At 34.4% G+C, this 63,632-nt stretch overlaps 6 protein-coding genes and 1 non-coding gene across 9 annotated transcripts; 4 read left to right on the plus strand and 3 right to left on the minus strand.

The window, feature by feature from the left end:
- The first annotated feature begins 2,057 nt into the window (after positions 1 to 2,057).
- LOC116119052 (protein TOC75-3, chloroplastic-like) lies at positions 2,058 to 3,876 on the plus strand. 3 transcript variants are annotated; one of them, XM_031405011.1, is made up of 2 exons: positions 2,058 to 2,650; positions 3,748 to 3,853. In XM_031405011.1, exons 1-2 carry the CDS (start codon positions 2,321 to 2,323, stop codon positions 3,787 to 3,789), a joined length of 372 nt encoding a protein of 123 aa, XP_031260871.1. In that variant the 5' UTR covers positions 2,058 to 2,320; the 3' UTR covers positions 3,790 to 3,853. The 3 variants fall into 3 exon arrangements, 1 of the variants encoding a protein (XP_031260871.1); XR_004126265.1 differs by lacking the exon at positions 2,058 to 2,650 and adding an exon at positions 3,206 to 3,268 and having other exon boundaries at positions 3,748 to 3,876; XR_004126266.1 differs by lacking the exons at positions 2,058 to 2,650; positions 3,748 to 3,853 and adding exons at positions 3,206 to 3,268; positions 3,375 to 3,636.
- A 4,907-nt stretch (positions 3,877 to 8,783) lies between these two features.
- On the plus strand, positions 8,784 to 18,518 carry LOC116119036 (ankyrin-3-like). The gene is made up of 5 exons (XM_031404992.1): positions 8,784 to 9,498; positions 11,103 to 11,671; positions 12,259 to 12,701; positions 17,180 to 17,550; positions 18,223 to 18,518. The coding sequence occupies exons 1-5, from the start codon at positions 8,784 to 8,786 to the stop codon at positions 18,516 to 18,518; spliced, it is 2,394 nt and encodes a 797-aa protein (XP_031260852.1).
- Positions 18,519 to 18,554: 36 nt separating this feature from the next.
- On the plus strand, positions 18,555 to 23,909 carry LOC116119042 (transcription initiation factor IIF subunit alpha-like). Its single transcript, XM_031404998.1, has 9 exons — positions 18,555 to 18,896; positions 18,989 to 19,141; positions 19,542 to 19,687; positions 19,947 to 20,317; positions 21,197 to 21,312; positions 22,297 to 22,431; positions 22,898 to 23,113; positions 23,227 to 23,439; positions 23,591 to 23,909. Exons 1-9 carry the CDS (start codon positions 18,720 to 18,722, stop codon positions 23,681 to 23,683), a joined length of 1,620 nt encoding a protein of 539 aa, XP_031260858.1. The 5' UTR covers positions 18,555 to 18,719; the 3' UTR covers positions 23,684 to 23,909.
- A 36-nt stretch (positions 23,910 to 23,945) lies between these two features.
- LOC116119043 (umecyanin-like) lies at positions 23,946 to 24,961 on the minus strand. The gene is made up of 2 exons (XM_031404999.1): positions 24,711 to 24,961; positions 23,946 to 24,467 (listed from the first exon to the last, which is right to left on the minus strand). The coding sequence occupies exons 1-2, from the start codon at positions 24,889 to 24,891 to the stop codon at positions 24,100 to 24,102; spliced, it is 549 nt and encodes a 182-aa protein (XP_031260859.1). The 5' UTR covers positions 24,892 to 24,961; the 3' UTR covers positions 23,946 to 24,099.
- A 13,441-nt stretch (positions 24,962 to 38,402) lies between these two features.
- On the plus strand, positions 38,403 to 44,994 carry LOC116119050 (phosphatidate cytidylyltransferase 2-like). The gene is made up of 12 exons (XM_031405008.1): positions 38,403 to 38,500; positions 39,697 to 39,829; positions 40,204 to 40,457; positions 40,610 to 40,761; positions 41,005 to 41,146; positions 41,464 to 41,620; positions 42,158 to 42,205; positions 42,309 to 42,395; positions 43,364 to 43,492; positions 43,591 to 43,647; positions 44,477 to 44,560; positions 44,643 to 44,994. Exons 2-12 carry the CDS (start codon positions 39,761 to 39,763, stop codon positions 44,727 to 44,729), a joined length of 1,266 nt encoding a protein of 421 aa, XP_031260868.1. The 5' UTR covers positions 38,403 to 38,500; positions 39,697 to 39,760; the 3' UTR covers positions 44,730 to 44,994.
- A 2,879-nt stretch (positions 44,995 to 47,873) lies between these two features.
- Positions 47,874 to 47,964, minus strand: LOC116119062. Its single transcript, XR_004126269.1, has one exon. It is a non-coding gene; the product is annotated as a small nucleolar RNA snoR109 (small nucleolar RNA).
- Positions 47,965 to 57,750: 9,786 nt separating this feature from the next.
- On the minus strand, positions 57,751 to 60,548 carry LOC116119041 (alkaline ceramidase). Its single transcript, XM_031404997.1, has 4 exons — positions 60,470 to 60,548; positions 60,284 to 60,336; positions 59,133 to 59,474; positions 57,751 to 58,684 (listed from the first exon to the last, which is right to left on the minus strand). Exons 3-4 carry the CDS (start codon positions 59,384 to 59,386, stop codon positions 58,171 to 58,173), a joined length of 768 nt encoding a protein of 255 aa, XP_031260857.1. The 5' UTR covers positions 59,387 to 59,474; positions 60,284 to 60,336; positions 60,470 to 60,548; the 3' UTR covers positions 57,751 to 58,170.
- Positions 60,549 to 63,632: the final 3,084 nt, after the last annotated feature.

Genomic DNA, 63,632 nt, shown 5'->3' on the forward strand with positions numbered 1-63,632 from the left:
TACACTCTAAAGTCTCATGTTAGATCTGTTTTTTATTTTTCTTTGAATAATAACAAATACGTATTACAGAAAGAGATTCAAGAATTGTCAAATTTTGATGGTGATGGACAATATGGACGAGGGATTATTCTTAGAGATGAAAGATGGATAATTGATCAGCTCCCTAGATTTGAGAAATCAAAAGATTCTGAATTGGTGGTGGCCGCACTCATCGCAACAATAACTTTCATAGCAGCTTTCGCGATGCCTGGCGGCTATAAAAATGCGGAAGGCCATGATTAAGGGGGTGTTTGTCTGAGCTTATGAAAATTAGCTTATAAGCAACAATTGCTTATAAGCTAAAATTAACTTATAAGCATTTGAAATTTTAAGCAATTACGTGTTTGGTTAAAGTACTTATAAGTGACTGATAAGTAATTGACGTGTTTGGTAAAATATGGCTTATAAGTATATTTTATTATAAAATTACTAAAAAATGTATTACATTAAATAAGGGCACACTATGGAATTTTAAAATTAAATAAGGATAATGTGGTAATATACTTGGTCAAACTAGCTTATAAGCAAAGTGCTTATAAGCCAAAAAAAAAAAGTACCTCCCCTCCAACTTATATTTTTTAGCTTATAAGCTCAACTTATAAACTCAAAAAAATTATAAATAAACAGATCAGCTTAATTTTAGAGTTTATAAGTAAGTTTGACTAGTTTATAAGCTTAGACAAATACCCTCTAAAGCACAATAGTCTTGAATAGAAATACAGCATTTAAAGCTTCTGTTATAGCAGATGCTATATCCATGGTGCTCTCCCTTTTGGCTGTCATTATCTACTTCGTTGTACCCCTGAATATGTCTGAATTACGGTATTATCGATTGTATACCCTTCCGCTCATCACATAACACATATGCCATAACTGCGATGGTGGTGGCTTTTGCTACAGGCACGTCACTACAAGATAAAAGGCTGTTCTTGACAGGATTTCTTGATTGTTTTTAAAATCAGTCAAAAAGTCTCTCAACAATTTCTTAACTGTTTTTCAAATGTGAAGGATTGGAGACCATCTTTGACTATTTTACCAAATCTTTGATACCGTTATTAACTATCAAAGATTTTGTAAAAATTAAGCATTCTTTTACTGTTATACTCTTAATACTCGACAGTGTTTAACTGTTAAGATTAAGTTAAAAAAAGCTTTTGCTGAGGCAAATTCTTTCCGCTCAAAACAGCAAAGGGCGTTTGGTTAGGGGTTAACTCAGATTACTGAGGTTAAGACATCTTATATTATTTGATTATTATGTTTAGTTGTCGAGTAATATAAGATACCGATAATCTTTAAATACCAATAGTAGTTACTATTGATAATATTGGAGATAATCTGATTAACTCCATTTTCTTAGGTATTCTAAGATTATCCGGGTTATCTTTTTTTTGTTATAATTTTATCCCTTATTAATAAAATTTTAGGACAATAATGCCCTTATTTTTAAATTTATTTATATGAATATGACTTTTACTATTTTACCCCAATTTATTAATTTTTTGTACAAAATTACCATTGAATTCAAAACAAATTACAGCCCATCCAAGCCACCACCCCCACCTAGTAGCTGCTGGCAACCACTGCCAACCGTCGCCGCCACTGGGATAGCGCATAGAATGGCCAGATCGTGCTAGATCTGGCCGTCAACGACCACGTTTATGGCCTTTAACGGCCATCGATCTGGCTGTCAATGGCCAGATCTGTTACGTCTGACCATTTTCGACCAGATCTTTGGTCAGAAATAGCCAGACGGTGCACGAAGGCCATTTTCCTGTCTTTCGTGCACTGTTAGATTGCTAACAGTCGACAGTAATTGGGTTGGTGAGGATGTTTTGTTGATTTTTTAAACTTTTATTATGAAGTTATTTTTGCTAAGTCTTTAAATATAGGAGTTATAAGAATCCAAATAATAATCAATATTAAAAAATAATATAATAATAATCCAATTTATTTCTCTTAAAACCAAACATATTAATATAACATTCATCCATTAACCAAAGGCGCCGTTCATCGTCAAAACCCATTACCCCCCATATTTTGACCAAGTCAAACCTAGGGCAAGAAAAAAACTTCCGCCAAAAGCCCAAATCTCTCCCACCCAAATGTCCTCCACTAAATTAATCAGATCCCGTTAACCCTAAATCTCCTCCATTAAATCGCCCAAATCTCTTCCATCACTTCTTTCTTCAGTTCCCGGTAGCAGCAGTAAACAGTAAAGTCGTCACTTCGCCACCTCCGCCGCCGCAAACCATCACGTACAGAATGTTGTTTTCTTCCTTGGATGAAAGAGCTCGAATCCTTAGCCACTTATGGGATGTTCGAGAAGGTTGATATGGAGAGTAAAACGAAACCTGATGGTACACTAGCCTTAACAATATCATTTTTGGAGAGTACGTGGCAGTCAGCTGATAGAATTAGGTGCATAAACGTGGGTTTGATGGCCCAATCGAAACCTATTGAAATGGATCCTGATATGACTGATAAGGAGCAAATGGAGTATTATAAGAGTCAGGAGAAGGACTATAGGAGGAGGATTGATAAGGCCAGGCCGTGTTTGTTGCCCCTTTCGGTGCATAGAGAGATTTTACAGATGTTAAAGGACCATGGAAAGGTGAGTGCGAGGTTGTTGCAGAAGATAAGGCACAGGGTGTAGAAGTGGTACCATGATGAAGGGTATGCTTGTGCACAATTGGTGAATTTCGGGTACTTGAATCGAGGGAAGTGGTTTGTGAGGTTGTAGAAGGGGATATAACTCAGTTGGTGGTGCAGTTTCAGGATAAGCTTGGGAATGTGGTTGAAGGGAACACTCAATTGCCTGTTGTCAAGAGAGAGTTGCCCAAACAGGTGAGATTAAATTGGGTTTAATTGATTTCTGGATTAGTTATGTGTTCTGTTTGAACGTAATTGATGGGTGATGATTGCTTGTTATGGATATGGTTGATATTAGAGTTTTCTTAGTGGAATGAAGTAACTGAAAGTTGACTATATTCCTCTAAAAATGCCATTGGATTGTTAATGTTCTGTATGTATGTATTCAGAGTTGATTGATGATGGGAATGTTTGGTTTATTAGTATATATACATATACACTAAAATATAAATGTCTGTGCTTGGCTTCAAACTTTTGGGGGGCTATAACTTGTGGTGCAGCATGAGTTTATGTTATCATATTGGAATATCAAGTGTAACTGTACTTGTATTCTAAGTACCATATTTTAACCCTACAAAAGGTGAGAAAAATTGCCCTAGACTATCTGGTCATCAAGAATAAAATACTTAGTTTAAGTTGTTGAAGAATCTCTTGATTCTTAAAGAATACGAATCCATTGAGTGTAGGCAGCATTGACATGGAATGAAAAGCATTTTTATACTGTGACATAGAAGGGTTTGTTAGTGATAGTTGCTTATCCCAATGTCTGACTGAGGTGGTTTATTTTTTTTTAAGAAAAATGGGGATCAAAATAACAATTCAACTCCAACCTCCTTTGCCAAGATAATTTTTTACTCTTTACAAAGAGCTCTTTATTTCATATTCAACTTTTATGCTGATGTATGTGTAAAGCTGGTTTAGTAGTTTTTGGAATGGAATTGCTTGTCCAAATTTGTAGAGTCAGAATGTTCGTTTTCTGTGATATTGTAGGCATTAGTATGAATTCTTCATTAATAACAAAGCTTATGTCTTTTTAACTGGTTAATCTCTAAATTTTAGGTACAAAGGAGGCCCAGCATTGCCAAGAAAGATGATTTATGAGGGCATTACCAGTGAGAAGAGAGTAGAGGTTTACCCACTTTTTCTCAATTTGATTGATTCTAGGCCCAACATGTGAGTATCCTGCTTATGTTTATATTATTTGGATGGAAAATTATCTTGCAGATAGGAAAAGGGATTGTATAAAAAATTCCATTTTTTATTTATTTATTTATTTTTGTCTTCTTGTGGATCTATGGCCATGTATGTCTGGTTTTGATTTTCATTCTAAATGTGAATTATTTTTAATTTACTGAACTTGCTTTTTATTTATGATTGGGGTGACTATCTCTTCTGGATAATGGATAATAAGTAGACATACATAGATGTGGTCTTGTGGTGTAATGTTTCAATGTCTGTATTTTGTTGTCATTTAGTTTTCATTTTGAACAATGATAAAACTTGATCATAGTTGTTTTCTTTCTTTGGATATTCGTAATGGTACGTGAGTGGTATTTGGAAATTAGCTTGTACCGACATTATTTTTTTAAGAGTTGTCTATTTGTCTGCATACAATTTTGTATAAACACTCTCTTGATTGTTCTTTTAACTTTTAAAATCTATTGCACTTTGTTTAAGATTTTGGATTTTATTTGAAATTGTCAGGATATACTAAGAAATTGTTGTTGTAGCAACTTCTTTATCATGGTCTTTGCTGTTAAACTTATCTAAATATCGATACATATTTGAAATCTCTTTTTTATAAACTATATGGTTGATGTATCCTTTTCTTTGCAGATTCTTCTGGAGGTTCAAGTTGATGGAGGTTATTCTTCTTGCTTTGACATGGATTCCACCGAAAATGAACTGGCTTTGGTACCCCTAGAACCATCAAGGTCATCCCTAACAATTGCTGGGCGGCCTACCATGTCAAATGGTTACTCAACAGGTTATAGAATTAATCAGTATCAGGGTAGTTCTTTGGGCTCAGCGTTAACAAATATGGATCAAGGATACGACTCTTATAACACTGTTAAAAAAGGAGAGGGGGGAGGTTTGGCTGGATTACAGAATCTGGGAAATACTTGCTTTATGAATAGTGCCCTTCAATGTTTAGTCCACATGCCTCGTATTGCTGAGTACTTTTTGCAAGATTACAGTGATGAGATTAACACTAAAAATCCTTTAGGAATGCATGTATGTGGTTTTTATTTTTGTTTTTTATTTGAATTTGTATTGTTTTGTTTTAGCGTTGTATTAAGGTTAACTTCTCAATCAATTTATATAATATTCTAAGATATGTTGTGATTGTATATGATGCAATTATTATTAATAAAAAATTATTATTATTATTATTCAATTTTTTTTTTTTTTTTTTTTTTTTTTTTTTTGTTTGTTTGTTAAAAACTCTTGACAGTTTGAAGACTGTCAATGATTTAGTTAAAATTCAGCTAAATCTTTGATAGCTATTCATCTGTCACGAGATTTTTGACAGTTCAAAAACTGTCATAACCCTTTTTTGTCAGGGGCTACAATGAAACTATGATAGTTCAAAAATTATCATTGTACCCCCTTCTTGACTGGGAATGCCCGTCAAGCCTTTTTTCTTGTAGTGCGTATGCAGTATTATCACCTTCTTTGGGCTTGCCATTGTCACTTGTTTAGTTGGCTTGAGTTTCTTCATCTTGTTCTACGTCTTACTAGTGAATAAAGTGTTGTGGAGGATGAAGATTGAAGCTTAATTTCCCTGGATTTAAACGAGAGAGTTTTATTCAATGAAATACTTGATAGTAAATAACAGCTAGTTTGCTGCCTTTAGTACAATAAATCGTATATAACGATGTTTGATCTTTCTATTAAAACTAAGACTTTCTTATTTACCATATGGAACTAATTCCATTTTGCTTTACTTCTTATGTGCAATAAATCAAGAACATGTTTAGATTGACCCCTAGGTATAACTAACCCTACTTGGTCAAAGAGCAAACATTCAGATTGTGTGTTAGAAAAGTGCTTGAAATTTTAGATCTTCAGGATAGACAAACTCCAATCCTCAAAAGAGGGTTCATGTGGTAACTAGGGGCTCAACATTAATATTTAGTCCAATAAATTTACTTATATGAAACTTTGGGATTTTTTTTTTTTTATCTTGTTGAAATGTGGAAATTCAAATTCAACACATTCTGCCATGATATCATCTTAAGGTTCCATTTTACTAAAAACTTAAGCTGGTAAATACTTAGTCCAATATAGGGTCATGGTAGCGCTCAAATTAAGACTATTTTTTCCCTACTTAGGGGCATTCCAACAGCCGACAATTGCCACAATTGCCACAATTTGCAATGAAGTTTTTTGAGAATAACAGAAAAAATCAGAATAAAGAGAATTCTAAACTTTGCAATGGATTTTCATTAATTGTATTACATTCTGTTTGTGTAGCCTTACTGTGAGGCAGTTAATTTCACTCATATCTGACCCATTTGAGCCAGTAAAAATTATTAATAGAGAAAAGCCAGTGACCGCAAAGGCGCAAACTAGGGCTGCAAACGAACCGAACAGTTCGCGAACGTTCGTTGTTCGTTCGATTACTGTTCGATAATGTTCGCGAACATTTGTTCGCGAACAGTTCGATAATTGTTCGATAATATGTTCGATCGAGTTCGAACAGGGGTTGTTCGTTCGATTATGTTCGCGAACACTATACGTTCGACTAATTCATCCGTTCGCGAACAATCGTTCGATTGTTCGTTCGTTTATGTTCGAAAAACATGTTATGCATTATTATAATTAAAAAAAAATTCCATTTTATATTATGTTTGATTGAGTTTGGATGAATTTTTTTTATGGTAATCAATATAAAATATTAGATACTTTTGTTTTTCTATATATATAATATGTAAATTTTTTTTTTTCCAAATGTCATCAATAATTAATATATAAGTATATAGCATTTTAATTAAAAATAATAAATTCTATGATACATAGCATGACATTTAATAACATAATAAATTGTATAATCAAGTGTAAATATATAGTAATCCATAACATAATAGCTTCATATTTTTCTAAATGTAATCAATAATAATATTATAAGATACATTTCAATTAAAAAATAATAATATAGTATGGTAAATTGATAAACATAACATATTGTATAATCAAGTGATGTATCATAACAAACATTTAATATATAATAGTTTAATTAAACCAAATTAATCACACATTTGTATGATCACATATTACAATAAACTCTCATATCACTATAAATTTATAGGTGTTGGTACAAAATAAATATGTAGACAGTATGATTAAATAATAATATATTATATTATATAATTAATCACACTATGTATTGATCATATATTACAATAGATTTTCATTTTACTCTAAATTATGGGTGTTGATACAAAATATATGTAAACATTTAAAATATTTATGTAATTTATGTATAGATAATAAATATATGATAACCTATAATTTTGGTAATTTCATAACATATTTAACCTATGATTAATATATGTATGATAATAATTTTGTATATACACAATTACACATTTTATAACAAATTAATCACACATATGTATTGATCATATATATAATAGGCCATCATTTCAATGAATTTATGGGTGTTGATACAATATATATATTGTATGTATGTATAACAAATAAATCACACGTATGTATTGATCATATATTACAATAGACTTTCATTCCACTATAATTTTATGGGTGTTGATACAAAATTATATGTAAACATTTAAAATATTTAGGATAATTTATGTTGATAATAAATATATGATAACTATAATTTTGGTAATTACATAACAATTTCCTATGATTAATATATGTATGATAATAATTTTGTATATACACAATTACACATTATATATAACAAATTAATCACACATATGTATTAATCATATATTATAATAGGCCATCATTTCACTATAAATTTATGGGTGTTGATACAAAATATATATATAATAACAAATTATCACACATAGTGTGATCATATATTCAATAACTTTCTTCCACTATAAATTTATGGGTATTGATACAAATATTATGTAAACATTTAAAATATTTAGTATTTACAAATTTCGAACGATTTAGTCGAACAGGTATTTACAAATTATCGAACGAATTATCGAACGAGTTAGTCGAACAGAACAAGTTAGTCGAACGAGTTAGTCGAACGAGTTAGTCGAACGAACACGAACAGTTGCGAACGAACACAACGAACTTTTTGTTAATCGAACGAACACGAACACACATCCTGTGTTCGTTCGAACACGAACACGAACACGAACAATCGAACATGCTTATCGAACGATTTTCGAACGGGCCCGTTCGTTCATGTTCGGTTCGATTGCAGGCCTAGCGCAAACTACCAAAGATGTATTATAATATATAAAATATACTATATATATATATATATATATATATATATGATGAGAAAACAATTAAAAACTATAAATTAACAAAGAAAATAAATTAAACATTAAACTTGAGAAAACATACAAAATCATGTCTATTACTGTCAACTATTGTAGTGTCGTTACGTGTATAATTTTATCAAGATCTTATGATGATCAATTAAACATGTATTCTATCAAACATAAAATTAACTAATTATCATTTTAATATTACTTTAGAAATTTTATCAAAAATTTAAAGTTAGAGGGTTAAAAAAAAAGCTGATAAAGTGATATAGTTATTTTAGAATAAATTTCTTGGAATAAAGGCTATGGTTGATTTTTTGTTATATATATATTCTACTTTAAATAAAGTTTATGCTTAGTTCCCTTTGTTTGTCCTTACGAACCAAACTGAAGAAAAGTATAAAATCTGCTATAATTTCCAAGTCATTTAAAGAAGAAGATATATATATCACTTTCTACTTTAAATAAAATTTATGCTTAGTTCCCTCCCTTTTCTTCCTAACCACTACTTTAATTTGGCTTTAATGACACTAAAGCCTAAAGTATTGGACCAGACTCTTGTAATTGTCTCCATGCAGTTTTCATTTGCTTCATCAAACACACTTCATTTCGCCAATGGATTCCGTTTCATTTGGCAGCGAATGTGGGTTCAATCGTGATTTATACAAGGCCGCAATCAAGGGTGAGATCCAACCCTTCACGGATGACAATCAACAGCTTGATCTCATATTAACACCGATTAAGAATACAATCTTGCATGTTCACCTGTCATCCGAAACCCAAAAATCAATATCGTTCGTGAGACAAATGCTTGAAAAATGTCCATCGCTTCTACTACAAGTTAATGCCAATGGGGATACACCCCAAACCCGAAAATCAAGAGAGTTCGTGCGCAAAATGCTTGAAAAATGTCCATCACTTCTACTACAGGTTAATGCCAATGGGGATACACCCCTACATGTTGCGGCAAGACATGGAAACTCTTCTATAGTGAAAGTTCTTATTGAGTGCGCAAAAACTCAACATCAAGATACAGAAAGTGGGTTAAAATACAAGCAGCTGATGATCAGGAAAAGCAATAACGAGGGAAACTCAGCCTTGCACGAGGCAGTGGTGAGTGATCACGTCGATGTAGTGGAAATATTAACCAAAGAAGACCCTGAGTTTTCACATTTTGCTAATAATTTGGGGGAAACTCCACTTTTCATTGCTGCCGAGAGAGGATGTCTCTTATCATTGCGTGAAATATTAGAAAGATGCAAGTCAGCCGCCCACGAAGGCCCCCATGGAATGACTGCTTTGCATGTGGCTGTCATGAACAACCATAAAGGTGATCCCTTATCTATATCTTATTTATTTGAGAGTACAAATGAGTAAAAAAATAACTTTATAATATTATTCGTTTCCAGATTTATGAAAGTAGTGGGCGTTATTACGTAAATCCCGACGGTTTTGGTGAAGTGTAAATCCCTTTTTTTTTTTTTTTGTTTTAATTTTGCTGTAGAAAGGTGCGTTTTGGTTCAATATTTATATCCATATTCTCAATCCTATTCTCAAAATATTGTGTGGCATATTATTCTAGAAATATTACTATATTTTTTAATTCCTTTTAGACCCCTTAAGTTTATTAATTTCACTAAATACCTCCAAAAAAAAGTTTAAAAGTTAACAAAAACAACCCTATCGACCCATACTTGCCAGATTCCGGCAACTACTGTCAGTGATAGTCGGAATCTGTACAACGGCCTACATCACAACCATAACTGGCCGGTAGTTCACCGATCTGGTTGTCAGTGATGACCAAAGAAATGGTCGTCGTTTTCTTTGGCCTTTTCCGGCCATCGACGGCAGCATTTTACTGTAGATCTGGCCTTTTTCGGCCATCGACGACAGCATTTTACTGTAGATCTGGCCTTTTCCGGTCAGATCTACCACGTTACAACACAGATCTGACCGATCTATGTCGTAACAAAATTTTTCGACCAGATTCCGGCGGTGGTGGCCGGAATTTGGCATTGCGGGTGGTGGGGGTGGTTTTGTCATTTTATACATTAGGGTGTTTAATTATATTAGCAAACTTAGGAGCTCTTTTATAAATTTTTAAATTTTGCCTCGTAATACTCCCATATCCAACTACCCAATATTATTCCCAAAATCCTATTCAAAATAATGAACCAAACGCACCCTAAAAGTTGAAAAGGTTATTTTGATATTTCAACCATTTTAAGAAGTGTATTATAGACCTTTTCACTTTCATTTGAAAACACTAAATTTATTTATTTTATTTTTTCCACCCCTTCTTTTTCCTTTTCCCTTTTTCACCCTCTTCCTTTTTTAATTTTTTTTCCTTTCTCCTTCCTCCGTACTTCCACCTTCTTCTTCCCCACCATTTCTATTAGAGGACCAGGCCCCCCGTAACTACGATGAGGTCGAATCTGGCCAGATCGACTGCCAGGAGGTCGAGGTCGAACAAGACCTCCCTAAAACGACCTCCTCGCAACAGTACAAGGCCAGAAATATTTGTTGTGAGGCCTTTCTTGGCCTTAGTGGGCTATGACCAGGCTGAAATAGCCTCCCCACGGATGCCCAAGGCCGGAAATGGCCTCCACCGCAATTGCTCAAGGCCGTTCTCGGCCTCCAACGACTGCCACGAGGTCATTCTTGGCCTCAAGCGCCTACCAAGATACCATTTCCGACTTCAAGCAACTATTATGAGGCTAGATTTTGTAAAAAATTGTGCAAGATTTTTGTGTTTCATTTATCAATTGTTATTAAATGCCTATTTTATTAAGTTTTTAGTTATGAATTTTTTTTTTAAATTTTAATAGAAATGGGTGTGTTGTAATTTCTCCTTGGGGGTTCGCTGTAATGAGGCCTTAAGTAATGTTTGATATACTATATTAATTCAATTTTTTATTGTTTAATTTGTTTCAGATAGTATAAAAGAATTGCTAAAGAACAAAAAGAGTTTGACCAAAAACAGAAATGAAAACGGGTGGACTCCACTTCATTTCGCTGCATATGATGGTTGTCCTGATATTACAAAACTACTTTTAGACTCTGATATATCTGCTGCATACGTTGCTGATAAAGATAGAAAGATGACACCTCTTCATGTGGCAGTCAGCAATGCATTTCCACTTCATATCTGGTACTGGCCAAAACAATTTTATGGGCATATGCAGATAACAGAAGAAATTATTTCCCAGTGTCCAGATTGTTGTCAAATGGTTGACGACCGTGGATGGAATGTTCTTCACTTTGCCATGACTATGTTACCTGTTCAACAATTGAATACTTTGCTAGAAAATCCAATTTTACAACATCTTGTTACTAAGAAGGATGCAAGAGGAAACACTCCTCTCCATGTGCTTGCTGCTTGCCGTCCACGGGAATACCATCGCATAAAAAAAAAACTTGAAGACACAAGATATCATTATGCCGTTAACAAGCAAAATGACACTATCCATTACATAATATTTGACGGCTCTCCTCAGCTGCAGGTACTGAATTCCACTCTACACTTTGTGTTTATTTAGCAAAGCTATGCTTCCAAAAAAGTTGATTAATTTGTTTTACATTATTTTATAATGTACATGGTATAATTGTAAAAATATCACCATATAATTAATTTATACAATTTTTGCCTCCTAAAATCAATTTTATTGGCTTTGCCGATGTTAATAAATCACACAGTCATGAATGCTTTTGTGTGATGTTTAACTTAATTAATTTTTTACTTAAAAGAGATTATAAATTCTGAACCGTTTTCGGATCTTTTTTCTATTGATTGAAGTTGTAGGATAATTTTAATTGAGTGGAAAAGTGAAATATTGTGGTTTGTATCGAAAAAGTATACTGAATTCATACACCGAATAGATGTGTCACCATCCGCTTTTTTAAAAAATAAAATTTATAATTAATCAACGATCATGATAGTGTCACGTTTATTGATGCATGAATTCGGTATCCCTTGTTTGGTGACTGTATCATTTTTCTTATCATTAATATTTCATTACTACTTTTACATCAAATTTGTCTACAATATTTTATTTTGATTTACTTTTCTACAATATTTCTTGTATTGCAGGAAGAGATCCAAGAATTGTCAAGTTCTGATGGTACTGGACCATATCCGCGAGGTGTTATTAATAAAAATCCATTCTGGATATTTGATAGGCTCCCTAGATTTGAGAAAACAATAGATTCTGAAATGGTGGTTGCTACACTCATAGCAACAGTAACTTTCACAGCAGCTTTAACGATGCCCGGTGGCTACCGAAGTGAAAAAGGCCCTGATCAGGGCACGGCATTCCTAAGTAGAAAAGCAGCTTTTCAAGCTTTTGTTATAACCGATGCTACAGCCTTCGTCCTCTCCCTCGTCGCTGGCTTTGTCCACTTCACTACAGCATGGAACTTGCCGGTATTATGGTTTTATCGTGCATATACTCGTTTGCTCATCTCGTTAGCTATAGTGGCCATGGTGGTTGCTTTTTCTACAGGCACATATGCAGTATTATCACCTTCTTTGGGGTTTGCCATTGCCACTTGTTTAATCGGCTTGAGCTTCTTCCTCGGGATTTTTACCTTAATATATTTGAGGGAATCGTGGAGGCGTAGAATTTTAAAGAAGTATGAAGGAAAGAGGCGTAGCCAGTAATATTTCTTTACCCAGGCTATTTTTTTTTTTTTTTTTTTTTTTTCAGTGACATAACAAACTTCTTGAGTAACACCTTTTGTAAGCAAATCGTAACAATTTGAGAGAATGTTTTAACTGAAAAATTATATGCATCCAGTCATAGCGACATCTTAAACCTAATTTCTTAAATTGCATTTGTTATACAAATATATATTTAAATTAATCAAAATTTTGACAAACAAATATGATGAATCATTAGAGTTGGATGTCCTTTCTCTAAAGAGATATCAAATTTAAAACATAAATAGATTATGCAACATTCAAAAAAGTAAATTATTGATTAAAGAACAATGACTATTAATAGTCAAATGAATGATATAAATATTTGATATGAGTTGTAAGAATAAATAAATAAAAGTTTAATTTGCAATTGTGAGAATAAGGGGAAATCTTTTGGAATTGTATTGCTGTGTACATACTAAGATTACTGATAGTTTAAAAGAATGGTTAATTGGCTTCTCCTCTATTATCGATATCAGTTAAATTTATTTTTCGGTCATATTACTTTTTAAATTTATTAAATTAACTCAACAATAGTTAACAGTTGAATAGTGATAACTATTATGCTTTTATTATTGTTCACAATTCCCGTGGCTAATATCTTTCAAGCATCAAGCATCAACAGAGGGGTGTGCCTGCCGATTGCCACCTGCACTCATTATCTAGTCGCCCCTCACTCCCCATTCTAATATACGAGTGTACTGCTGTCGCAAAGGCATATAATGGTTTTACTTTTAAAGTACCCTTCAGTTAGTGTGTTCAATTTGGGCAGATAATTACTTTCCATTGGCTGGCTGCATATATAAGGAAATTATGTGTAATACAACATATTCAAATTGCAGATAATTAATTAATGCTTAGGAGACAAAACTTACTTTTTGTCACATTGAGTTGTATCCATCTTTTAAGACGACAATATTGTGTTACAACTTATAATGGAGGGGAACTCTTGTTGTAACTCATTATTTCATGGTGGAAGTTTTGTGTGGATGATTTACCGTGGTTTTTCCTTTCACTTGGAAAGATTTTCTTTTTAATTGCACAAAAAAATGAAAAAGATTAATTCTTTGAGTTTGATTGTTTGAAATTGAGATTGTGCCTTCTTTTCCTACATAAAGAAGCATTCTAATGTAAGATGACTTGTAGGTTAATTTAAAGTTCCTTTTAATATCTTAGAAATATCTCAAAAATAATAATAAAATAAAAAGAATTTAACTACTTTTTGACTTAACAAGCTTTTAAAACAGTCAAAAAATGAATAATTTCATCTCTCCTAGCTATTTCCCTCAATTGGTCATAGCAACATAGTAACCGTATTTTATATAGATACCATGTAAATGACTAAACAGTTAATAATTTCATATAGAGAAATGAACTCTCAATTTTTCATCAATCTCAAATTTATTTACAGTATGCTTATATGTGACAATCCATTAACAGTATTTTGGAACAGTGCGCGACGTTTTTTATATAGCCGTTGATACAAAACCCCCCGTTTTGCAAGAACTTTTATTTCTAACATTTTAACCCAAACTAAGTTTTACATATTACAACTTAACCCTGGCTACTTTTCAAAACATTAGCCATTCTATCATTTACAAACAAACACAAAATAACAAAAGCTAGACTGTAGGATTTGTGTTTTCTACTAGTTAAGGAAGAGCAATAAAAGAAGAAGCTAAAACCTTTAGCTTAAATCTTTTTTTTTTTTTTTTTGGACCACGGGTGTGTTTGTACTAGCTTGCATGCACCTTAACTAATTTCCCGAGGTCTTAAAATAAATGACCAAGTAAATCCCCTCAGTGACCACCCCTATTAGTGTTTGGGAGGACTCAAACTTAGGAACCAATTTTGGACGCTTTTGCTCTTTTACCATCAGGTCACGCTCAGTGGTGGTTCCCTTAGCTTAAATCGATGCAACCTTGTATTTTAATTAGGGGTGGGCAAAAAAATAGGGTAGAATTGAAACCGACGAGTACTCAGGGTTCCGGTTCCAGTTCTTACCTAGAATCGACCCTTATAAGGTCGGTTCCGGTTCTAAAAAATTGAAACCAGTACTTTTCGGTTCCGGTTTCACCACTGCAGGAAGCATAACCAATATCGGAATCAAGACCTGGGTACCAGGGTAGGAATAGGGATTGAATTGTAATTTTTGTAAACTTTTGGGGTTCATTTTCATTTTTGTGAATAGTAGTGGGTAATTGTAATTTTTTTGGGTACTCGGAATCGAAAACTTTATTTCAGGTTTCTGTTCCAGTTTTTAGGAACTGGAATCGGCCGATTCCGATTCTGGTTCCAAATCTTAAGAACCGATTGGTTCTGATTTTGATTCTGGTTCCATGGGATTTGGGTGGGCCTAGTTTTAATAAATAAGAGTACATTAAAACGATGTCGCTTTGATTTAAAGAACTAACAAACCTTAATGGATTTTGAAGTTCTGTTTACTCTTTGGGGGCGTTTGGTTGGGAGGATAATGTCATCTTATTGAGGTAATGTCATCTTATATTACTTAGATTACCACGTTTAGTTGTCAAGTAATATAAAATTTCAGTAATTTTTTAAAACCAATAGTAATTACTATTGGTTATATAGGTGGTAATTTGATTACCTCCATACTCCATTTTCTTAGGTAATTTTAATTTTGTTTCAATTTTACCCTTAACTATTAAAATTTTTTGGCAATAATTCCCTTATTCTAAAATTAATTTACATTAACCCGTCATTACAATTTTACCCCTAATTAATTAAGTTTTAAGACAATAATATCCTTATATTTAAGAAAAATTATAGGCCACCTAAGATCACTGCTGCGCACCAGCCACCACCGTTGGCTGATATATATATATATATATATATACAACCATTGTCGGCCATTGGCAACCACTATCGGCTACCGATGGGCGGTGGCCATTATCGAAATAGTGCATAACCAGTCGGATCTGGCAAGCCATGCTCCATTCTAGCTAGAAACGACCAGATCAATGATCGAAAACAACCAAATGATTGTAGATCTAGCCGTTAACAGCCAGATTCATGACATCGTGTGCCAAAATTAACAGCTAGATCCATGGCACACAAGAACCACAGATCTGGTCATTAATGGCTAGATCGGTACATGGCCGACCATATCTGGCTAGTCGTGCGTCATTCCAGCAACTGCCAACAATAGTCGACGATGGTGGCCGGCAATGGCTTAGGGTTGGTGAGGGTGATTTTGTTACAAATTAAACTTTTATATGGTTGGGGTGTTTTAGTAAAATTTCAAATGTAGGGGGTTAAAAGAAATAATTCAAAAAATAATAATGAAAATAATATTATATTAATATGTAAAATGAGGGCAATTTAGTAATTTATATAATATACTCACCAATTTATCCTCCCAACCAAATATATCAATATAATATACACACCAATTTATTCCAACCTAACCAAACAAGTTTCCTAAACATTCTCAATAATCTTAAAAGTAATATATATTTCCATTAATACAACATTCTTGAACCAAACGCTTCCTTCAAGTTATCTCCTTTTCTTCAACCACTAACATCGTTTTCTTCATTTTAGTTAAGTAATTTTAACTAACACTTGAATCTTCTATTTCAGAACCCAGCACTTCTTACTTTCTAACCTATGATTCTGACCTTCTCAACAATGTATTATAATGCAGTCTCGTATAATGCAGAAGTAATTAAGTTCACTTACGTTACCATTAATAAAGTCCATCTTTGCAAATTTAATAAACTCAACAGTCAGCTTCTCCGTGAAAACATTCCTTACTTGGACAAGACAATACCAGCATTCTTAATTATTTCTTTTTTCCCTTATTTAAATCTCTTGCCTTGTTGGCTGCAACTTCTTTGCATTGAAATCGAGTTTGAGATTTCTTGTGGAGCAGCTTGTTCCTAGTTAATTAATAGAGAATTTCATATATGCATGAAAAAAATATATTTTCGTACAATTAATTAAGCTTCATAATCCAAAAGAATCAATTCGAATTAGATTGATAATATACATTACCAATGTGCGAAACATATCTGAACTTATTTCCAATGGATTCAATTTCAAATGTGAATGATATTGAACCTCGTTTTGCACAAGGCTGCAGCTGAGGGCGATATTGAACCCTTTAACGCAAGCAATCAAAATCTTAATCGCATTTTAACACCAATCAAGAACATAATCCTGCATATTCACATCATATCTCCAAGCCGAACCCCGAAAAAAACCCAGTTCGTGAAAGAAATTCTTGAGATATATCCATCGCTACTGTTACAAGTTAATGTCAATGGTGATACTCCATTAAATCTTGCAGCAAAATAGGGGCGCCCCGGTACAGCAAAAGCTCTGTTGAACTGCGCGAACGCGACTCCGCTGGGAACATAGAAAGCAGAGTAGGAGCTGCAGCTGCCAAGCAGATGTTGAGGATGAGGAATAACAAGGGGAACACAGCCTTGCATGAGGCAGTTCGAAATGCTCGTTTAAATGTGGTGGAAATACTGACCAAAGAAGACCCTGAGTTCTCGTATTTTGGTAATGATTCTGGGGAAACTCCGTTGTATATTGCTGTGGAGAGAAAGTGTCCATTAATAGCGGCGAAGATATTGGAAACTTGTAAATCAGCCGCCCAAGAAGGCCCTGATGGAAAGACGGCTTTGCATGCGGCAGTCATGAGGCATGATTTAGGTAATTAAGTTACTTACCGTCTGCTTTTATATTATCTCCCATTCATCCATTATAAATTGATTGCCAAAATATCTTGTGATAGCAGTTCTACAAACATTATACTACCCAAAAGCATAAAACTTCATAGAAGATTAAAGTGAAATAAGCATTATGAACATCTGGAATTATGTAGTTAATTCATCGTTTTATGCTTATAAGTTCTTAATTCAATCGGCTATTTGCTAGAGTTTTATATATGACAACGGCACTATATCTATATGAACTTAAAAATTCTCAGATTGATCCTAAAATGAGGGTTTTATGAAATCACCTTTTGTTTGAACACTTTGCCCCTACATAAGAACAATTAGTTGAAAAAGGGAGGAAAGCAATGAGAATTACGTTATGATCTAAAAAGAGAAAGAAAGGAATTCCAAGGAAGAATATGTATAGGTTCATCTCGTGTTTTTATAATGATTTATTGCATGTATAACTTGTCAATGAAAATATACTACATTAGTGCATGCGACATACAAGTACTACATAGTTGGTGGGCTATATGTACACCGGAATGTCAGGTAAACTTGTGCCATAAAAAGTACAAGAAATTATTTACAATCCAATTTAGAGTGCTTTCTTATATATTTATTTTATTTTTTATATATGTTTTTTTTTTGTTTTATTTTATTTTAGGGACAACGAGAAAAATACTTGAGAAAAAGAATAGTTTAACAAAAGAAAAAGACCAAAATGGGTGGACTCCACTTCATTACGCTGCATATTATGGTTGTTTTCATGCTGCGGAATGGCTTTTGAAATCCGATGAATCTGCAGCATACATTGTTGATAAAGATAGAAAGATGACAGCTCTTCATCTAGCAGCCGGCCAAGGGCATGCAAACATAATGGAAGCAATTATTTTCCAATGTCCTGATTGCTGTGAATTGGTCGACGAAATGGGATGGAATTTTCTTCACTTCCATGACTAGTGTAACCGTTAGTCAAACAATCAACCGTAAAACTCGAAACGCAATTCAGAATCTTGTTCAGAAGGTACCAAAATATTTAACCAATGATAATATAAAGTAAACATAAATAATCAAGAAGAAGAAGTTATTATCATGTCCGTGATTTGAAACCCTAAAATTATCGGTTGCTTTGAAGGGGGAGAAGAAGAGAGGAGGAGGGGGATGTCGTTGGATCTGTCATTGAAGTCGGCGTGTAGCGGATGTGGAATTGGATCCCCTGTGGAATTGTATGGAAGCACCTGTAAACACATGACTCTTTGCCTCACGTGTGGCAAAACCATGGCTCAGAACAAAGGCAAATGTTTCGATTGTGGCGCCGTCGTCACTCGCTTGATTCGAGTTCGTCTCCTTCGAATTTCATTTTTGCTTTCTATTGCCTAGTTTGGTTTCTATATGGTTAGGTTTTAATTATAATTTTTTGTTGAATTTAGGAGTGTAATGTTCGGCCGAGTGCTAGCGCTGACAAGCATTACTTTATCGGAAGATTTTTGTCTGGACTGCCAAAATTTACGAACATGAAAAATTCAGAATGGACGCTTCAGAAAGAAGGACTACAAGGGCGCCAAGTTACTGATACTTTGCGGGTATTGCCTATTTTGTGATGATTGCTTTACAATTATAGCTGGAAGAGTTGAAACAAACATTTTGAAATGCTATAATTTTTTATAAGAAGATTGAGAAAATTTTCTCTCATTTTGCTATTGTTGTAGAGGGAACTCAAGTTAGTCTGTAGTGGTTGTTTATGTTATTATTAACACGGGGAAACAGAAAGAGAAAGAAACAAGAATTTCTTACAATTAAGTTAGAAAAGGACCAGGAATTCCTCACAATTAAGTAGAGAAAAAAAGATGTTTTAGACATCTATTTACCTCTTGAAATGGTTATTCTGTGCCAATCACAATGTAAATGCTAATCTATGTTGACCATGATTTCATTTGGTTCTTAAAAAACTTATTCTTATAAGTTTGTACATGCATTATGTAGGAGAAGTACAAGAATAAGCCTTGGCTCTTGGAGGATGAAACAGGCCAGTTTCAATACCATGGTCACCTTGAAGGCGCTCAGTCAGCAACTTACTACCTGCTAGTGCCGGCTAATAAAGAATATATTGCTGTTCCTGCTGGTTCTTGGTATGCAAGACATATATCAATCTATGTGCTTTCTATCTATCTTCACACATAAGTTGCAAATCGGTAATTCTATGAATTAGTGGAGCAGATCTTGAAAGTCTCTTCCCCCTCTTTTAAATGACCTTTTATGAGTGAATTAAAATTTCAGTTTACATTTCGTTGTGGTACCGTACTTGGTTACGTGATGTGGAAATATTTGTTTGATTGAATATATAAATTTTTTATTTGAAGTTTTTGTCTCTATTTCTGTGAGATATAGGTTTAATTTTAACAAGGTTGCACAATATAAGCAACTTACCTTGGAGGAAGCCGAAGAAAAGATGAAGAACAGGAGGAAGACTGCAGATGGATATGAAAGATGGATGATGAAAGCTGCAAATAATGGAGCTGCTGCATTTGGTGAAGTAGAAAAAAATTTGGATGACAAGGAGAGTGCTGGGACAGGTGGGAGAGGACGCAAAAAAAGTGGTGAGGATGATGAAGGTAATGTCTCAGATAAGGGAGAAGAAGATGAAGAAGAGGAGGCAGCTAGGAAGAACAGACTTGGACTCAATAAAAGAAGTGGTGATGATGATGAAGAAGGTCCAAGAGGAGGTGATCTTGATTTGGATGATGATGATGTTGAGAAGGGTGAGCATTTTGAATATTTTTGAGGATTATTTCTCCATTCATTTCAATTTCGTGTGGTAATGTCTAATTTATTTAATTTTACATCACAAAATGAATTGAATGAAACTTAAAATTGGTCTTTAACATCGCTATTACGTTGGACAACTGGGAGGTTGGAACATCTATGGGCAATCTTGTTGATATTTTTTTCACTCTTAAAGTGGATCTATGTGTTCACATCTATTATACCCTAGGATTTAATGGAGGATTTGACCATTGATAGAGGTAAATTGTTGAAAAGGGTTACATATTCGTTAATCCTAATCTTACTGTGGTTGGTCAAAGGCCTTGCTTTTCTAAGAACACCTTGAGTTATTCGATGACCTTCAATTATGTTAAGAAGGTTGTGCTACAATTCTTATGTCAAAGTGGTTTTGGTGAATTGATGTTCTATTAGTTAGCTGGCACATTTATATATGTGTTGCATCATTGAGGACATTAATTCATCACTTTTGAAACAACTATATCTTGCTGGTAGCCTCTAGTACTTGTTGTTTAACCTTAACATGGCATGGGAAGCGAAGAGATTTCGATATTTTTATGTTCTTATTGTCTGTTTATGTCAGAAATTTCTCCTAATTTGTACAAAAGGTAGCTGTAAAGTCCATAATCAATCTTATTATTTTCATCAACTTAAACATATGAGTTATGTTTCTTAGACTGCTTTTGTCCTTCAGCAAAATCTGTTGTGTACAAATTTTATGGCTTCCCATATTCAAATGTGATATATATCATACATGTTTCATGTTGGTATGTTGCGTTTGATCTAAATACAAGTTATACTGCTTTTCAAGTAGAATAGATGATAGTCCTGATTCTTAATGTATGTTTATGATCCAGGTGATGATTGGGAACATGAGGAAATTTTTACTGATGATGATGAAGCTGTTGGTAATGATCCTGAGGAGCGGGAAGATTTAGCCCCTGAAGTTCCCGCTCCGCCAGAAATTAAGCAGGTCTGTTGGTATGCATGTAATCATAACATGCCAGTTTTTGTTGTGATTGATGCACTTACCTTGATCATTTCACATCACTTTGAGAAGTTTAAGTCTACTGGTGATAACCGGTTTTTTAGGATCATGATTATTTAATATAATAAATAGGTTACTTCAGGATCTGAAGACTCTATACTATATAAAGTTCATGAGGTTGGGCATATATATCTTGCTTGCCATGGTGATAGCTGAAAGGAAGAAGTGAATTGGCTTTAAAGAATAGGACTGTATATATAGATACTAGATATGGTAACATAATTTCTTTGGTGGACATCTCAGTTTAAACAAATCCTTTAATGTTTAGGAGCCCTGATAGTAAGAAAGCAAAGATAGGATTCTGAAATCTCATCCCCATAATTTTCTACTTCTACAATAAAGGAAGAAACTCCCTTAACGAGGGTTTGACTAATTCCATATATTAGAAATATGAAAAAGGCGCTTAGTTGAGTAGGGCGACATTTGGATTTTCTCCATTATACAGATTTATCAACGCAATGAGAGCTCTATTCTTTGTTCTGTTATTTAACTGTGCTCTGGAAATTTGTACGATTCAGTATTTGAATTTTTGGGCAGCACATAGACAACTTCATCTGTGTAATAATGCTATTATTCGAATGTACAGATCGTGAATGTATTCAGAATTAAAGAAGGATAGGCAATAGTAGAGAAGAGAGAGGCTTATTTGGAGTATGGCAATTTCATTAAAGATCAATTCAACAATGGAAAATTTTGGTAGAAGCTTTAATTAGATCTTGTTGGCCTTAATTTCATCAAAGAGTTTGGTCTAGGGACCAGATTAGGAAGAAAGAATTGGATGTGGCAATTGTCTAATCCATTTGTGCTCGAGTGCTAGAATTTGTATCAAATTTAATTTCAAGAACATTATCTCATATGGCCTCATCCCGTTTATACACTGCTAAAGCATCAAAAAATTTATTCTGGCAGGATGAAGAGGATGAAGATGAAGAAGAGGAGGGAGGAGGACTGAGCAAATCTGGAAAAGAGTTGAAGAAGCTGCTTGGGCGAACTAATGGGCTAAATGAATCAGAAGCTGAGGACGACGATGACGATGACGATGATGTAAGCTTTTGTGATGTGTAATTATGGTTGTCACATTGACAAACTTTGAACATCATTAAAACAGATGTAGTGGATGGTTAATTAAATGGGGATTAATTTCATATATTACATATGTGATCATTTAGTCTGAAGCACACCCAAGCTTTTTGGAAACCATTAATAAAAAGTTTTTGATGGTTTCTGAAAAGCTCGGTTGCTCTTCAAATTAAATAATCTCACAAGGGGTGTATAAAATTAATCCATTTAAATAAATGGTTGTATTGATCTTTGTTGTGCAGTTTTAATTGTTGCATTTAGGAGTGTGGTGATGGGCATTTGACTCTCTTTGCCCTGAGAAGCAATTAATGTTATGTTTGAATTTGAAATTATTTTGCGCTTTGTATTCCATATATGCCTGAACTTTTTATTTATTTTGCTTGTCTAAACTTTTCATTTATTGATGGGACTCTTTGCTTGTCTTGATCAGATGGATGATGACATTGGCTTTTCTTCTGCGCCGGCTCCAAAGCAGAAGGATACACCTAAGAAGGAGGAGCCTGCTGATAACAGTCCATCAAAACCAGCTCCTTCTGGAGCCAAGGGAACTCCTGCTTCCAAGTCTGTTAAGGGTAAGAGGAAATCTAATGGTGATGATGCAAAAACATCTAATAGTACACCTCTAAAGAAGGCGAAGACTGAAAATGTAAGTCACTGCCTTTGATGAACCTGCTCATTGGATTTCTTGATATCTTTGGGTTTTGCTTAAATTGGAACTTCTCCTTGATTTAACTTTCCTTTTTATTTTTCGGGAATTAGGATGCTAAAACTTCTGTAAAGGAGGAAAATGGATCTGGTTCAAGAAGTGCTGGGCCTCCAAGAGGTACACAATCATCATCATCGAAAACAGGGTCAGCTGCTGCTTCTGGTCCGGTCACTGAAGAAGAAATCAGGGCTGTTTTACTGCAGAAGGCACCTGTGACAACACAGGATCTTGTTGCTAATTTCAAAGCAAGACTGAAATCCTCTGAGGTATGCTGTGTCTTATTGTTACTTCTAAAACAATATGGACTGAAAATATGTTTGGAAAACCTGGAAATGCATTTCGAATTCAGCTTTCTGTTATAACACCATATTAGCTTGTTGGATAAATCAAATATTGCTGCCTATCTCTTCGGTGCAGGATAAGAGGGCCTTTGCGGATATCCTGAGGAGAATTTCGAAGATACAGAAGACCAATGGGCCTAACAACTACGTCGTATTGAGAGATAAATGATTACATCCTGACATAATACCACTACCATTCCCATATTGCAAACCTCATTTCATCAGACAATTGAGCTTAAGCTACATTAGCGTCTGGTGTTTCTTGCTTTCGGAGCAAGAATAACTGAGAAATTCAGAAGAATCTTAGTTCTTCCAGTCCATTAGTTTATAAACAGACTTGGACTTGTATGTTTTTCTATAAACATTTGTGTTCAGTGTTTCTATATTTACCATTATGGTCAATTTTCTTCCACGCCATAGAAGCTCATCTGTGACTGTTGAAAAGGGAACTAAGTTCATTACAATCAAAATTAACCATTACATAATTCTGAACTCTTTTTAACTTATTCAGTTAAAGAGTTACTACGATACTACTACTACTACTACTACTACTATCACAAGCCAAATTAAAACACTTGGGCCTCTCTAAAAGCCCATGAAGCAAAGCCCAAGCCCAACAAAAAACAGAGCAAAACTTGCGCTAATACGAGACGGAGCACCGGAAGGAGTTGGAGTTGTGGGCGGAGCAGCCACGGCCAAAGCTGAGCCCTCTGACTTGCTGACTTTTGGATTCTCCGGTGTGTGCTTAGGCACCACGTCCACGTGTAGCTTCAGGCCGTTCTTGCAGTTTTCAGTTTTGCTGCTGACGAAGTAGCGGATCCCTTCCCCGTCAAGTAAGATGCTGTCTAAGCCGTCCGTGAACATCTTGATTGGATTGCTTACGTCGCACGATTCGTATTCCTCTTTGGTTTTGATCTCAGCGATGCTTTCCTGTGCCGCGGAGTAGGTAAACCCTGCTCAAAATCAGACGCGCAACAACCACCGGCAAGTATCACGTGAGTGAAAATAAATTACGTGTACTTGATGATATTCCCAAGGGATATTTAATATTTTAACCATATAATATATTTAAGAAAAAAATAAAAAATAAAAAATAAAAAATCTTGCTTTTCTCTTTTTTTTCTTTTGATGTAGAAGAGAAGAAATATACGGTATGGTTGATAATGAACGATCAAAGGCAAAAAGAGAAAACTTACAGAGTTTGTCTCCGACTCTGAAGACTCGGCCGGAGGACCAACCAGCCACGTCAGACGGCAAGTCCCAGCCACGGTCATTACCAACCACATGGTGCACTTCGGCTGCAGCCCATTTCCCACCGAGGCTCACAGCCATGACGACTATCAAAACCAGAGCTGAAACCATCTTAACTCCAGCCATTCTGCTCTCCCAACACAAACAACAAAGAAATGTGTTGTTAATTAATTAAAAGAGTGGAAGTGACAGTGAGAGCGATGAGAAAGTGGGAAGGCGTTGGATAAAGGTAAAGTCAAATAAGAAGCTGTAATAATAAAGGGAACGAAGCCCTCAGTTGAATATACTTTCAATTTGCTTCGAAAGTAAGCAAGCAACGGTTTCCTGGCAACTTCCTTTCTGAAACCTACTTGAAGAAGGAGAACGGTAGGTGTGTATGTTGTCAACCCACGTATGACGTATCTCTCTCTATCACTTTATGGGATTTGTGGTGGGCTCTTATCAAATGCATATCCTTCTATTATTACCATCTAATGACTAGAAGACACTTTTGTGGTTGAATCCTCTCTCTTTGTCTCAACAAATCAAAGTTATATTTTCTTGATGGAGTAAACTACTTTTGCCCACCCAAGTTTGCCTTAATGACATTTTCATAGCCAAAGAGCTTCAAAATATCATTTTTTAATCCAAAATTAATATTCAGTTACTACCCAAAGCTGATTTCGGTAGCAAAAATTCTTTCCGTCACTACCATTTAAACCTCTGGTCTCCTCTCTATAAAACCTCTTTCACTTTGATACTTGATTTTTTGCCGATTTTCAACTACTGTAAAGTTACGGTTTCTTGTTCTTAGATGATTTTTGATTGATTCTGGTGATGAATATTCAATCGGTTATCACCATTTCATCAACCAACCTCCACTCTACAAAAATTCTCTAACCTTGACTTCTGGTAACTCATCGAATATCGGTTGAGAAAGTAAAACGTATTTTAGGTATTAACGGAATATAAATATCGGATGGAAAAGTGGTATTTTGAAACTTTTTGGATGAAAAAGTGTCAGGAAGGCAAACCTTGGGTGGGAAAAAGTCGTTTACTCTTTCTTGATGTTAACTCTTTATCCTCACTCTTTCGAGAATGATAGCTCATACCTACTACTTAAAACTTTGAGCTAATTAAAATGCAACTAACAAGTAACAGCACACTTTGTGGTAGCATCAGGCTCCTTTATACAGTCCAAAATTTGGTTCTAGATCTCGAGAAACTGTTTCCATGTTTCAAGAGAAAGCCTCGTTTTAAGTGACCAGTAAAACTTTATGGGAGAGCAACATTTTCCCACCCAAGGTTTGGTGAAACGACTCTTTCCCACCCATTAAGTTTTAAAATGACACTTTTCCACCATTTATCAGGTTTTGTTAGTGTTTTTCGTTAATATTTGATTGAAAAGATAAAAATATCCTTAAATAATTTATTTTTTAATTAGTTTATTATAAATTAAAATTTAGTTAAGTCGAAGTCTTTACTTGATTATTTATTAGTTTAAGTGTAAGAATATCTTTTTTTTCTTTTGTTTATTTAATTAATTAGGAATATTGATTTTTTATGTTAATTAGTAAAAATGAAAAACATTATATGGTGAAAAACATTAGATATTTAGTAGATTATTGAATAATAGTGATGGGATATTGATGATATTATAAATAAATAAATATAAAGTTTATTTAACTTTAAACAACTCCATATTATTACTCCTAACTTTTTAGCTATGGTTAATTATTTTATCTTTTTTAACTCTTCAATATTTGACTTTTTGGCTAATTAAAAAATTAAAAAAAATTATAAAATCAAATATTTAAGGGCAATTTTGTCTTTTCAATAAAATATTAACAGAAAACATAATAAAACCGAATGAAAGATGAGAAAGTGTGATTTTAAAACTTGAAGGGTGGACAAGAGTCGTTTCACCAAAAGAAAATATCGTTCTCCCAAACTTTATTTGTGTAAAGTTTTACAAGCTTAATTTACTCTCAAACTTGTAATATAATTTGGTCATGGAGAAGGCCAAAAATAAAGGCAATTAGTACGGCTAGATATAATCCCTCCATTGTTATGCCACTAAATAGCTCATGGTGGGGGTTGGAAAACTCCGAAATTTTTGCAAGTCATAAGTTGCCTGGCTCTCGGCCAGCCTAGGCTTCGTTTTGTCCATGCCTGAATTCTCTGGATTTTGATTATAATAGTTGAGTTACATGTAACAACTTTTTAGTAATCGTAATATATATCAATGTTTTAAAACCTAACCCGACCTGGCGGGTTGAACCAGTTCAATCGGGACCCGGAAGCTTCCACGGGCCGGGTTTATGCTTTTTTTATTTACCCAAAGCCCTAGGATTTGGGACGGTAATCGGCGATCAATTGACGGCTAGAATCATGGCGCTTTTGAAGATAAAGGGCCGATGAATGCAGTGTGTTGACGACGTTGATTTCCGGTGAGTAAATCGACTGAAAATCGAATAAATTTGGCAGCAGCAACAATGAGATTTTGCCGGCGATTGGCGAGGCTAACAGGGGTGGGGTGAGGTGGGTTTTGGTCGAGAGGAAGAGAGGAGTAATTCTTGGGTGATGAGGAGGGTTGTCGACATCGACGTGGATGAGATCTGGCCTAAAATGCCGACACCAGGGTCGTTGAGATCTAGCCGAAATCGAACCTATTTCGGCCAAATCTTTGGTAGATTTTAATGGAAATTGGCTCAAATGACGATTGGGGTTGCATCTAGGGTGTCGCTGCCGCCAATCAGTCACTAGTCGATTTGCATTTGGAGTGTGTTTGATAAAGTTTAAACATATAAGGACTTACTTGTAATTTTTAAGGGTATATTTGCTTAATTTTAAAAGTTTTTGTCAACCAGTTTGACCAGCGGTCAAACCGATTAAACCGGTCAACACGGGACCCGAAAACTTTGCCGGGTTTCACTCGGGTTGGGTTTTAAAACATTAATATATATATATAACACGATTAAACATTATTCAGATAACTAAAACGTTGTTACCCATAATCAGAACATCGATATTTATAATCGAAACCACTCGAATTAAGAAACCTGCAGCAACGAGTTCCTTTATTATTAATCATCAAAAGGACTGGTAATCACTTCCAAGTGTGTCCTCGGGAGAGTAAAAGATGATAATGTCAGCCTCTTCAGGCAGCCTGAAGCTCACCCTCTTCTTCGACTTCCCACTTTGGCTTCTGCTCAATGAAGAACAGGAGTTTGCAGAAATATCTAAGGAGCAGTTAAAACTGTCTCTTGGCCTTGAGGTTGAAGGCGCTGCTGCTGCAGCTTCAGCTTCACGATGCATCTTAACTGTAGTAGTAGTTGATGATGATGAAGATAGAGATGGATGAACCCTTCTAGAGGAATGTTTAAAAACATAAAGCTCTCCACCACTGAAACACTGATCAGTCTTATTATTATTATTAAAGTTATTTGGAGCAGGAGAATTTAAGAGCCACTCCTCTAGAGTTAACTTTCTGGGTTTCATGATCTTTTTCTCTGGTTGGTTCAAGCTCTGCATACTCCTCTTTCTCTTCACCCTCTTTGTTTTGAAGCACTCAGGCTTCATCAGTTCGATGATGGATATTGATCCCTGTGTACTTTTTGACTTATCATTAGCATCGTTTGAGCTTACTGCTTCTGCTTCTGCTTCTGCTTCCTCTTCTGCTTTTGCTTTTGCTTCAGGGTGGCATTGCTGTCTTCTGCTGAAGTTCTTGCTGAACATTCCTCCCATTGGATCCCACGAAAGGAATTTATCATCAAAGATGGGAAATAAATGCAACAAATTAAATATTACTCTATTTGGTTGAATAAGTAAGAAGAGAAATGGGTTTAATGAATCTGTGTGATGGGGATTTATAGGAATCTCAAAGACGGGGAGGGCTAGAAAGACACAAAGTTGTGCTCACAATGTTGTCTTTGTTGTTATCATTTAGAATTTGGTTTATCATACGACTGCTATAATACTTCCATTATAATGCTATTTAGTTTATTTTATTTTATTTTTGGTATCCAGAGGTGTCTCGGCCAGCTTACATGCACCTCAATTAGTCTTTTAAAGTCTTGAAGTTAACGATCCGGTAAACGAAACGATTTCTTATTAGTAATCATAGGGATTCGAACTTAAAACTTCTTAAATAACATATCCAAGAGTCCCACGCGAATTGTCAAACTACTTATATAGGTAATTTTTATATTAGTCTATGTCAAGGAGACGTTCTTTTTGGCTTATCCTTCATTTTATTAAGCAAAGGCTAATACCCTTTTAGCCAAAAACAAGTTGGAATCCTAGTTAGACAAGACAATGGTGATGATAACTCCAATGGTGGTATGGTAAGAAACAGATAAATTCAGAGCTTGCGATTGGACAGAAGTCATTTTCAGTCTTCATAGATTCAAGTGATTCCTTCTTGTATAATGAAGAAGAACTTGGCTGAGTCTCTTTGTCCCTTGACAGTAACATTAGAAAGACAATTGTTTCAATGCACACAACTTAAATTCTTATCCTCTTGGAGAATCTCTTCACCAGAGCCTGTGTTTACGAAGAACTTGTTGGTTTTACATATTTTATTATGGATTAAAAGTCCACTGTCCAAGGAGACGAGGCAGCCATGGCATAACAAACGTTGGATATTTCCGAAAAGAACAAGTTCGGCGAGAGATACTATAGAATCTTTATCAAACCAGTTTGCACGTATCTTAACTAATCTTCGAGATTCATTTAATACCGCGGAAGCCTAATGCACCAAATAACACTTTATGGGATTCAAACAAAAGACATCTGGGTAAACTACCTGTTGATGCTTGATTTTGGACACCAATGACTCGCACGTGCAAAGTGTTAAGAGAGTCTTAGAAATTACACATGATGAATCCATAAGATTTGAATATGGAGCTGAGATTATATATGTTGCAGAAACATAAATGATAGACCGACAAGAGAGATTTTTATAGTAGTTCGAATGCTTAAAGCAAATCCTACATCCACTGTTATTTTATTGTTCTCTGACTATTTCTATGATATTGCACATAAGATATGTTACAACTCAAGAGACCAAATCACAGAACCAATTGGAAGCAAAATCAGATTCAACAGCAGATAACAGCAACATATAACCAGCAGATATAATCCACAACAATATGAAGCACATAAAAGATGAAAATAAAAGAGACAGAGATTTATAGTGGTTCGGTAATCTTATAGATTACCTACGTCTACTCTCCAGGGCAATAAGTAAGTTTTCACTATGAGAATAAAGAGATTCTTACAGAGATACGCTCACCCTTTACACAGTGTACACACCCCTCTGTAAACCCAGATCTCGTACACCTCTCATACACCCACTCCAATAACCAAGCATTAGAAACGATTTATACAGAAGAACAAAATAACAGAAAACACACCAGCTAAGACCTACCACAACCGTTGATTCAATCAACGCTGTTCGAAACCTCCAGCGCATCCTCATCTTGCAACAAACTTTCTCTCTCTGTTAACCAAGAGAGAAAGTTCCAGACAAAAGGAAATGAACGAAAAACCTAATTGAAATTAGGTTTATTGAAAGGCTGGGATTTTACGGAACTGCCCCTTAGCTTTTGGCAAAACACCTTTGACTGCCCCTTTCAAACTTTGACTTCCACATGGCATAAATCAATTGCCACCTCAACAACAAGATATACAAAGATGAAGAAATATTTTGTTTACAAAGAGAAATAACGAAGCTCAAATCTATGTGTAGCTCTCATATGCCCAACCTCCTCTTTTCGTGAAGAGAAGTACCAATTTATACACCTCTGAGGTTAATGTAATGAGTGTTTTACAAGTTACCTTGACACATGAAAAGCTTTCATCCGTTCTTCTCTTAAAATGAGATAGGATTGGTATAAGATATCTTTGAGATGATATAGGCTTGACAGAAAGTACAATTTATCTTTGTTGATGTGTGATTTTGACACCAACTAATCAACACGTGCGAAAAGTTGATTGGTCAAGAGACACAGGTGATTATGGATGAAATGTAGAGTAAAAGCAACAATGAGAGCTTTTTAAAGTGGTTCGGATGCTAAGGTAGCAAGTCCTATGTCCACTGATAGTTTGTATTAGAATCATGGGTCAAGTCGCAACAGCGGACTGACTTACAAGAAATTCGGGAAAAGTAAATACAAAAGTATAATGATAAGAAAGAGAGAAAGCTAATTCAGAGTGCAAGAAGGCCGAATCCTTTTAATGAAAAGATCCTTCCTTTTTATAGTGAGGTGAGTGCAGATAACCATCATTAAATCCGTGGGTTGGTGCGAATGTCAGGACTAAATCCGGCTTTACGTCCTATTGCCCACCTTCCAAGCTGATTTTACGCGATTTGGAGCAAGGAAGTGGACACGTGGGAGCTCCACGGCGCCTTGCATGTCTAACGTGTGCTTACCGTTCTGACGGGAGCAGGTCACCCCCGTCACATAATTTCCCACGTCAGTCCTTAATTTTTCAGGTATAACAATCTTTTAGACACTTATTAAACTAATAACAACATGACTTTTTAGGCATAAAACAAACAATTAGCTAAAGTGTTGGGTGACCACAAGACCAGCAGTTGAACGGAAGGCAATTGTTGGTGATAATAGTATAGAAATAGACTGGATTTTCAGTTACTTATTATGACAGGTGAAAAATATCACTTAATAAGGGTTCAGACTTTTAGGTATTTGACATTCTGATTGATCACGGATGAAGCCCAAATTCTTATCCGTACTATGAGCTTACCAAACCAATAAAGAGGAAAGTTGATACTATGCTCACCCCCAAAATTGTATTATAATTTGTATTATAATTTTGTGAACTTGTAAATTCAGGGTTGGCCGTTGGATGAGAAGGAAAATTTTCGGATAAACTAGATTAATATTATATCATATGTTATACTACATTGTTATTTAAATTAACAATCACGTAATAAGAAAGTCTATAGTATTACTGTGGCACAGTTGATATCGCTGGTATGGTATTATGATTCAATAAATACATGTATTACAAAAAATAATTGTTGATACATAAAGAGAGGTATATGACACAAGTTCACTAACCAGTGAGGGTAAACGGCTTTTTTCCACCCAAGGTTTGCCTTAATGTGATACTTTTCCACCGAAAAAGTTTCAAAATATCTCTTTCTGACCCAGAGTTTATATTCCGTTAATATTCAATATACACTTCACTTTCTTAGCAGACGTTCATAGAGTTACCCAGAGTTAAGGTAAGAGAGGTTTTGTAGAGTGGAGGTCGATGGATTGAATGGTGGTGACCAATTGAATAAAAATCAGTTAAGAATATAAAACTCTAGCTTTACAATAGCCGATAATCGATAAGAAATCAAGAGCTTGAGTGAAAAGGGTTTTGTAGAGAAGAAACTATAAGTTCAAATAGTGGTGACAAAAAAAATTTTTGTTGTCAAAATCGGCTTTAAGTATTAATGGAATATAAATTTTGGGTGAAAACAAAGGCAAATCCAGCCTAGTTTTAGGTGGGACATGGCCCACCCTCAATTTTTTTTTTTAAATAGTAATATGTATAATTTCTAGATTTTGGCCCACCCTAACAAAAATATTAATGTATAATTAGTTTTTATTTTGGCCTACCCTAACATAAATTTTTAGATCCGCTACTGGGTAAAAATGTGATATTTTAAAATTTTTTAGATAGAAAAGTGTTAGTAAGGCAAACCTTGGATGGGAAAAAGTCTTTTGCTCAACCAGTGATATAAATTATGTAATGCCCTTAAACGTGTGTTTGGGAATCTGGATTATCGATAGGATTGGATTACGTTTGGAAAAATCAGTCCAAAACCTATGATTGGACTGCCAAGAAGATAATGGGTCCCACCCCACCCATCTCTTTTAATCCCCACTGTTCAGGATAAGAAATCCCATAAGGACGCACGGGATTCCTTGTTCCATGTCGGGATTAAGTTACTTTTTCTTTTTCTTTTATAATATTAATTATTCACATTTGATTAATAATAATAATAATAATATGTTTATATTTATTATTTATAGATACTATATATGTTTTAGGAATTGCTATACCTGGAAAAGTAAGACTAATGCAGAGCCCTGTCAGCGTAAATGGTCAGAGCTTAAGTAAGTCCAAGAGTTGTCCAGGTGCAGCCATGTCACGCGCTGACACAAGAAACGTGCTCATGCCAGTGCAGTAGGTGTGCATCAGGCTAGTAAAAGGCTGGAGGTGATCCACGTGTCCAATCATTGCAAGAATCGAGTAAATCACTCGGGCATGTGAATAACGGGGCGCAAAGAAGGATTTGGATAGCAATCTGTAATAACGTACTTATTTTCTCTCTGTAATCACTTGTAAATCAGCTCGCTAAACGCGACATGACTTCAGTACATTAATACAATATCAGTGGACGTATGAGTCGCTTGCTTAAACATCCAAACCATTTTAAACATCGTTCCCCATCTTTTATCCATTCTCATATCCCCAGTTCAGCATTTCACACGTGCGTTTAGTTGGTATCAAAATCATGCATCAATAGGAATATATATTAATTAATTGTTTTATAATTTGAAACAATAATTGAATTATAAAAATATTTTAATCAATATTTTGAATTTATAATTTATTTGATTAGCCAATACTTCATTATATTTATAATTAAACATTAAAAATATTAGATTGGGTAATAAATAATATTTATTCATGTAATAAAATCAATTATTTAATATTTAAAGACACGACTTATGCTAATATGGAATTAAGATTTAAAGACATTGATCCTCCAAAGGTTTTAAAAATAAAAAAATCTCCTTGTTATTATCGAACCATTACTAGTACAAGTTTATAGATTTTTACAGAATTACTCCTTATTGTTTATTTTAAAACTTAAAAATAGAGAAATTTCAGTCATTTCAAAAATATTTGAGAAATTTTATAATTTAATCAAAGCTCGTAGATTAATATATTAACTCTAAAATTAAGTAAAGTTTTTATATAAAATAAAATTAAAAATCATTTACAACTTGTGTTACTGTGTACCGAAGAATTATATCTTCATTAATTAATAATTTTATCGTATTTGCATTAAAAAATAGCTATATTTATAAGAGGTTCGGAAAAATATAACCATTTTACTAAATCTAATTTCTAAAATGCCAAGTTTTTATTTAATGGGCAAATATAACCATAAAATCATATGATTTATCATTATACCTTTAATAAACAATAAATTATTTGTTCTCTAATATATAACTTTGGACTATGTTAGATCATATTAGAATAAATTGTCTTAGCATTTGTTATACCATTTTAATAGTGTAATTAAAGTATGTCACACTTAATAATCTAGTATCCTGTTTATTTTTGTTCATATTTGTATGAGTAAAAAATGGTGTTAAGCTTGACGAGACCCAATAATAAAGTAAACATATTACAGCCCAGTGCCTTACCCTAATTTTGGTTGGATTTACGCTTAAATTCATCTTGTGAACTGACCACTCTTTGAATTGAGCTATCCTACAAGTTAAATTGAATCTGGTTCTAGTCTATTAGCCTACAACAGTCTCAAAATAGGAATTAAATCCTATTTACTTTCCACTTCAGTTAAGATCTAGAATCTTACTTGAAGTGGTAAGCCTAAGCTGGTAAAAGCGGGTGATTGGAACTAATCTACCAAATAGGACTCGGAGTCCTACTAGGACTCCAACCTCCTATGTTCACTATATAAATAGGGACAAACCCCATTGAGAAATAACCCACGACTCTTAAAGCTCTCAAAGTTCTTGCTCCCAAGAACCACTGCCTCTCTCGCCGTAAAGCTTAGTTTCGATTAACTTTATCACTCTCAACCACCGCAAAGCTATGCTCCAACCACTTTGTGTTAGTACAATTAAACAACCCCCACAATAAACGTTTATAAATTAACAAAAATACCCTCACTTACCCAACTATTGTCGATAAACGGCCACCACCACCAGATGTTGGTCAAAAGCCACTAGAATGGCACATGACTGACTGGAACTAGCTGATCGTGCATTGATCTGGTCTTTTCTATAACAGCTATTGTGAGGCGCTTGCGTTGCTCGGTTGATAGACCATCATAACCTGGCAAACCAACTAAAGAATCCTTAATTTCATCAAGCATAATGATTCAAGTACTTCAATTAAGGATGAATACGCAAACAGTCAAATTCAAATCCTTCACAAATTAAACAGTCTTGAAAATATTGAAAGGGAGTTCATACGAAGAGATATTCTCATTTGAAGAGGACAAGGAACACATTAGAGCACTCACAAAATTAAAAGATTTAGAATTGCGAGGACTTTTAAATTTAAAGTACATTTGTTAACAAGACTCCCGATTGAACTCAATTCTACAATAGAATAGTAATAATAGTATATCTTGTTTGGATGGCTAGAAAGTTTTTGCTGGTACCAGGAAAAATATTGATATGTGGAGAAGAAATATGGTTTAAATGAAATAAATAAAGGGAATGTTTTCCATGAATTATTTTGTAAAAATATAAGTGTTTGGTGAGAAATGGCCCAATAGAGTGTTGCTTGTAAGTTCTGTCCAAGTAGTTGATAAATTAAGTTGGCCACGCAACTAAGTGTCTTATGAAAAATCAAATTAAAAAATTAGAAACAGATTTATAATTAAAATAATAATTATTAAATATTATTCAAACAGAGTCTGAATAAGAATCTAGTTATAATACAAATAATGAACATATAATTTATCAAATTTTGGGAAAACTCTACTGAAACAATGAGCGAGTCTTCACAAGATTCTGATGATTGTGATTGCATAAGATTCTGATGATTGTGATTGCATAAGGTCTTGCTACTGTGTTCAAATTCAACTGTAGATTTCACGGTCTACAATATTATTTTTCAACAAGGACAATTGTGTTAACCCACATAAATTTACCGATATTTTATTTTTAATTAAAACCTTGATACTTCCAGAATTAAAATTAATTAATTAATCGATTAATTAAAATCATAGCCATAAAACTAAAAATTAAATTAAATGGGAAATTAATGGCAGTATATATTAATTCATACAAATTTAATAATCAAGAATCAAGATGACCAAATATTATACAGATAGACCACACAAAACTTTAAGCTCTCCCATGTGCTCTCCAGTTTCTTACTCTTCTTGAGATCCTGCAAGGCTGCAACTGCCACTTATTTATTTTATTAATAAATATTAATTAATTAATTAAATGTTTATCTTTTTCTCTTTACAGAAATTTTGATTAAAAGTATTAATTAAAGTTGATTTTGTATCAATTACGATACTTATTTCCATCTTTCCATTGTAGTACTTATTAAGTATCGGTCTTGGTTTATGTTTAACCTTAGACGGAATTTATCACTCCGATTTGGGTTACTTGCCTAAACAACTTAAATTCTAGACATCGACTTATGATGCAACAGGGTTTGGATGCAACGGGCATCTCTGATGCCCCTTTCCAGGGTTTTTGAACCAGGTTCGCCATTAAAGATGCTTTTCCAAACTACAATTTAAAATACCCACTTCAAAATCAATTTAACCAACCAAATATTAAAGTTGTCACGTATAAAAAATCGAAATTATATTCTAGATAACACAATGCACCGAAAGAAATGAAGGAATCCAATTCGAGAGACATGAATATTTAATGAAACGACAATCTCTTATATGTCGGTTATATTGGAATCTTCTTAGATTTAATCAATATTCCAATAATAGTGTGAAAATCTAAATAGTAAAACTTTATTATTAATTAATTAATAATAATAATAATAATAATAATAATAAACCTTGATTATAGTAAACTCAGTATAACACGTAATTGTATTAATCATCCCCCTTATTTTGAATATTAGTAGTCGTTTTCTTGATAATAATTATCATCTCGTTTAAATATCTGAGGGTAGTTGTACTTTTTTGCTCCACGTGTGAGCGCCAAAAAACCTAATCTTCCCTCATTTTTAGTATGATTTCAAAGCACCTCATTTTGTTTGAAAATTATCACTGATCTCCCTTTTAATTGACCATTTTCGTAGGCATGGCAATGGGGTGGGCATCTCATTCACCGTCCCCATACCTACCCTCAAAATCACTCCCCACGCCCATCCCATCCCTGTTGCAGGGATGACAAGAATTCTCCATCCCCGTCCCATAGAGAATGTTGGAGGCTCATCCCCACCCTGTTAATTTTAACTTTGGTTAAAGTTTGGCTAAATCAGAGAGATCAAATTGGCGTTAGCAAACGACAATATGAAGTCGGCTAAATGCGAATGGCAATGGTGACAGGTTTAAGACTTAAGAGTTAGGATTTGTTCTTGTTCAATTGTTTAGGTTGAGAGAAATTGGGAAAATATGAGATTTATATAAGTAGGATAATTGTGTAATTAGGTAAAATATATAGGGGTATATATATATATATATATATTAGGGGTGCGAGGGCGGAGGACTGGGATAAAAACTCCTCCCTTCCCTGCCTCTATCCCCGAAAAAACCAGGGAATCCTCGTCCCATATGAGACGGGTCAGGACAAAGCCTCGGAATTTCTAGACCCATTGCCATGCCTACATTTTCGAGAGCCAGGTCGAGGAATGACTCCCTCGTCCTTGCCTATGTATTGGATTATTATTTAAAATGCATTGGACTAACTATAGGGCGTTGTAATACAGATTGAGAAGGAAAAAAAAATTATTTTTGATCTTTGTTTTTTACAAACCAACATGATTTAAATTAAAAAGGCACACTCAATTTATATATTAAAAGCTAATTTTATCTAATTTTAATGTATACATAATTATTCAAGTTATACGTATAAAACATTAAATTATTGATTGAAAACACGGACGCACTCCCAATTTTTGCAAGTTCCCAATTTTTGCAAGTACTCAATCTTATCGAGTTTTTTTTTTTTTTTTTTAACCATCTCTAACTATAAAAGGTATATGCAACCAAACCATATAATTAATAATTACTCTTTATTATAGTAAATAATATTAAATTCACATAACTTCAAAGAAAATATATTTTAAGAACTAAATACAAAAAGTAAAAAATTTCATATAAAAAGATTATTATCCATTAGGTATTAGAGCATGTAGTTGAGGGGGTAAGTGATAGATTTGCAAAAGAATAATACTACACCAGCAATCCTCTTTAAAAAATTTTATACAACAATCCTGATGTGACAGATCATAATTGGTTAGTTTAAAACGAGTTCTACATAGATCCCAATAATTAATTACAAATTAACAAATTGAGAGCTGTAACATAAAGATTGTGAAAAAAAGTTTATAAGAAATGATTGTTGAAATAACAAATTGCGAACTATCACATCAGGATTGTAAGAGAAAATTCATGAGAAATGATTGTTGAATTACTATTACTCTTGCAAAATAATAAAATATTAGTGAAATGAATTAGCATAATATTAGTGGACTTTGGAAGAATTATCCCGAATAAAAGTACAGATGCTATCTCGCATAAGAGGTAAAGGAATAAAATAAAGAAAAAGAAAAATGGAATAACTTTTTTTAATTAATTAAATTTAAATTTTCAATATTCCAGAAAATTAGTAACGAAACCAAACTAAACTTTGCTTTGCTTCGCTTGGCTTCGCTTGGCTTCCTCACCCTGTATCATTCTCATTCCCTCTCTCTCTTTTCGGCGCTCTCCGTGTTTCGGCGTCCGATTTCTCGCCGTCTCATTCTCTCCGAAACTCTAACTCAGGTTTCTCTTTCTCTCTTTAACTAACTTCATATTTCTATCTCATATTTATATTTATTTTTCTTCTCTTTATTTTCTGTTGTTTGTTTATTTGTTTACGTTGTTGTTGTTGTTGCTTCGATATCGATCTTTTAATAAACTGAGTTCCGATTGAGATTTGAGTTTAAGCAACTTTTGAATTCAGTTTAGGTTTGAATTTTTGAGTTTTTGAGATTTGTTGTTGTAACATTAATGGAGACTGTAATTTATATTTTCTTTGTGTTTTGGAGCAGTGTTTTTGATTTAGTTTCGTCATTTTGATGTGTGTGAAGTAATGTTACAGTTTATAAACTTGAGCTTGATGTAATTTGTGAAAATTTATTAGTGGTTTAAGTGTAATTAGAGCTTTAAATCTGGTTAACGTGAGAAAATCTTAGAGTAGAGTAAAATATGGAACTTAGGTTACTTGGGAAATATTTTTTGAGAGTTCTAATTTAGTTAATTGTTATAGGTTACATGTTTTGGAAATGAGGAGTAGTATGCTAAGTTTGAACTTGTGTAGGATTTTAATTTATTGTCAAACTCCAACCCCCTGCTGCCGCCGCTGAACTTTTAGTGGCTTTGGCGTTTGATTCATGAAGAGTATGTGCAAATGCACTAGTCAATTTTGGGCGTGCCCTTTCTTTCTCAAATTTTATTTTAAAAGTTTTTAATATGAAAGAATGAGGGAAGCATAATAGGTGGGGGAGTTTTCTCCTTTATGGTAGATGTCTTTGTTAGCTTGCACAATTGGGCTTGGACATCTCCTTCATTGGGTGTGTTTAATATTTACTGTGAATTTTTTTTTTTTTTTTTTTTTGGTCCTTTTAACTAGATTTATATTTTGTTTAAAGTTCTCCATTTGATTATCTATTAGTCTTCTTTATTGTTTTATTTTATTTGAAGTTTTCAGACTGAGAAACTTTCAGGTTGAAGCTAACCATTGCATTTGTGCCCGTTTGTATCATGACTATGTTTTATAAGACAATATGTTCCTTGGCTTTGATTATGCTTGCCATGTTTCATCCATATGATCGGCTGCAATTGGTCATTTTTCTTAGTTGAGTTGTGTTTCTTTCAGCATCCCTCCAAATTCCCCTTTTTCTTTGCATTTAATATCACTAGCAGTTTTAATTGTGTCCCTAACCCTAAGTATTATATTGTGTGATATGATGTCCCAGGTAGTGATTTTTTGCACCACATGTATGTGTTCTTCACTTTTTGAGTGAGTTTAACTGAAGAGACATGCAAACCGAGAATAATACCAATCCCCCGACCACGCCTAGACTTCGGCATCGCAGGCGCCCTACTGAGGTATGTTATTGAATTTGTTTTAATTATTATTTGATCCTTTCCAGCATAGTATTAAAGTTCTTAAAAAATTGAATTGTGTGTCAATGCATATTCATTTTCTTAAATGTCACCAACTTTGTGAAACTCACCTAGTGCTGTTATTTAGGGTAATTCAAGTTTCAGATCTGTGGCTTCTTCTTGCGAGTTAGTTTTGTCCCTACTTTGTTCTATATTCTGTCCTCTTGAAGCTGTTTCCTTAACAAACAGTATTAGCTTCAATATCAGTTCTTTATTAGCCTTTCGGAAAACTGTATTTGATCTACATAGTATATTAGGATCTTGAAGAGTAATAGGGTTATTTTATTTAATTGATACAAACTTATTTGGTTTTTCAGGTCACATCAGATGCTGGCAGAGCAAATGGAGACCATTTACTTGTGCATGACCGTAGCAAATACAAGTCTATGCTGGTTCGTGCTTACTCAACCGTTTGGATGATTGGGGGCTTTGCATTGATTGTCTACATGGGTCATCTCTATATTACAGCCATGGTGGTTGTAATCCAGATCTTTATGGCACGAGAGCTGTTCAATTTATTGAGGAAAGCTCATGAGGAGCGGGATCTCCCAGGATTCAGGCTATTAAATTGGTAAAATACTGGCATAATTCCCAACTGATTTAAATGTTCTGTGGATAAGAACTCTTTATTGTCTAACTACTTGGTATTTGAAATTAAATCTTATTATTACAAGTGAATATGGATGCTACATTTTTGGACTCATGTTGAATTTCTGTGCTCAGGTACTTTTTCTTCACTGCGATGCTATTCGTATATGGCCGCATTCTCAGTCAACGGCTTGTCAATACTGTGAATTCAGACAAGTTTTTGTATCAATTTGTGAGCAGCCTCATAAAGTATCATATGGTTGTCTGTTACTTTTTGTACATCACAGGTTGGTTGTTATTACTGCTATCCTTTTGCATAGTGCTTCAAGTACTATAGTTGTTATGTTGCTATTTTTTTCCCTCATTGATTGATAATTGCTGTTATATATATCATGCATGGTTTTTGTGTCCACCATCTACTATTCTGTTGTATAAGACTTAGGCTTTCAGTATGGCTGTTTGGTACTTTTTCAGACATTTACTTATAATGGATGGTTGCTGATATAAATTCCATTTGTAATTTGACTTAGGCTTTGTGTGGTTCATTCTCTCATTAAAGAAGAAGCTGTACAAGTATCAATTTGGCCAGTATGCATGGACTCACATGATTCTAATTGTGGTCTTTACACAATCTTCCTTCACTGTGGCCAACATTTTTGAAGGAATATTCTGGTAACCACATTTCTTGAGTGAACTGTTTCAGCCTTCCTCGTATTCCTATGTTCTGACTCATTTTTACTGGAATGTTTCTTTTCTTCTGGAATACTTAAATTTGAATAATATGGGATTGTCTAACCTGACATTTGATATATTATGAAAATTACCTCTATATACGTATATTTTTACTTGCAGATTTGTTTAGCCTAATTTTATCTTGATTGCATCAAGTTTCATTAGATTTTTCAAATAGATTCTTATGATTTGAGTTTCATAGATTTGGAATACGATGTTGTTTCTTCTCCTTGACAAATGGACGATTGTTGATGCAGGTTTCTTCTTCCAGCTACACTTATAGTTATCAATGATATCGCAGCTTATATATGTGGTTTCTTTTTTGGAAGAACCCCACTGATCAAATTGTCTCCAAAGAAAACATGGGAGGGGTTCATTGGAGCATCTGTTGTCACTATCATATCTGCATTTGTGGTGAGCATGGTTTTTCCTCACCTGTGATGGCAATAATCATCTTCAGTTCCTAACATCTATTTGAAATTAGTATATTTTGTATGCCTTTTGCTTTGAGATATCCTAGTGTTATTTGGCTGTGACAGTTGTGGTTGCAGCAGCATGTCAGCCTGTTAATCATCTTCTGTGCCTCTATTTGCATCTGAAGCCTTCTCCATTTCCACGTTAATGTCACTATAAAGTCAGGTCATTACTTGCATGTGCCAAATTAGCATATTCTTACTTGTAAAAACCACTTCATTATACCAATTAACTTAAATTGTTGCATCTGACACCTCAGGCTTAAGTAATATTGTGATGATCTTCCTTTTACTCATAATATTGATACAATACTAATTTACACTGAGAATGCCCTTTTTTTCCTGCCATGGTGCCTATCTATTTGTGTTTTGGGTATAAAAACATTTGGATTTCAAGCTTAGGGATAAGATTTGGTATTGTATACTTGTTTGACTTATTAGGTTATATCTATAATGCTCTGTGCACTTCTTTTTGCAGCTTGCAAATATCCTTGGTCGTTTCCAGTGGCTAACATGTCCACGAAAGGTAATTCACTTGATTAGATTTATGGTATTGTCATTTGACGAGGCATGGCTACTCATTTCGCAGGAATTTATAGTTATCTATTGCTGAGGATTTTGGACTGCAGGATTTATCAACTGGTTGGCTGCACTGTGATCCGGGCCCATTGTTTAAGCCAGAGGAATTCAATTTATCTGGATGGGTTCCTCAATGGGTTAGTAGGCTTCATTAGATCTCAATTTATGTGCACCAGAGTTCTGTTAAGTGAGGACAGATTTATTTTGTTTTTTCTTTTTCCTGGTTTGGGGGTGTTACTACATCAATGTTCCTGCTGCATGTTAAGTAGATGTATCGTGTTTGATATAAGAGACTGACTGTATTTCCTCTGTGTGATCATGAACAAGTCTTTTTAAGTTAATTGTGTGTTAGTATAAACCTCCAAGCAAGTACCTTAATATGCATTCTGTAACCAAATTTACTCTCTAAAGTATTTGGTAATATCCTTTTCATCCTGATTTCAAAATATGTCTCTGTGTCACTTTTTGAGTTATGTATTGCTTTGTCAACATAATAATGTTAACATTCTAAGAATTGTTCTTAGTTTAATTGCGCCATTACAATATTGTAGGTTTTTGCCTGCAATTTTTTACTAAATTTATTTTCCTAAAATTATATGTTATTGACATTGATGTTTGGTATGCCTGTAAGTCAATGGCTCATTTTACTCCTGGTTTCAATAGCTAGTTTCAGTAGCTAATCTACATTATGTATGAAGATAATGTAATGTTCTTGGTAATTGCAATAGATATTCTTAGCGATTTGAAGAACAATTTCCTCTTTATATTTAATGTAGGCTGAAGTGTCCTATAGTCAGCTTTAGTAGGAAGTTAAACAACTTATATAACATATATGTGAAAGCTGTAGAGTTTCCCATCTGACTGTCTTATTTTAATATGTTCAATGTAAAAATATTATACTGGTATTGTTGTTTTATTTGTATCATAATGCGATCTTTTCTTGTTACGAACTCCAAAACAGTTAAATCACAATCCTGTATGGTAGTGCTATTGAGTGTTACAAATTTGATGCTTGATCAAAGTTGTGGGTTCTAGGTTTTGAATCTTGACTACATAATTAATAATCTAAATACTAATGCCTCATTCTTGTCATTCTTTTATGCAGTTTCCCTGGAAGGAAATCTCTGTTCTGCCAGTTCAATGGCATGCCGTATGCTTTGGTTTATTTGCATCAATAATAGCACCTTTTGGGGGCTTCTTTGCAAGTGGTTTTAAACGAGCTTTTAAAATCAAGGTTCATTCTTGATGATTTTTTAGTCTCCGGTGATTGAGATTATGGATATCGTGCTTTACAAAAATGAAACATGATATTCAATGTTTTCTTTCTCTCAGGATTTTGGTGATAGCATTCCTGGACATGGTGGAATGACAGATAGAATGGACTGCCAGGTGAGCTGTGATAGATTTGAGGTGCTTTAAAGGGTTGTTCATTTGGTAGTTTTGAGAGGTTTCATCCTGCTAGTTTGGTCAACTGAGGGACGTGAATGAAACTTACACGTACAGATTTAGCTGTTAGTTTTGACTTCTTCTAATCTGAGAGCATGATTGTCATGGTTGCATCCTTGTTTTAAGTTTAGTGGCAATAAACATGGAGTTTATGTGCTAAATGAGCATACCCCTAAAAATATCTCTTGTACAATCAAGTACACGTTCTGTGGATATGACCAGAATTAATTGTTCTTTGCTGTCTGTTAAATGAGTGCTCCTGTTGCCAATGAAAAAGGATCACTATCATGTGCACCCAGCCACCCACACAGTTCAAGAGAAACACTGTCATGTGCCCTCATGTGGTCTTCAGATGCTAAATTATACTCATTAGAGTAGTTTCATTGGTCGATAATATTGCATTCTTTCCTGTTTTATTTTCGAAAATAGGACTGCTCCCTCTGGTGCTGTTAAGTGGATGGGCTGTTCCCATTATCTGCCATCTTTACGCAGTGAAAGTCTCTAGGTTGTTACTTATAGTGAGCATCCCAAAATACTTCGCAAAAATAATTTTCTCTCAACCAAATTTAATTTTTATTTTTGCATTCCCTTGGCCTTTGTTACCATTTGTCAGACTCCTGTACCTTTGCCTAAGTAATGCATGTGTCTGTTCTTGAGGCCTTTTTTTAATCATTTACATATAGTAGGCATTCAAAATTACTTATTTATGAACATATGAAACATATAGGCTTCTAGCATATACTGTTCTTTTTAACGCGGTATTTGAATGTAGATGGTGATGGCCGTATTCTCATACATCTATCATCAGTCGTTTGTTGTGGCTCAAACCCTCTCAGTTGAAATAATCTTGGAGCAGGTAATTTCCAGACCGTGCTTGTATAATGTATTTCTGTTTAGTTCATAAATGAATTAACATATTGATGGTTTTTCCTTGGCAGATATTGACGAATCTCACTTTCGACGAGCAGCAAGATCTGTACACGAAGCTAGGCGAAGTCTTGCACAAGCGGCTGTATGGACCATAAATCTGATGAAAATGGAAAACTTTGTATATGTTGTTGTTTTCCAGTTATTTTCATTCAAAATATTTGGGTGGAAGCATTTTTAGTTCGCATACTCTGTATAGTGTATGTTAGCCAATTAAATATACATACAAAACTCCCAACAAAGTGTTGTATTGCTTCTCACTTACCGTCTCTCTCTTAAGTTCCCCTAATTAAATTTCACAGTACTAGGGGTCATATTATTAATTATTGCTCCAATTAACAACATTAAGGCATGATTTTTACATCTGTTGTTGTGATGTTCTATATCTTATTAGGTTTTTTAGCTTGGGTAATATTATGTTAACAAATTTTTTTCACTAATTTTCTTTTATAAACTCAATGTGTTAGCTCGTAATGAGTTTTGTTTATCTAACAATGGGTTTTATTTAACCAATTGCGAGTTGTTACGTCGTGTTTATTAGGGATGGGTCCGGACTGGGAACTCTTGTCTCTGTCCCTAGCCCAAAAGCCTAAGAGGATTCTTCAATCTCGGCCTGTAGCCCCTTTCGGGAGGAATCTCCAAATAAAGCTCGTTCCCCAAATGGGGAATTCAGACGTTTGGGGGTTTTATGTCTTTTTGTGTACTTATTATCATTTTCTTCAAATTATAATATACCATCCAAAAAGAAATTAAATTTACAATGATTTATTATAATAATAAATCAAAACATCAAATGATATATTACACATATTACACATATATATTATATATTAACATATGATTATAGATAATAGCATATTATGTATAATGTATAACATATATATATTATATACATTATACTTATATACATTGTTTTAAAAACCGGACCGGAGGGCAAACCGTTTTGATGGTCGGGTCACGGTTCAACCGGTTAGACTGCTGATTGAACCGGTGATATCATCCCACGTCATGATGACATCAGCACATTTTTTAAAAAACAATTTTTTTTTTAGTTTTCTATAATGTACAAAGGTTTTACCATAAAATAAATAGCACACCCTTAAAAAGAAATGTAAAAGCACTTTACATTAACATCATCATTGATTTTAGCTTCTACTAACATCAGTAGTATTATTAGTATATACATTAACATCATCTAAGCAATTCAACTGATCTAAATCCCTATATTACCATCCAGAGCAATTCGAAAATCCATCAAAATTACATAGCATAAGTTACTCTCGGATGATATACTAGAAACACAAAAGATGAGCAAACTGAAGAGTTCATAACCCAAAAACATTAAAAAGAAAACAAAAACAGAGGTAGCTTTTAGTATCAGAATGGCTTCAAATTAAGTCCCAGATAAATCAAGAAGCCTCACTGCATGAAGTATATTAACCACTCTTATTGGCCAAGAAAACANGATAAAAAACTGAGAGAGAGAGAGAGAGAGAGAGAAAAGTGCGGTAGCATAGGTTCTCTTAGAAGTAATTTTTTGTTTTTTGTTTTTGCTTTGTAATTGTTTTTGGAAGGATTGAATAATTGGTTGAATTGGATGTGAAAGCTTGGGAGATTTTAGACCATCTAGTTAGAGAAAATTATTGTTGTGAGATTTTTTCTGGCTTCTATGTATATGCCAACAGCGAAGGGCTGCAATTATTGTTAATTTGAGAATTCTGTAAAGAGATATGTAAATAGCATTTAGTTCTTTATGATATCTGTGGAGATGGAATGGCATCCTCAAAGAAGGCTTCTCATATACTCATGAAAAGATAATTTTAGCGGTAGCAAGCAAAAACTTTCCCATTGCCATGAAAATGATAGAAGATGAATGGAATTTAAGAATCATTCTCTTTTAGTGTGTTGACTATAGACTGGACTTGGGTCCTGGGTAGCAGTAGTTGAAGATATTTTTTTAATATAATTTTGTGTTTTTGCTAATGGTGGTCCAGTCCAATCAAAGGCTTAACCTTTTGTAGCCAAAAGAAAAGACAGCTTTTTGATTGATTTATGGTGGTTTTAATTATATGTGCCAATTAATTATCACTCGACATGTGGTGATTCTACTGGCTACAAGAGAGTTCAGTAAACAAGAAAAATTGAAGACCCGAATCTGAAATTTTGCATTAAAAATTTCAGAAAAAAAGAAACAATTTTGAAGACTAAATCAAGAAAAATTGATTTAGGCATCAAATGAAGCATTATAGATGCAGGCTTAGAGGGAACCAACCAATGCATTTCTAGTCACAGCAAAATCTCCCACTGGGTTTGTCGCCTTGCAAGTGAGGCCATATTTTCTCTATGCAGATGATTCTGTGAGTGAAGGATGGTTTAAATTCCCACTGCATGTTGAAAAGTGAACACATTTGGGGAGAAAGAAGAAAGAATTGACATTATTGCAGGCAGCTTATATGTAAGGCATATAACAGGATAATACTAATATTATAAAGAGGTATAAAAGATCCAGAGTTAAATCCAGTCATTTCAAGAACTGGATTTGACTTTTGTATGCTTCTTTTGTAAATTACTCTATAACATATACTATTTTTCAAATTTTCAGTTTCAGTTTCAGTTTCCCCACTGTTTATGGCAAGTTTTCGTGGCTCCAAGTCTTACATTTTGTTGGATCGAAGGCTTCTCATAATCATGAAAAGATGATTTTATCAGCCAAAAACTTGTCGGGCATTCAATGACAATGGTAGAGGCATGGAATTTCAGGATCATTCCCTCGATATAAAGAATTTCGTGATTCTTCTTAAACTCTTTCAGTCTTGCTCAAAGGGTTTTAACATTTCCAGGGCCAGGCCTCAGTAAAAATGATTTGTCGCCATGAGTTCAATAGCTCCAAGCTTTGAGACACTCTTTAGTTCCATCCAATGTTTAAGATTAGTTTGAGTTCTTGGTCATTCATATTCTGGAATCAAAAAACAAAAAAGACCCAAATCCGAATTTAAACATTATAAAGATACAATACCAATAATGTAGGCACCGATTGACGCCAACTGCTGAAAGACCAGAAAAGTTCGCCTGGAAGGTGACCCAGTTCGTAAACTGAAGTTTATATACGAGAAGGGTCTGATAAAAGGGCTAAAATTCTATGCCATTTCCTTCGATATTCCCCTTCTCATTAAAGTTTAAACACACAACACAAACTCAACAGACATACATCTGAAAAAACGAAGAATATAAAAATTAAAGGTAAATGTTAGAGGTTCGGTAAGCAGATTAGTCGACTGAGATTCACGACAACCGGCCAGTTAACCTCTCAGGCGTTTGATATAGCTACAGCCGCTTTGGCAATTCAAGATCAAGGGTATCTATTATCACACCCTTGTCTTGGTACATGTAGCTTCACACAGAGACGAGTTAAAGATCATCTTAATATAACGCAAAACAGACTCAAAGCCATCACTAAACACAGAGGACACAGCTAAAAATGGAAGGGAGGCAGCTAAACAGAGGCTACATGAAGAGAACCGGAAAACCCTGGCGGCTATAAATATAAAAGACCTAGGGGAGTTTGAGGGAGGAGGGAAGATCTCAGCCGCACATCTTGGAAAAGGAGAATTTGATTTGGTGTGACGCAAGTTTGTCTGGCATTGTACATCCGCATCATAGCCGCACATCTTAGCCTTAGTGTTTAAAGGATTTTGGTAAACGACTTTTAAAATGATTAGGTTTAAAGCTATGAAATAATCTGATTTATAAAAGAATTTTAAAAGCTATTATAAACTAGTTTTGTAATGAAAAGACAAATTTACCCTTACATAATTCCTTTAATTACAAAACATTTAACATAACATTACACAATATAATACAATACTATACAATTTACTTAATATTATGTTATATCGTGTGCCACAAAATGGCTAGGACACATAACTTTTCACTCCTGGAAACTTGCCTGACATCAACAAAGGTAGGAGATCAATAAAGCTTTTCATGTCTAATGCATTTTTGGTCTACGTTGGAACTCACACATATCACTCATTACAGTGCTGACATGGCCTAATCCCACCTGTGTGCATGCAACAAGCACTGTCCTCCAGGACAGCCAATAGCAAGTTTCTCAAGGTCACATTTTTTTCACACACTATTTAGTTCTTTTCTGTTTATATGCCACAATTAAAAAAATTTTACACAAGATGACTAACACTATTTGAGATAAACCCAGCCATAAATCATCATTCAACTGGAACGAAAACTTAGTGATACTTACACATGTTGCAGTGTGGCATGGTATACATGCTTCCAATTGCAAGTATCATGTTAGATATATGAAGAACCGTGAATCTCTTCTCAAACCGTTGTCTCAAGCTTTATAAGACCGATAAGAGCCAAAAGAACAGTTGGGATATTGGATAGGGTGTTGTAAACTCTGCAATATAAGAGGTAGGCATATTCTTCTCACAGCACTCAATAGTAGACGTAACCGGACCCCAGAAACTTGACACCCCCATCAGCCTATCCGATATGTATGCACAATATGTAATATATTCAGCTGAACTCTCAAACTAGGATGTCGCAAAGATCATAAAACATGCAAACCATATGCCTGCTTACACGCAAAAATGTCAGTAAAAAAATCTTTACTATTAATAAATTATAATTCCCAACAATCAAAGCAAAATTACAACCAACACTTTTTATACAAAATTCTCAACAAGTCACAACAACAATCACATTACAAGATATACAGATTTTAAATGGTTTAAGAAAACACTAAACAAACAATAGTTTTGTAACTTCGCTTAAACATCTAATGAGAAAGAATTGGCAGAAATTTCGGAAATTCACACAAATTACATCAAATAAGCAATCATAAAATCATGACAAAAAATTTTCTGTTTACACTCAACAGAGTTACAAGTATAATAGAGAAAGCATTATAAATTTTCCATTAAAACATCACAACAAGCCAACACTACCAAGTTCAAAGATACAAAAATGTTTCTGGCTAACACCAATGCCAAAGCAACCACAGCAAGAATCAACAAAAACGTCAAAACACTTCAATCAACGTTGAAGCACCTCAACAGCACAAAACAATAGTACCCAAACTAGATTTAACACAAATCTCTCATAAAAACCACTCTAAACAAATAAGAAAGATACAAAAGTACCCATCTAGAGTTCAAAATCCGTCAAACATAACAAAAAGGATCGATCATAACTAACCCTTGCTCATGATTTAAAAACCCACAATTCATTTACTATATACACAAACATCACACAGTTAACACATAAGCAAAACAATAACAAATCAAATCAGAAAGCAAAAAACCAACACAACAAACTAAGTAGTACAAGACAAGAACAAACAACACAAACCTTGTACGATGTAAGAATATCATTCTCCTTTGTTTGGGTTGGGTATAATGATCTGAAATTAAACAACTGAACAATCAATCTCGTTTGTGCAAACGGGGCAAACAAATAAAAAGAGAGAGAGACAAAGGTAAAAGATATGCAGAGTAAAGTTTGTTTTGTTTTGCTTTGTGTTTTTTGACCTGACCTTTTGTATGGTAACTTGTGCGTATGGGAATGGAAGTTATTTTGACCTTAATTTGTAATTACAACTTTGTAAGATTAAGATCTCTGGCTCTGCATTGCCTTTCATGGAGGTTTTTTTTTTTTTTTTTTTTTTTTTTTCAATAATGGAAATAAAATATTAAAAGAATGTCTCTGTTAAGGTGGCAATCCTTATGGTTGCTCAACCTGGCCCATTTAGAAGCCTTTTTATGTAAATTTGGGCCCGTATTTGAGATGTGCTCGACAAGTAAGGCCCATTTGATTTAAAATTGATTTTTTTTTTTCTTTTGGTAATGTTTTAAAAACATGTGTTCGGATACAATTCTAAAAGTTAATGTAAGGTTTAAAATTAAAATTTTATATATCGTTTCTAATATCGTTTGATATCAAAGTTTTGGTTCGATCAGGAACGTAAATTTTAAATGATGTACAGTATTTTGTTATGTGTATTTAATTAATAAACGACATATCAACCTATAATTATCTAATCCACTCGATAATTATTTGGAATGCTGACATCAGCGTCGATGAAATCTGGCTGAAATCAACCTATTTCGGCAATCTTGGGTATATTGTTTAAGGGGAATGGGTTTAAAAAGGATGATTGGGTTGCTCTGGGGTCGTCTTCGCCACCAATCACCGATCGATTTGTTTTGGGGTGTGTTTGCTATATTTCAAACCATAGGGACTTAACAAATTAATATTTAGAAGTTTTAAATCAATGGTTTAACCACCGGTTAAACCAATCAAGCCCGGACCCACAACACTTTGCCGGTTTTACCCCGAGTTGATGTTAAAACATTGCTTCTAGGTTCCAGTCCTCCTAGGCACTAATATGGATGACCACCTGGACTCTTACCCTATCAATAGCTACATGGTCCTAAAAGATAGTTGAGGTGTACGCAAACTGGCTCGAATACCCCGATGATAATTAAAAAAAAAAAAAAAAAAGGAACTCAAGTAAAGAAAGATTAATAAATACTTTTCATTTAGCCTTTTAATTCTGCTCTCTTTTAGTTTTATTTTATAAATATATACCCCCACTGAGATGGTACAATGGTGACATTATGTATCCAAGTTGTTTACATTAATCAAGTGAGCACACCCCAACCACTCTTAGTTTCAAACATGTGAAAAAAAAAATCTAAAGTATTTCAAGTGAATCATATGAATAACAATGAACTACTTTCTTTTAGCCTTTTGACTGTTGGGGATAAGAAAAGGACATTAAACAAGTTTGCAACTACTACTAAGGAACTTACCTTCTCTTTATATTATTATTATTATTATTATTATTATTAAGTGAAGCGAATTGTTTAAAGATGAAAGGCTTGTTTAAAACTTAATGTATGTAGACGAAATTGTGGACGGATACACCAATTATTTGCATTTTTTTTTTTTAATGTGTGTTATGTGTACCGTAAAGTACATGTTATAAAAGTACATGTTAAGAATACAAAATATTGTTATACATAATTATTAGGTATTTCCATTCTCTAATGAGGTAGTATCGTAGAACTCTCCTTTTGTTAATCCATTATTTTATTTCTCTTTTGAGCATAATTTCATCCCAAAATATATTTGTTAATCCAACCATCTTACATGCACTTTGAATGCTTGGTTGGAATCTTTTAATTTCCAATTAAGAATTTATATTTATACTTTTCTTACTTCTTCTTCTTTTCTTCTTTTAATATTATATATATATATATTATATATATATATATATATATATATATATATATATGCACAACATTGGAAATTTTAGGCAAGTGGTAGGTAAATGAACTCACAAGTATATATAGATAAATACTAGCTAATATATATTAACTAAAAACCTTATATAATTAGATTTTATAAAGAAAAAAGAAGAAAAAAAAAACCCTAGATGCTAAATACATTTCTATTTTCTCTCTTATGTTTTTAACAATGTTTTAAAACCTGGCCCGTCTGACTGGTTAACTAGAATCTAGCTATCATCGGGCTGGGTTTAACTTTTTTTCCTGTTCACCAAAAACCCTAGAGTTTGGGATGATCATCGCGGACAATTGAAGATTGAGATGTTGGGGCTTTTGAAGAGAAAGTGCATGAGTTGTGGTGGTGACGGAGTTGATTTCTGGTGTATAATCAACCGAAAATCGAACAAAATTGGTGACGATGACACCGCTTTTTTACCGGATTGGCGAGGCTAACGGGGCAAGGTGAGGGGGTTTTGGTCGAGAGGAAGAGGGCCAAATTTCGGGGATGGGAAGGTTGTCGACGTTGGCGTCAGTGAGATCTGACAAAAATCGAACTTATTTCGATTAGTTTTAGGTTTTTTATATTTTAAGGGAATGGGCTAAGGGACAATTGAGGTTGCATTTGGGGTGTCGCTATCGCCAAAGAATCTCTGGCCATTTGTATGGAGGTGTTTGCTAAATTTTAAACCTATAGACTTAACCTTTCTAGGGGTGTATTTGCTGAATTTTAAAAGTGTTTTTTTTTTTTTAATAATCGGGATGTTCGGTCTAACTTGCACATACTCAACAATCTCCAAAGCGTAGCAAAGTAAACCACAAATGTGATAGGTAGTCATTTTATTGACCGAATACAGATCTTTGAGCTAATTGGCTAAAATCTTATTATTCGGCCACGAGGCTAGTGATATTTATAATATTTATTATTCAATCTAATTTGTATTTTTTTTTTTTTTATCATATTTATAAAGTTGGATTCTACTCAATGTGCGGCAATACCACATTAACTATACAACATTGAATCTTAATTATCAAAACTGTATAAAGGATCTTCGTTTTCTATAATGAGCTTCACAAAATTCAATGAACCTGGACAGATTTGTTTTCATGTGATCTGGACATTTTGAATAGGCTAATATTTCAGTTCAATAGTTTATTACAGTAGGCACCAAAAACTCTGCTTCTATTTTCCACGTCCAAATCACGAAGATGACGTGGCAAGACAGTAAGCCATTGTAGGACTAGATACTGTCTGCACTGGACGGTTAACTTGACTGCGTACAATGCACGGACGCTCAATAATTCCGTTGGATAGGTTAGCTGTGTGGAGTAAACGAGTCAAAGTAAAATTTAAGACTCAGTCAAAACCGGAGTGATTGGATAGTTAATCTGTGATATGCACACATTCTAACCTAGGCCTACGCCTTTCCCCAATGCACAGGCGTCTTTCACTATCTCAACGTTGCCAAATAAGGAAGAGTAAATATTTTGTCACCCCTAACTTTATTAAAATATATTACCCTCTAAAACTTTAGAAAATTGTTGTTATACCCTTAAGGCTAAATAGAGATTATGTAGTTAATAATTGTACAAAAAGTAAAAACTTTTTTCATAAACTTAGGCTATTTTGGTCAAACAAAATCACTACCTTAAAAAATTTGTAATAATCCAATATTAAATGTTTGACAGAAATTTCATCTGCTTATACCAAAATGCCATCACACTCATTCAAAGACCTTTTTATCCCTTGTAGGTGTCTACTGAGCCGAACCGAGCTAAGCTGAGCATTAAATCTTGATCGGCTCCATTGAACAATCGGAGCTAGGTCGTATTGAGCTAGGCTCGAGTTCAACTTAAGATTGAGCTCAAATCACTTGTACAAAGTACTTGAAAAATAATTGCCCAGATCAAGAGAGATCGAAAGTCCTTCAATCAAAAGTACACCAAAAGTCAAATAAATCTTTATAAAACCCACCTTAGTCCTTCAAATCACAAAAGAGAGATCGAAACCTTAATGGACAAATGAATCACAATAACCCTAATTTTTACAAAAAAAAAGTAACCAAAACCCATTATCATCTCAAGTGTAGAATCTGTCTATACTGTAACACGAACTTGATATAGAGACAAAGAGATACAGCTTGGACATGGATGCACGCGTATAGGGTTCGGAGAGGATGAGTCGACGGAGTTTGTGGGGATGAAGAATTAGGTTCGAAATTCAATTTGTGAAGGGGGTGTAACTTGTTACTTTGCACTAATTTAAAAACCAAAAGGTAAATTTATAAAGACCTCTCTAAGAATTTTGCAAAACTTGCAATAGATCCTGTGAGCTCGAGTAAGCTCACGGCTGTGTCGCGCTGAGATTAAAAACTCAAACTTGGCTCTACTCGCACAAGTAACGAGCGCTCGGCTTTGATTACACACCTAATAAGTCTTTTAATCGGCACATTTAACAGACAAATATCATCTAGGTTTTCACAAGGTGAATTTCTTAAAAATTGGAGGTTTAAATTTTTCCATGCCAATCTCAGAGGTGACAATGGAATAGTCTTTTTTGTATGTTTTAAATTTTAATTAAAGTGTGGCTGTTAAACTCATCCCTAACCCTTCCTCCCAATACTTTACACAACGTTACCTGCATGTATTCACCTGTTTTTAAGATGCCTATTATTAATTTTCACCAACTGAAATTAGCAGCCCGTCGAACCTGCCCATCCAAACGACCAATACATCCTTCAACACCGGGGAATCAATTAAGCCACCACCATAAAAGCATATGTCCACACACGTTGCTTCACCGGATCCACTCCTCTTTGCGCCAACTCTGTTTCGAATATCATTTCAGTTAACATACGCCCTGACTTCAACCAAATGGTTGTCATCCACCCTTTGATTGTCCTCTAGTCTTCTCCCTCTCCTCATCTCTTATCTGAACAAAAGCTCACCTTTCACCATCATAACGCATGGATGCACTGCCCTTTTGAACACTTGACTCTCCACGTTTCTTTTTCCCTCGATAAAACTTCAAAAGTTTGTCTATTTTCTCTACGTCAAGCGCTCTCTCACAAAGAGCACAAAAAGCAGTTTTTTTTTTTTTCTTTAATTTTAAGTTTTGTTAGCCCTATGGCGGGAGATATTACCGATTAGGTTTAGATGCGGGTAGCGGCGGCGTTTGATGATGTGGCCACGTGCAAGGCTGCGAGAGCAGTGGAGCGAGCTCGCCGAAGTTAACAACTAGATTTACGGATCTTGTGAAGTCTGTTTCTAGAGAGACGTCGTAGGTGGGGGTGTGAAGAATAAAACGAAAGAACATGCGGAAACGGGGAATTTTGGCGTGATTCTGAAAGATAGAGCTGTTGGAGGCATTTGTTTGGAGATAAAATGATTGTGAAACAAAGGATCCTTGTAGAGACAGATTTGCATGTACCGGGTGGCTGGGGATGTCTTCTCAAAGCTTTAAACGTCGTTGATGACCTCATCTTTACGTGATAGAGTATTCGATGGCCGGTGATTGGTTATAATGTTTACAGTAATTAACTACTTACAAATTTATAAAAGTTGTTAACTCAGCTCAGCTCGTTTTTTTTTGACCTAATTTGTTCGATCCAACTAGGTCAACTCAGCCACCTCCTTTAGCCCCCATAATATGTATACGTTTGTAACTATTGTTTATCTCATATTATATGCATGAACATTATTGTCAGAGTTCTCTGCAATCTGTGGGAAACTGGCGTTGACCCCGACTGGGAGTTTTATGAATATTAGATGTGAAACATTAATGGTGCGAGTTCTCGCTACATGGTGGAGTAATCTAGCTGCAATTTTTGATTGCCGTCCCCAATGGTTACATGTCCACTGCTATGAGTTTTTTTCCTCCAATCTTTGGTTGGTAACCAGAGAGCTTAGCAGATTTTGAGGCTGATTGTCTGGCGGCCTTCAAAGAGTCGTGAAAAATGTGGAAATGCATGTGCCACCATGAGGAAACTGGTACATTCTCAATCTATGGTTTGGTTCTTGAAGAGGAAGCACCACAGCAGTTTCAGTCACCAAAAAGGATCAAAACCTGACTGAGCTTTTAATGTTACAAACAACTAATCGACTCCATTGGTTTTGAGGCCTTGCAATGAGTCATACTTCTGCAGCGATCAATGATTTTGCAGAAGGGTTGTTTAAGAAGCCGGGCAGCCCCATACAACTGACTGCATTCATGACAATAACATGTATGTACAGAAATGGATCAATACCCACCACGGAGTGGTCCAGCGGTCAATTTAGACTCTCTGGGTTGTTAATTAGGAGTGATCTTTTTGAGACTTTATCCGATCCCTCGAAAAAAAAAAAGATAGAGAGTTTGCCTATTTTCGCAAAGAACAGAGAGTTTGCTTAGAAATTTTCGTGAGGAAAACGGAGAAAGAGAAGAACTGAAGATTGAAGATTGAAGATTGAAGAAGACGAGAAAGGGGCGTGAGAAGACTGCATCGCGTTTAGGATTTAGGTTGTTAATACGGATCGGTTTTTTTGCCGGTCCGATTGGGCCGACGGTTTAGTAATATTATCCGGTTTTTAACCGGTTTAAAACGGTTTAATGTTTATAATGGTTTTGAGAGTGAACCGAACCGAACACGTGACCGGTTCACGGTCCAACCGGTTGGACCGGCCGGTCCGGTCCGGTTTTTAAAACAGTGCTTATATACCATATATAATATATAATGTATAACGTCAAATGTATAACTTGTGCTTTATAGCATTAACATATTATGTATAATAAATAATACATATACATTATATATATATATTACAAATATTTATAATATTTAATCTAGTTTTATTTATTACCTATTTGTACATGGTTTATAAAATACTTATACAATTATAATGTGTTATTATATAATATATGATTGATTTTCAAATATTAAAATTAATATAGATATATATAATTAATTTTTAATTATTAAAACTAATATAGGTATATATAATATATATGATTGACTTTTTAATATATATATACGGCAGGGTGGGACGGGATAAGACAAAACCTATCCCAGTCTCGACCTGTTCCTGAATTTTGGGATTAATTTTGGACGTGATCTTAACTCAAATCTCGAATGATTCAGAAAAGAGTACTGCTACAGTTACCGATGGGTGTACACTGAATTTATACACCGAATGACGTAGCTAAATATTAACTATTGATTTATTATCAGTTAATATTAATTAACAGTTAAGATTTTACCACATCATTCAATATATAAATTCGGTATAAACCTTTTGATAACTCTACCATTTTCATTAAAGAAACTTTACTTCGTTCGGAGCAAGTCCTCGGAGGGTCGGGTTTTATGCTATTTTTTGTATTTTTAAGAGAAAATTAATTTTCACGCTTACAGAGAAAATGAATGAAAATGATTTGTCACCCTACCTTTATTATTGTTTACTTTGCTTGTGTCAGGTGTTTTAATGAATATGACAGCTTGTTCAGCAGCATCATTTGAACAATCAGTGGATTCAGACTTTCTGCCGACACAATTGTAACTTCAATTTTCAAGACTGCCGTAGAGAATTTTGCCGACAGATTTCCATTTTGTCAACTTAGATGAAAATGGTCTAACAGCTTTTACTGTACAATTGACAATTCTGAGCAATTATTCATCCTAGGGAGAAAATAAATGCCAGTGAAGCAATGCCCAAAATCAGTTGATGACACAATGGTTCGATTGAATTGATCTTTTATTGAAGGTTAAAAAATTCCACTGTACAGAAACATCACAGCACCCATAAATAATAAATGAATAACAAGGCATTAAATTCCAGCATTAAAAGAAGAAATGGGGGTTAATCTGGGATAAGATACCTGAAATCAGAGATTGAAATCATCTACTCAATACACAATTTGCAAAACCAAAATTCATGATTCCCCTCGTCAAGTTCGATAATGGAACAAATTAATTGCAGCATTGCAACTTTCTAAAACCAAGAAAAACCTAACTAACAAGAAATATACCATCTCTTTGATGGTTCCAACAAGTAAAAATATGGTACAAAGTCTACTTTCACAAGGAAAACTTTGATGATATTCTAAATTAAAAGTTCAATATTTAGTCATCGTTTAAGATCCATCTTCATCAGCAAAATTTCAGAGTCTGTTTGCTACTTGCCTGCCAAAAGTCTCTTGCACCTTTAACAACAACGAAAATTATACTTTCATTGTTTTACTCTTCAATATCTGTCACTGGGATTTTGGTTTCTCAATCTTGACATAGGGCAAAATCCCCATAAAGTGGACAATCTTCGGAGCCCATCCTCGTTGCTGTGCACGGCAAAACATCAAGAATGTGTTTGCAAAATAAGAGTTGAGCCCCATTAAGACATGCCACAATGCATGACCCTGTGGGTTGATGGGCCAACGAGATATCTCTTTGCAGAAAACACGATCAAAGAGCCAACACATGCTACCAAGGAAAATGGTAACCACGTACAGCTTTGCAAGCCGCTTAGCAGCCATGTCCTGCGTATAAATGTAGTACTTGTACATCCGAGGGATGCAGAGAAGGCAGAGGATCACATAATGCACCTTGAAGCCAATGCCAAACCGGACCACCGAATGGACGACTGCAAAAAGAGCACCATAGAGGAAGAGGAAGGTGGGCATTGTACTGCGATAGTGCCAATCTGGTGAATACAGGATATACATGTATAATAGCATCTCCCAGACCATAGGCGTTTCATCGCTCTGTTGTTGCCTGTAAACAAAATCCAAACACTACATTTATGTGTAGATCTCAACAAAAGAAGACAATCATCCCAAAAAAATATCAAAGATGCTATGACAAAATAAACTTCAACTCCATGGACACATTGCCTGACATCAACAAAAGGGAGGAAATATCAATAAAGCGTTTTCGTGTCTAATGCATGTTGGTCTACGTTTGGAACTCACAACATATCAACTCATTACAGTGCTGACATGCCTAATCCACACCTGTGTGCATGCAACAAGCACTGTCCTCCCAGGACAGCAAGATAGCAAGTTTCTCAAGGTCACATTTTTTTCACACACTATTTTATGTTCTTCTGTTGATATGCCATAATTAAAAAAATTATTACACAAGATGACAACACTATTTGAGATAAACCAACCATATAATCAATCATTCAGAACTGGAAGACAGAAAACTTAGTGATACTTACACATGTTGCAGTGTGGCATGGTATAACATGCTTCCAATTGCAAGTATCATGTTAGATATATGAAGAACCGTGAATCTCTTCTCAAACCGTTGTCTCAAGGCATTTATAAGACCGATAAGAGCCAAAAGAACAGTTGGGATATTGGATAGGGTGTTGTAAAACTCTGCAATATAAGAGGAGTAGGCATAATTCTTCTCACAGCACTCAATAGTAGACGTAACGGGACCCCAGAAACTTGACACCCCATCAGCCATTCCAATATGTATGCACAAATATGAATATATTCAGCTGAACTCTCAAACTAGGATGTCACAAAGATCATAAAACATGCAAACCATATGCCTGCATACACAAGCAAAAATGTCAGTAAAAAAAATCTTTAATATTAATAAAATTATACTTCCCAACAATCAAAGAAAAAGATTACAACCAACACTTTTTATAACAAAATTTCTCAACAAGTCAACATGAACAAGATCTTAACCAGATTTTAAATGGTTTAAGAAAACACTAAACAATAACAAAGAAGTTTTGCTAACTTCACTTAAACATCTAATGAGAAGAGCAAGAATTGGCAAGAAATTTCGGAAATTCACACAAATATACATCAAATAAGCAATCATAAAATCATGACAAAAAAATTTTCTGTTTACACTCAACAAGTTACAAGTATAATAGAGAAAGCATTATAAATTTTCCATTAAAACATCACAACAAGCCAACACTAACCAAGTTCAAAGATGAACAAAAATGTTTCTGGGCTAACACCAATGCCAAAGCAACCACAGCAAGAATCAACAAAAACGTCAAAACACTTCAAATCAAAGCTTGAAGCATTCTCAACAGCACAAAACAATAGTACCCAACTAGATTTAAACTACAAATCTCTCATAAAACCACTCTAAACAATAAAAAAAGATACAAAAAGTATCCCATCTAGAGTTCAAAATCCGTCAAACAATAACAAAAAGGATCGAATCTAAACTAACCCATTGCTCATGATTTACAAAACCCACAATTCATTTAACTATTTATACACAAACATCAACAGTTAACACATAAGCAAAACAATAACAAATCAAATCAGAAAGCAAAAAACCAACAAACAAAAACTAGAGTAGTACAAGACAAGAACAAACAAACAAACAAACCTTGTACGATGTAAGAGATATCATTCTCCTTTGTTTGGGTTGGGTATAATGATCTGAAATTAAACAACTGAACAATCAATCTCGTTTGTGCAAACGGGGCAAACAAATAAAAAGAGAGAGACAGAATGTAAAAAAAATATGCAGAGTTAAAGTTTGTTTGTTTTGCTTTGTGTTTTTTGACCTGACCTTTTGTATGGTAACTGTGTGCGTATGGGAATGGGAAGTTTATTTTGACCTTTAATTTGTAATTACAACTTTGTAAGATTAAGATCTCTGGCTCTGCATTGCCTTTCATGGAGGTTTTTTTTTTTTTTTTTTTTTTTCAATTAATGGAAAATAAAATATTAAAAGAATGTCTCTGTTAAGGTGGCAAGATCCTTATATTGGGCTCAACCTGGCCCATTTTAGAAGCCTTTTTATGTAAATTTGGGCCCGTATTTGAGATTGTGCTCGACAAGTAAGGCCCATTTGATTTAAAATTGATTTTTTTTTTTCTTTTGGTAATGTTTTTAAAAACATGTGTTCGGATACAATTCTAAAAGTTAATGTAAAGTTTAAAAATTTAAAATTTTATATATCGATTTCTAATATCGTATTGATATCAAAGTTTTGGTTCGATCAGGAACGTAAATTTTAAATGATGTGACAGTTGATTTTGTTAGTGTTATATTAATAATAAAACGACATAATAAACAATATAATTATACTAAATCACTCGATATATTATTTGGAATGCTGACATCAGCGTCGATGAAATCTGGCTGAAATCAAACCTATTTCGGTCAATCTTGGGTATATTTTAAGGGGAATGGGTTTAAGGGATGATTAGGGTTGCATCTGGGGTGTCGTCGTCGCCAACCAATCACCGATCGATTTGTATTTGTGGTGTGTTTGCTATATTTCAAACCTATAGGGACTTAACAAATTTAATTAATTTTAGAAGTTTTTATCAATTGGTTTAACCACCGGTTAAACCAATCAAGCCCGGACCCGACAACTTTGCCGGGTTTTACCCCGAGTTGAGTTTTAAAACATTGCTTCTAGGTTCCAGTCCTCCTAGGCACTAATATGGGATGACCACCTGGACTCTTACCCTATCAATAGCTACATGGTCCTAAAAGATTAGTTGAGGTGTACGCAAACTGGCTCGAATACCCCGATGATAATTAAAAAAAAAAAAAAAAAGGAACCTCAATTGAAAGAAAGATTTAATAAATACTTTTCATTTAAGCCCTTTTAATTCTGCTCTTCTTTTTTAGTTTATTTTATTATAATATTACCCCACTGAGATGGTAACAATGGTGACATTATGTATCCAAGTTGTTTACATTAATCAAAGTGAGCACACCCAACCACTCTTAAGTTTTCAAACATGTGAAAAAAAAAATCTAAAGTATTTCAAGTGAATCATATGAATAACAATGAACTACTTTCCTTTTAGCCTTTTGACTGTTGGGGATAAGAAAAGGACATTAAAACAAAGTTTGCAACTACTACTAAGGAACTTATCCTTCNTCAAAAATCAAAATTATTTGTGAATTTGATTCTGTTAATCAAACCCCTCACTGTTTCTATTTGAATTACATTTTTATTGAGATGTTGTCTTGTCTAGGGAGACGATTATACCAGAAAGAAATGCCATACATTGTAATTTATTGTTATTCCTAATTAATTAGGTTTTTCCATTCTCTAATGAGATAGTATTGTAGAACTCTCCGTTTTTTAATCCATTATTTTATTTCTCTTTTGAGCATTAATTTCATCCATAAAATATATTTGATAAATACCTCTTACATGCACTGTTGAATTGCTTGGTTGGAATCTTTTAATTTCCAATTAAAGAATTTATATCTATCCTTTTTCAATTTATACTTTCTTACTTCTTCTTTTTCTATATATATAGAACAACATTGGAAAATTTTAGGCAAGTGGTAGGGTAAATGAACTCAGAAAAGTATATATAGATAAATAACTAGCTATATAATTAACTAAAAACACTTATATAATTAGATTTTATTAAAGAAAAAAGAAGAAAAAAAAAACCCTAGATGCTAAATACAATTTCTTATTTTCTCTTATGTTTTTAACAATGTTTTAAAACCTGGCCCGGTCTGACTGGTTTAACTAGAATCTAGGAGCTTCATCGGGCTGGGTTTACATTTTTCCTGTTCACCAAAAACCCTAGAGTTTGGGATGATCATCGGCGGACAATTGAAGATTGAGATGTTGGGGCTTTTGAAGAGAAAGTGCTGATGAGTGCAGTGGTGGTGACGGAGTTGATTTCTGGTGAGTAAATCAACCGAAAATCGAACAAAATTGGTGACGATGACAACCGGCTTTTTACCGGGGATTGGCGAGGCTAACGGGGGCAAGGTGAGGGGGGTTTTGGTCGAGAGGAAGAGGGCAGTAATTTCGGGGTGATGGGAATGGTTGTCGACGTTGGCGTCAGTGAGATCTGACAAAAATCGAACTTATTTCGATTAGATTTTAGGTATATTTTAAGGGGAATGGGCTAAAGGGACAATTGAGGTTGCATTTGGGGTGTCGCTATCGCCAAAGAATCTCTGGCCAATTTGTATTTGGAGTGTGTTTGCTAAATTTTAAACCTATAGAGACTTAACAATTTCTAGGGGTGTATTTGCTGAATTTTAAAAGTGTTTTTTTTTTTTTTAATAATCGGGATGTTCGGTCTAACTTGCACATACTCAACTAATCTCCAAAGCGTAGCAAAGTAAACAACAAATGTGATAGGTAGTCATTTTATGGAACTCGAATACAAGATCTTTGAGCTAAATGGCTAAAATCTTATTATTCGGCCACGAGGCTAGTGATTATTTAATAATTATTATTCAATCTAATTTGTATTTTTTTTTTTTTATCATATTTATAAAGTTGGATTCTACTCAATGTGCGGCAATACCACATTAACTATACAACATTGAATCTTAATTAATCAAAACTGTATAAATGGATCTTCGTTTTATCTATAATGAGCTTCACAAAATTCAATGAACCTGGACAGATTCTGTTTTCATTGAATCTGGACATTTTGAAATAGGCTAATAATTCAGTTCAATAGTTCATTACAGTAGGCCACCAAAAACTCTGCTTCTATTTTCCACGTCCAAATCACGAAGATGACGTGGCAAGACAGTAAGCCATGTAGGACTAGATACTGTCTGCCACGTGGACGGTTAAACTTGACTGCGTACAATGCACAGGGACGCTCAATAATTCGTGTGGCGTAATAGGTTAGCTGTGTGGAGTAAACGAGTCAAAGTAAAAATTTAAGACTCAGTCAAAACCGGAGTGATTGGGATAAGTTAATCTGTGATATGGCACACAATTC

The sequence above is a fragment of the Pistacia vera genome, unplaced genomic scaffold, assembly GCF_008641045.1.
Source record: "Pistacia vera cultivar Batoury unplaced genomic scaffold, PisVer_v2 Contig87, whole genome shotgun sequence".
Classification (NCBI taxonomy): Eukaryota; Viridiplantae; Streptophyta; class Magnoliopsida; order Sapindales; family Anacardiaceae; genus Pistacia; species Pistacia vera.

Excerpts from the sequence above, each read along its gene's own strand:
- LOC116119052 (XM_031405011.1), top strand. The coding sequence starts at position 2,321 with ATGAAAGAGCTCGAATCCTTAGCCACTTATGGGATGTTCGAGAAGGTT. Across the intron at positions 2,651-3,747 it reads TGTTAAAGGACCATGGAAAG|GTACAAAGGAGGCCCAGCAT; the intron begins GTGAGTGCGAGG and ends TCTAAATTTTAG.
- LOC116119041 (XM_031404997.1), bottom strand. The coding sequence starts at position 59,386 with ATGGCTGATGGGGTGTCAAGTTTCTGGGGTCCCGTTACGTCTACTATT. Across the intron at positions 58,685-59,132 it reads CATGCCACACTGCAACATGT|GCAACAACAGAGCGATGAAA; the intron begins GTAAGTATCACT and ends TTTTGTTTACAG.
- LOC116119043 (XM_031404999.1), bottom strand. The coding sequence starts at position 24,891 with ATGGCTGGAGTTAAGATGGTTTCAGCTCTGGTTTTGATAGTCGTCATG. Across the intron at positions 24,468-24,710 it reads CAGAGTCGGAGACAAACTCT|GGTTTACCTACTCCGCGGCA; the intron begins GTAAGTTTTCTC and ends GATTTTGAGCAG.
- LOC116119042 (XM_031404998.1), top strand. The coding sequence starts at position 18,720 with ATGTCGTTGGATCTGTCATTGAAGTCGGCGTGTAGCGGATGTGGAATT. Across the intron at positions 20,318-21,196 it reads TGATGATGATGTTGAGAAGG|GTGATGATTGGGAACATGAG; the intron begins GTGAGCATTTTG and ends TTTATGATCCAG. Across the intron at positions 21,313-22,296 it reads CTCCGCCAGAAATTAAGCAG|GATGAAGAGGATGAAGATGA; the intron begins GTCTGTTGGTAT and ends TTATTCTGGCAG.
- LOC116119050 (XM_031405008.1), top strand. The coding sequence starts at position 39,761 with ATGCAAACCGAGAATAATACCAATCCCCCGACCACGCCTAGACTTCGG. Across the intron at positions 40,458-40,609 it reads GGATTCAGGCTATTAAATTG|GTACTTTTTCTTCACTGCGA; the intron begins GTAAAATACTGG and ends TTCTGTGCTCAG. Across the intron at positions 43,648-44,476 it reads CAGATAGAATGGACTGCCAG|ATGGTGATGGCCGTATTCTC; the intron begins GTGAGCTGTGAT and ends ATTTGAATGTAG.
- LOC116119036 (XM_031404992.1), top strand. The coding sequence starts at position 8,784 with ATGGATTCCGTTTCATTTGGCAGCGAATGTGGGTTCAATCGTGATTTA. Across the intron at positions 11,672-12,258 it reads ACGGCTCTCCTCAGCTGCAG|GAAGAGATCCAAGAATTGTC; the intron begins GTACTGAATTCC and ends CTTGTATTGCAG. Across the intron at positions 17,551-18,222 it reads AGTCATGAGGCATGATTTAG|GGACAACGAGAAAAATACTT; the intron begins GTAATTAAGTTA and ends ATTTTATTTTAG.